Source organism: Aegilops tauschii, chromosome 6 (assembly GCF_002575655.3).
Source record: "Aegilops tauschii subsp. strangulata cultivar AL8/78 chromosome 6, Aet v6.0, whole genome shotgun sequence".
Classification (NCBI taxonomy): domain Eukaryota; kingdom Viridiplantae; phylum Streptophyta; class Magnoliopsida; order Poales; family Poaceae; genus Aegilops; species Aegilops tauschii.
In genome coordinates, this window is record NC_053040.3 from 369,448,082 (window position 1) to 369,509,637 (window position 61,556).

Consider the following 61,556-nt stretch of genomic DNA (forward strand, 5'->3'; position numbering starts at 1 on the left):
GGTTAGCAATAAAGTAAAGTAATTACATGGCGTTTTTCATTGACTCGCAGGTCATACAATAAATTAAGACAACTCCTATGGCTCCTGCGGGTTGTCATACTCATCGACATGCAAGTCATGATTCCTATTACAAGAACATGATCAATCTCATACATCACATATATAATTCATCACATCCTTTTGGCCATATCACATCACATATCATACCCTGCAAAAACAAGTTAGACGTCCTCTAATTATTGTTGCATATTTTAGGTGGCTGCTACGGGTTTCTAGCAAGAACGTTTCTTCCTTCGCAAAAGCCACAACGGTGATATGCCAATTGCTATTTACCCTTCATAAGGACCCTCTTCATCGAATCTGATCCGATTAAAGTGGGAGACACAGACACCCGCTAGCCACCTTATGCAACAAGTGCATGTCAGTCAGTGGAACCTGTCTCACGTAAGCGTATGTGTAAGGTCGGTCCGGGCCGCTTCATCCCACAATGTTGCCGAATCAAGATACGACTAGTAACGGCAAGCAAATTGACCAAATCATCGCCCACAACCACTTGTGTTCTACTCGTGCATAGAATCTACGCATAGACCTAGCTCATGATGCCACTATTGGGGAACGTTGTAATAATTCAAAATTTTCCTACGTGTCACTAAGATAAATCTAGGAGATGATAGAAACAAGAGAGAGGGAGTGCACCTCCATACCCTTGAAGATCGCTAAGCGGAAGCGTTACAAGAACGCGGTTGATGGAGTCGTACTCGCGGCGATTCAAATCGCGAAATATCCGATCCAAGCGCCGAACGGACGGCACCTCCGCGGTCAACACACGTACAGCTCAGGGACGTCTCATCCTTCTTGATCAAGCAAGGGGGAAGGAGAAGTTGAGGGAGAGCTCCGGCAGCACGACGGCGTGGTGGTGGAGCTTGTGGTTCTCCAGCAGGGCTTCGCCAAGCACTACGGAGGAGGAGGAGTTGGGGGAGGGGAAGAGCTGCGCCAGGGGAACGGTGCAGCTGCCCTCCCACCCCCTCTATTTATAGGGTGAAGGGGAGAGCGGGCCGGCACCCTTAGATGTATCTAGAGGGGGGCGGCCGCCAAGGGGGGAAATTTACCCCCAAGCAGGTGGGGGCGCCTCCACCCCCTAGGGTTTCCAACCCTAGGCGCCTTGGGCCCTTGGGGGGCACCAACCCAGTAAGGGGCTGCTCCCCACCCATATTCAGCCCACTAGGCCCTCCGGGGCAGGTGGCCCCACCCGGTGGACCCCGGAACCCTTTCGGTGGTTGATACGTCTCCAACGCATCTATAATGTTTTATTGTTCCATGCCGTTTTATTATCAATCTTGGATGTTTTATAATCATTTTATAGCCATTTTATATCATTTTTTGTACTAACCTATTGACATAGTGCCAAGTGCCAGTTGCTGTTTTTTCCATGTTTTTTACATCGCAGGAAGTCAATATCAAACGGAGTCCAAATGCCACGAAACTCCACGATGATTTTTATGGGCCAGAAGGAAGGCAATGGGCTCTGGTTGCACCTAGGGGGTGCCCCGAGGGGGGCACAACCCACCAGGGCGCACCAGGAGGCCCAGGCGTGGCCTGGTGGGTTGTGCCCACCTCGGGTGCCCCCCGGACCGCCTCTTTGCTCTATAAATACCCCAAAAATCCCAGAACCCTAGAAGCGTCGACAAAATATTCATCCAGCCGCCGTAGAGTCTAGAACCACCAGATCCAATCTAGACACCATCTCGGATGGGGTTCACTACCTCCATTGGTGCCTCTCCGATGATGCGTGAGTAGTTCTTTGTAGACCTTCGGGTCCGTAGTTAGTAGCTAGATGGCTCTTTCTCTCGCTCGCTGAATTCTCAATACAATAGTCTCTTGGAGATCCATATGATGTAACTCTTTTGCGGTGGGTTTGTTGGGATCTGATGAACATTGAGTTTATGACCAGTCATATCTTTTTATATCCATGAAAGTTATTTGTGTTTCTTTGATCTCTTATAGCCTCGTATTTCTTCTCCGATATTTGGGTTTTGTTTGGCCAACTTGATCTATTTATCTTGCAATGGGGAGAGGTGCCCGGTAGTGGGTTCGACCTTACGGTGCTTGATCCCAGTGACAGAAAGGGAACCGACACGTATGTATCGTTCCTACTTAAGGATAAAAAGATGGGATCTATATCTACCGCCATAGATAAACGGATCTTGTCTACATCATGTCATCGTTCTTATTGCATTACTCCGTTTTTCCATGAACTTAATACACTAGATGCATGCTGGATAGCGGTCGATGTGTGGAGTAATAGTAGTAGATGCAGGCAGGAGTCGGTCTACTAATCTTGGACGTGATGCCTATGTAATGATCATTGCCTGGATATCATCATAATTATTTGAGGTTCTATCAATTGCCCAACAGTAATTTGTTTACCCACCGTTTGCTATCTTTCTTGAGAGAAGCCACTAGTGAAACCTACGGCCCCGGGGTCTTCTTTCTCATATATTTGCCTTGCGACCTATTTTATTTGCACTTTTTATTCAGATTTACTAAACCAAAAATACTTTGCTGCACTTTATTTTATTTGCGATCTATTTATTCAATCTATTACAACTTTCTCCCGTCAACACGCAATTTCTGGCGCCGTACCCCGAAAGGGATTGACAACTCCTTTTACACGTCGGGTTGTGAGGTGTTGTTATTTGTGTGCAGGGGTTGTTTACGTTGTGCTTGCTTGGTTCTCCTACTGGTTCGATAACCTTGGTTTCATATCTGAGGGAAATACCTACCACTGTTGTGCTGCATTGTCCCTTCCTCTTTGGGGAAATACCGACGTAGCTTCAAGCGACATCAGTGGTCCCGGAACAATACCGATGACCCCCGAAACTCTTCCGGCGGCTGAAACTAGACTTCCCTTATATAAATCTTTACCTCCGGACCATTCCAGAACTCCTCTTGACGTCCGGGATCTCATCCGGGACTCCGAACAACCTTCGGTAACCACATACAATTTCCCATTACAACTCTAGCGTCACCGAACCTTAAGTGTGTAGACCCTACGGGTTCGGGAACCATGCAGACATGACCGAGACACCTCTCTGGCCAATAAAGAATAGCGGGATCTGGATACCCATATTGGCTCCCACATGTTCCACGAAGATCTCATCGGACGAACCACGATGTCGGGCATTCAATCAATCCCGTATACAATTCCCTTTGTCCACCGGTATGTTACCTGCCCGAGATTCGATCGTCGGTATCCCCATACCTTGTTCAATCTCGTTACTGGCAAGTCTCATTACTCGTTCCGTAACACATGATCCTGTGGCAAACTCCTTAGTCACATTGAGCTCATTATGATGATGCATTACCGAGTGGGCCCAGAGATACCTCTCCGTCATACGGAGTGACAAATCCCAGTCTCGATTTGTGCCAACCCAACAGACACTTTCGGAGATACCTGTAGTGCACCTTTATAGTCACCCAGTTACGTTGTGGCGTTTGATACACCCAAAGCATTCCTACGACATCCGGGAGTTGCACAATCCATGGTCTAAGGAAATGATACCTGACATTAGAAAAGCTCTAGCAAACGAACTACACGATCTTGTGCTATGCTTAGGATTGGGTCTTGTCCATCACATCATTCTCCTAATGATGTGATCCCTCTATCAACGACATCCAATGTCCATGGTCAGGAAACCACAACCATCTATTGATCAACGAGCTAGTCAACTAGAGGCTCACTAGGGACATGTTGCGGTCTATGTATTCACACATGTATTACGGTTTCCGGTTAATACAATTATAGCATGAACAATAGACAATTATCATGAACAAGGAAATATAATAATAACAATTTAATTATTGCCTCTAGGGCATATTTCCAACTGTCTCCCACTTGCACTAGAGTCAATAATCTAGTTACATTGTGATGAATCGAACACCCATAGAGTTCTGGTGCTGATCATGTTTTGCTCATGGAAGAGGTTTAGTCAACGGATCTGCGACTTTCAGATCCGTATGTACTTTACTAATATCTATGTCTCCATGTTGAATATATTCACGAATGGAGTTGAAGCGACGCTTGATGTGCCTGGTCTTCTTGTGAAACCTGGGCTCCTTGGCAAGGGCAATAGTTCCAGTGTTGTCACAGAAGAGAGTCATCGGGCCCGGCGCATTGGGAATCACTCCTAGGTCGGTGATAAACTCCTTCATCCAGACTGCTTCCTGTGCGCTTCCAAAGCAGATATGTACTCCGCTTCACATGTAGATCCTGCCACGACGCTTTGCTTGCAACTGCACCAGCTGACTGCCCCACCATTCAAAATATACACGTATCCGGTTTGTGACTTGGAGTCATCCGGATCTGTGTCAAAGCTAGCATCGACGTAACCCTTTACAACGAGCTCTTCGGCACCTCCATAAACAAGAAACATATCCTTAGTCCTTTTCAGGTACTTCAGGATATTCTTGATCGCTGTCCAGTGTTCCATTCCAGGATCACTTTGGTACCTCCCTACCAAACTTATGGCAAGGTTAACATCCGGTCTGGTACACAGCATGGCATACATAATAGAGCCTATGGCTGAGGCATAGGGGATGACACTCGTCTTTTCTCTATCTTCTGCCGAGGTCGGGCATTGAGCTGTGCTCAATCTCACACCTTGCAATACAAGCAAGAACTCCTTGTTGGACTAATCCATATTGAACTTCTTCAATATCTTGTCAAGGTATGTGCTTTGTGAAAGACCAATGAGACGTCTCGATCTATCTCTATAGATCTTGATGCCTAATATGTAAGCAGCTTCTCCAAGGTCCTTCATTGAAAAACACTTATTCAAGTAGGCCTTTATGCTTTCCAAAAGTTCTATATCATTCCCATCAATAGTATCTCATCCACATATAATATGAGAAATGCTACAGAGCTCCCACTCACTTTCTTGTAAATACAGGCTTCTCCATAAGTCTGTATAAACCCAAACGCTTTGATCACTTCATTAAAGCGAATGTTCCAACTCCGAGATGCTTGCACCAGCCCATAGATGGAGCGCTGGAACTTGCATACCTTGTCAGCATTCTTAGGATCGACAAAACCTTCCGGCTGCATCATACACAGTTCTTCCTTAAGGAACCCGTTAAGGAATGTCGTTTTGACGTCCATTTGCCAGATCTCATAATCATAAAATGCGGCAATTGCTAACATGATTCAGACGGACTTCAGCATCGCTACGGGTGAGAAGGTCTCATCGTAGTCAATTCCTTGAACTTGTCGATAACCCTTAGCAACAAGTCGAGCCTTATAGACGGTCACATTACCATCCGCGTCAGTCTTCTTCTTAAAGATCCACTTATTCTCTATGGCTTGCCGGTCATCGGGCAAGTCCACCAAAGTCCATACTTTGTTCTCATACATGGATCCTATCTTGGATTTCATGGCTTCAAGCCCTTTGTTGGAATCCGGGCCCGCCATCGCTTCTTCATGGTTCGAAGGTTCACCGTTGTCTAACAACATGATTTCCAGGACAGGGTTGCCGTACCACTCTGGTGCAAAACGTGTCCTCGTGGACCTACGAAGTTCAGTAGCAACTTGATCCGATGTTTCATGATGATCATCATTAATTTCCTCTCTAGTCGGTGCAGGCACCACAGAAACATCTTTCTGTGCTGCCCTACTCTCCGGTTCAAGAGGGGGTACCTCATAAAGTTCTACTTTCCTCCCACTTACTTCTTTTGAGAGAAACTCTTTCTCCAGAAAGGATCCATTCTTGGCAACAAAGATCTTGCCTTCGGATCTGAGGTAGAAGGTATACCAAATAGTTTCCTTAGAGTATCCTATGAAGACGCATTTTTCTGATTTGGGTTCGAGATTTTCATGTTGAAGTTTCTTGACATAAGCATCGCATCCCCAAACTTTCAGAAATGACAGCTTAGGTTTCTTACCAACCATAATTCATACGGTGTCATCTCAACGGATTTAGACGGTACCCTATTTAAAGTGAATGCGACAGTCTCTAAAGCATAGCCCCAAAATGATAGCGGTAGATCGGTAAGAGACATCATAGATCGCACCATATCCAATAGAGTGCGATTACGATGTTCGGACACACCATTTCGCTGAGGTGTTCCAGGAGGTATGAGTTGTGAAACGATTCCACATTTCCTTAAGTGCGTGCCAAACTCATGACTCAAATATTCTCCTCCACGATCTGATCGTAAGAACTTTATTTTCCTGTCACGTTGATTCTCTACCTCGCACTGAAATTCCTTGAACTTTTCAAAGGTCTCAGACTTGTGTTTCATTAAGTAGACATACCCATATCTACTTAAGTCATCAGTGAGGGTGAGAACATAACGATAGCCACCGCGAGCCTCAACGCTCATTGGACCGCATACGTGAGTATGTATCATTTCCAACAAGTTGTTTGCTCGTTCTATTGTTCCGGAGAACGGAGTCTTGGTCATTTTTTCCATGAGGCATGGTTCGCACGTGTCAAATGATTCATAATCAAGAGACTCCAAAAGTCTATCTGCATGGAGTCTCTTCATGCGTTTGACACCAATGTGACGAAGGCGGCAGTGCCACAAGTATGTGGGACTATCATTATCAACCTTACATCTTTTGGCATTCACACTATGAATATGTGTAACATCACATTGTAGATTCAATAAAAATAAACCATTGACCAGCGGGGCATGACCATAAAACATATCTCTCATATAAATAGAACAACCATTATTCTCGGATTTAAATGAGTAGCCATCTTGCATCAAACGAGATCCAGATACAATGTTCATGCTCAAAGCTGGTACTAAATAACAATTATTGAGGTTTAAAACTAATCCCGAAGGTAGATGTAGAGGTAGCGTGCCGACGGCGATCACATCGACCTTGGAACCATTCCCGACGTGCATCGTCACCTCGTCCTTCGCCAGTCTCCGCTTATTCCGTAGCTCCTTTTTTGAGTTACAAATATGAGCAACTGCACCGGTATCGAATACCCAGGAGCTACTACGAGCGCTGGTAAGGTACACATCAATAACATGTATATCATATATACCTTTGGCGTTGCCGGCCTTCTTATCCGCTAAGTACTTGGGGCAGTTCCGCTTCCAGTGACCATTTCCCTTGCAATACAAGCACTCAGTCTCAGGCTTGGGTCCATTCTTTGGCTTCTTCCCGGTAACTGACTTATCGGGTGCGGCAACTCCCTTGCCGTCCTTCTTGAAGTTCTTCTTACCCTTTCCTTTCTTGAAACTAGTGGTCTTATTCACCATCAACACTTATGTTCCTTTTCGATCTCCACCTCCGCTGATTTCAGCATTGAATATAACTCAGGAATGGACTTCTCCATCCCTTGCATATTGAAGTTCATCACACAGCTCTTGTAGCTAGGTGGGAGTGACAGGAGGATTCCGTCAATGACTGAGTCATCTGGGAGATTAACTACCAGCTGAGACAAGCGGTTGTGCAACCCAGACATTTTTGAGTATATGCTCGCTGACAAAACTGTTTTCCTCCATCTTACAACTGAAGAACTTGTTGGAGACTTCATATCTCTCGACCCGGGCATGAGCTTGGAAAACCATTCTCAGCTCTTGGAACATCTCATATGCTCCGTGTTGCTCAAAACGCTTTTGGAGCCCCGGTTCTAAGTTGTAAAGCATGCCGCACTGAACCAGGGAGTAATCATCACTACGCGACTGCCAGGCGTTCATAATGTCTTGAGTTGCTGGGAAAATGGGTGCGTCACCTAGCGGTGCTTCAAGGACATATGCTTTCTTGGAAGCTATGAGGATGATCATCAAGTTACCGACCCAGTCCGTATAGTTGCTTCCAGCGTCTTTCAGCTTGGTTTTCTCTAGGAACGCGTTGAAGTTGAGGGAAACATTAGTGTGGGCCATTGGATCTACAAGACAGATTGTAAAGACAATTTTAGACTAAGTTCATGATAATTAAGTTTATCCAATCAAATTATTTAATGAACTCCCACGCAGATAGACATCCCTCTGGTCATCTAAGTGATACATGATCCAAATCGACTAGGCCATGTCCGATCATCACGTGAGATGGACTAGTCATCAATGGTGAACATCTCCATGTTGATCGCATCTACTATACGACTCATGTTCGACCTTTCGGTCTCTCGTGTTCCAAGGCCATGTCTGTACATGCTAGGCTCGTCAAGTCAACCTAAGTGTTTCGCATGTGTAAAACTGGCTTACACCCGTTGTATGCGAACGTTAGAATCTATCACACCCGATCATCACGTGGTGCTTCGAACAACGAACCTTCGCAACGGTGCACACTTAGGGGGAACACATTTCTTGAAATTTTAGTGAGGGATCGTCTTATTTATGCTCCATGCAGAGCGTTGTAGACATAGAATTTTGTGAAATACATACGGATCTGAATGTGGCAGACCCGTTGACTAAACCTCTCTCACAAGCAAAACATGATCACACCTTAGTACTCTTTGGGTGTTAATCACATAGCGATGTGAACTAGATTATTGACTCTAGTAAACTCTTTGGGTATTGGTCACATGGCAATGTGAACTATGGGTATTAATCACATGACGATGTGAACTAGATTATTGACTCTAGTGCAAGTGGGAGACTGAAGGAAAAATGCCCTAGAGGCACTAATAAAGTTGTTATTTTTATATTTTCTTATTCATGATAAAAGTTTATTATTCATACTAGAATTGTATTGATCAGAAACTTAAATACATGTGTGAATACATAACCTACCGTGTCCCTAGAAGCCTCTACTAGACTAGCTCGTTGATCAAAGATGGTTAAGGTTTCCTAACCATGGACATGAGTTTTCATTTGATAATGGGATCACATCATTAGGAGAATGATGTGATGGACAAGACTCATCCGTTAGCTTAGCATAGTGATCGTTCAGTTTTATTGCTATTGCTTTCTTCATGTCAATTACATATTCGTTCGACTATGAGATTATGCAACTCCCGGATACCGGAGGAATGCCTTGTGTGATATCAAACGTCACAACGTAACTGGATGATTATAAAAATGCTCTACAGGTATCTCCAAAGGCGTTTGTTGAGTTGGCATAGATCAAGATTAGGATTTGTCACTCCGAGTATCGAAGAGGTATCTCTGGGCCCTCTCGATAATACACATCATAAGCTTGCAAGCAAACGACTAAGGAGTTAGTCATGAGGTGATGTATTACGGAACGAGTAAAGAGACTTGCCGGTAATGAGATTAAACTAGTTATGAAGATACTGACGATCGAATCTCAGGCAAGTAACATACCGATGGACAAAGGGAATTACGTATGTTGTCATAACGGTTCGACCGATAAAGATCTTCATAGAATATGTAGGAGCCAATATGAGCATCCAGGTTCCGCTATTAGTTATTGACCGGAGAGGTGTCTCGGTCATGTCTACATAGTTCTCGAACCCGTAGGGTCCGCACGCTTAACGTCCGATGACGATATAGTATTATATGAGTTATGTGATTTGGTGACCGAATGTTGTTCGGAGTCCCGGATGAGATCACGGACATGATGAGGGGTCTCTAAATGGTCGAGAGGTAAAGATTGATGTATAGGACGATGGTATTCGGACACCTGAAGTGTTTCGGAGGGTACCGGGTACATATCGGGTCACCGGAAGGGGTTCCGGGCACCCCCGGCAAAAGTATGGGCGTTATGGGCAAAGAGGGAAAACGCACCAGCCACAAGGGGCTGATGCACCCCCGGCAAAAGTATGGGCGTTATGGGCAAAGAGGGAAAACGCACCAGCCACAAGGGGCTGATGCACCCCCCATATGGGCCGGCCTAGGAGGAGAAGGAAAGAGGGGAAGGGAAAGGAAAGAGTGGAATAGGATTCCCCCTTCCTTCCCTCACCTCCTCTCCTTCCTTCCCCCTCCGACTAAATATGGCAGGGGGGCACCACTTGGGAGGCGAGGGACTCATCTACTACCTCGATGTCTTGCTGGATCAAGAAGGCGAGGGACGTCACCGAGTTGAACATGTGCAGAACTCGAAGGTGCCACACGTTTGGTACTTGATCGGTCGGAGCTAGAAGAAGTTCGACTACATCAACCGCGTTGTCAAACGCTTCCGCTTACAGTCTACGAGGGTACGTAGACACACTCTCCCCCTCATTGCTATGCATCTCCATGGATAGATCATTGCGTGTGCGTAGAATTTTTGTTTTCCATGCAACGATTCCCAACAAATTACTCACGCACCATCGGAAGGGCATCAAGGTTGATGTAGAGCCCCTTCGTGATCGATTCCCCCTCTGGCAGGGTACCGGAGAAGGCCTCCAGATGGGATCTCGTGGGAATAGAAACTAGCGGCGACGGAAAAAGTATTTCGGGTGGCTCTCTGATGTCGGGGAATTTTTTTGAGAATTTATAGACGTAGAATTAGGGTTAGAGGTGCCTCGAGGGGCCCACAAGCCTGCGGGGCACGCCTCCCGAGCTTGTCGCTCCCTCGTGGCTCGTCTGGCCTTCTCCCGAACCTTCTAGGGTCTCTTCTGGTCCAGAAAAAATTGATCCAAAATTTTTTCTTCGTTTGGACTGTGTTTGATATTGATTTCCTGAAAAGCCAAAAACAGGCAACAAACAACAGCTGGCACTGGGCAATAAGTTAATAGATTGGTCCCAAAAAAGATATATAATTGCATATAAAACAACCAAGATTGATCTATAATAGAATGGAACAATAAAAAATTATAGATACGTTGGAGACATATCAACGTACACTATGGTAGAATAGATTGGTTGCTCCTTCGCGGACCGTTCCTTTATGGATTCTCGCAACTGAGATCTTTGTGGTCTTAGACCCCTCCTGGGTAGTCTCCATCAATGTGGATGTAAGTTAGCACCAACTACCCAAAACAATGGAAAAATCTTCATTGAGATAACCCGTGTTTACGTATCTCTAACTGTAATTGTTTACTTTCACTTGGATGTCTTTACATTCTGTTGCCTATAATATTGTAGACTTGCATGTGTAGGGTGGTTGATAGATTGGTAGAAAAGTCTGAAATTGCCAAGGAAATTTAAATTTTGAAAAAGAATCCATCTTTTGTTTTAGTAGTCTATTCACACCCCCCCCCCCTCTAGACATACTTAACGATCCTACATCGCACCATAACCCAAAGGGACTACATGAGCATGCATCCTTGGCCAGATTAGAAGCCAAGACCGGGCAGTGTGAAGCACCTATTTACATTTAAAAGAAACATTTTCATGATTTCACAATTTCTCACTTTGAAAATCCTTCTGGTTCGCTACACAATTCCTACATAAGTGAGCGGGCTATAAAGTTTTTAGAAGTACCAAAATACAACATCAAGAATCAGCACAAAAACCATAGATTCTTCTTTAAAAAAATACTACCTCCGTTCCAAAATATAAGAAGTTTTGGTAGGCTAAAATAGCCTATCAAAATGTCTTATATTTTGACACTGAGGTAGTATCCATTTAACTAATTCACCCACTGGGATGTTCTCGAGAAGCATGTTCAATTAGTTTCAATATAATTTATTCTACCACCTATGCGAAAAATAATGTGTGTATCGAATACACACAACTTCTAGAAACTATTTCAAAAATTAATTTTCCACATGGAAAATCCTTTTCCTTCATATATATTTTATCATCTATGGGAACTCCTTTTGTGCGTAAAATAATATATTCATGCATATGAAATAAAATGTTTCCATGAATATGATTGACCGTAGTCATGTGCGAAATAAAACACAATGTGATATAAATATATTATATAGAACAATATTCCTTCAGATATATTTAGTTTATGAAATTTGTTATTGGGTCCCAAATAAAAAATCCATGTGATTTTTTTGCGAAGTACTCAGATCTATTATAGAAGTTCACCGGAAGTACAAAGTATTTCACGTGAGTTGATCTATGTTTTTTTGTACATGAGTAATCCCTTTTTCCGAAAATTCAACAATCCTTTATTAATTTGTGATCAAGATAGCATCATTTACAAGTAAATAGGTGATGCACAAGGGGCATCATCAAACCAAGTGCTAGAGGGTGAAAATCTAGCAATCCTAGCTAGTTCATAAGCACCTGAAATTCCTTTTGTATGGCAGTGTTCAAAACGAACATGCGAGGGATCTCGCGCCATAGGATAGCGGTCATCGAAATTGCAGCAATTCCCTTAGTATATATCTATACCCCCCCCCCCCCCCCCCCCCCCTGCAGGGAAAAATATCTGTCAAATAAAATGTTCACACAACTTCAAAGATTATTTCTGCACGAAAATATGTTCCATATCAAAAGAAAATCTTTCATAAAAATATGTACCATTGTCCGTTATATACGTTCATCTATTCAAGGAAAAATATTTTCACATGACATTGGAAATGTTTCATATTGCACGAACAAATATGATAAACTCGCTCGTGTTAACTATTTTTCTGTGAAACAAAAGCATGACAATCAAAACAAAAATGTAGACCGTAAACAAAAATTAGTTATTTCCTGGAAAATTTTAAAAATAACATTAGCGGGATAATTATTGTTGAAACACATGAAGACTAGGACAAAAGAAAAAGGGAAAACGGAAGGGGAAAAAGGAAAAATGTTATCCAAAGAAAACAGAAAGTAAACTACATGTGTCGAAGGAAAACGGAGTTTGGAGGAGCGTTCCAAATTCAGTTGCAAGAACCTCCAAATAAACGCCAACAAGAAAGAAATGAGCATTACTTGCGCGCTTTGCACTCTTATCTCTTGCCTCTCTCAATCCATACATGTAGCTGCTTAGCTGCAGATCATGGACACTATCCTTGCCCATTAGGCCAAGAGATTGAATCAACGACAAATAAACTATCAATGGCATCCAACCATCGTCGCTTCCTCCTCTCCGGCGCCGTCTTGCTCTCAGTCCTCGCCGCCGTGGCCGCCCTGGAGAGCGTTGAGGACGAGTGCCAGCCAGGGGTGGCCTTCCCGCACAACGCATTAGCCACCTGCCACACCTACGTGATCAAACGGGTCTGCGGCCGCGGTCCCAGCCGGCCCATGCTGGTGAAGGAGCGGTGTTGCCGGGAGCTGGCGGTCGTCCCGGATTACTGCCGGTGCGAGGCACTGCGCGTCCTCATGGATGGGGTGCGCGCGGAGGAGGGCCACGTGGTGGAGGGCCGCCTTGGTGACAGACGTGACTGCCCGAGGGAGGCGCAGCGGGAGTTCGCCGCCACGCTGGTCACGGCGGCGGAGTGCAACCTGCCGACCGTCTCGGGAGTCGGGAGTACACTTGGTGCGACCGGCAGATGGATGACGATCGAATTGCCCAAGTAATGAAGCGATCAAGCGAAGTACTCTACTGGCAGATGGAGTACTGCATGTAGAATAAAAGTACTCAAGTGAAAACAAATAAATAAAGCTTGTGAGCTGTATGCGTATGATCTATGGTGTGGACTGTTAAATTGTTGTCGGTTGATGAATAAAAAGGGTTGGAACAAATAAATTTGTGATCGGTTCATGTACATGCACTGCTGCGGAAATTGCAGATTTGATCGCCACAAACCACTCCGAACCTTGAGTTGGATTCTCTAATCTCATCTAAGTAAGAATTATATGGTCCTTGCACCTGGCCGCCCCTCCCAACCATAGCCGCCCCTCCTCACCACCACCCCCCCCCCCCCCCCCCCCGCCCCCTCTCTTCCCTTCCTCGCCGCCGCCTGAGGCAGCCGCCGGGCAAGCCCGGGGCGCCAAGGATGGTGGCGGCGGGGCCTCGGTTGCCCTGCTCTGCGTGGGGAACCCCGGATCTGGAGCGGCGGCTTCATTGGCAAGACACGGCCGGCTAGCAGCCATGCGGGTGGTGGATCTGGCGTCCCGGCCGCGCGAGCGGTGGGATTCGGTGGTCGTTGGCGGAGGCTTCTGCGGCGGTCGGTGCACGCGATCTGGTGTCTCCCCTCCTCCCGTGGTCGGCATGCGGGCCAGCCTTGTCGGGCCGCGCTTCCTCTTGGTCGCCGGTTCTGTACAGGAGGCGCTGCTGGTGGCGGGGATCTAGTTCGGGTGAAATCCCTGGCCGGCCATGACCGGCCGCGCCGACGGCGACGCCTGAGGGCATCGTTCCCCTCCTTGGAGGCGTCGGTATGGACTGATCTCCTCTCGTCCCCTTCCCCTAGGTCTCCCGGGCGAAAGCCCTAACTTTGTTGGGCGGCGGCGGCGCTCATGGTGATGTTCCCTTCTTGAAGGCGCCGCTTTGGGAACCTTAGGGTTGGGTGGCGCTTGTGGGTGGTGGGCGACGGCGGTGGTGCGGGCCTATCCTAGCATGGATTTACGTCCGTTGCTTGGAGATGGACTCGCGTAGGTGGAGGTCGTCGTCTGGCGTCGTGGTGGCGTCAATGGCGGAGGACCTGCCAAGGCTCGCGTAGGTGGAGGTCGTCGTTTGGCGTCGTGGTGGCGCCGATCGTGAAGGACCTGCCAAGGTTGTCACCTCAATCTGCTCTGAAGATGGACCAGTGGAAGATGGCGGCGACGACACATGTGAGTGCGTCGGACCGGTTTGAGCCCCGGACCCGGCAGATGGCTCGGTCGGGGCCTCCGGCTTTAGATGTTAGGCTTAGGTGAGAGGTCTGGGTATGTGGCCTAGCTTGCACCCCTTCATCATTTGGATAGGAGTAGCGGCAGATGTTGCCAAGATGGTGGATTAAGGCATATTGTTGTTCTACTTTGTAAAGTCCTCGAAAATAATCAATAAAATGGCCGCATGCATCTCCCAGATGTAGAGGCCGGGGGTCATCCTCCTTTTCTAAAAGAAAGTAAGAATTATATAACTCTCATCAAACATCTGCAGTGTCCGATATAAAGCATCCAGATTCAGGCCTCCTTTGATTCAAAGAAATTCAATAGGATTTTTTAAGGAATGAAATCCTTTGGAATTTTTCCTACGTTTGTCCTTTAATTCATAGGATTAAATCCCATAGAATTTTTTCCTTTGAAATCTTTTGTACTACATTCATAGGAAATCTAACATCCATTCCAACCACTTTTTACAATTCCTTTACTTTTCATGTGAAATCAAATACTCCTTGCTAATCCTATAAAATTCAAGTGAGCATGACACTCCAATCCTATACTTTTCATATTCCTACGTTTTTAAAATCCTGCGAATCAAAGAGGCCCTCAGTTTGTTTTTACCGCAGGCTAGTGCGTCGTCGTCATTTTTCGCATTGGCCCCTTTCTGTTTCTTGTTTTTAGAGAAAAGACATGAAGGCCCGACTTCAAATTAATGAAGCCATCAGCTGGCTAAGATACAATGGTGCTAAATTACATAGGCAAAGGCTTGACCAAAAACTGAGATAATACATGCGCATATAACTACCACCAGCAGAAGCAGCGAACAAAGCACCAAGAGAGGCAACGATCAAGCCGTCGGATATCCTGCGCAGCCAGAACGACAAAACCGCAGCCACCCGACGATAGCAATTGCCGTGGACATGAAGATGCAGACCGCTTCAAGGAAGACATCGACTCCGTCGTCTGCCGCCTCGGACCATTGCCGGAGGAGGGACCGATATCTCCCCTTCGTCCAGACCATGCCATACACGCGGACGAACACCACCGGCCGGTGACAAACAGCAAACAAGGAGAGTAGCCGCTAAAAGATGTGAAAGGACCCACACACACCACCACCAACGACGGCAACCAGGGGAACCGAGCACCGCTGCCGCCACCAACCACCACGCACCAGGACCACAACCCCCAACCACCCCTTGAACGGAGCCTCCAGGGAAGACCAAAATGCCAGAATGCCTTCGCCGTCCGGCCAAAAGGCCAAGACTTTCGTCCGGAGAAGGATGGGTGAGGAGAGGGCGCACCAAGAAGCTGGACCCGCTCAAGAGGGAGAACGGCACCGGAGCACCGTCGCCGTCGAGGTCAGCGCGAAATCGACCAGGGGTTTCCCCCGTTACAAGGCTCCACCACCCCATCCTTGCCGGCCAGATCTAACGGGGCAACCACCAGATCGACAAGAGGAGACCACCGCGAGAGGAAGGGGCCGGGATGATGAAGAGCCACCCACCGCTGCAGCAAGACCTCGCTGCCCTCACACCGCCCACGCGGCCGTAAGGGACGGCCATCACCTACGCGCGCCATCCACCGGAGAGATCGACACCGCCATCTCCACCCAAAGTCTCCGCCCTGGCCTCCAAAGCCCCTCACACCGGTGCGAGGCAGCAAATCCTCGCCGACACCATCACCCGGAGACGCGTATCAGCCGACAGCCTCCTTGAGTGGCGGCGAGGAGGGGGAGGGGTGAGAGGTGGCGGCGGCTAGGGTTTGGGGCCGCTTCGATGTCGCCCCTCGAGAGCCAGGGGAGGTTGTCCTACATAGAGAGACTCACCCCTTTCTGTTTCTATGTTGAGTCGTTTGGGCTTTCTTTGTTTTCATTCTTTTTTGGCAGCTGTTTCATTTGGATTTCATGTCTATTGGGCTGAGGGTTTTTTTACTTACGGAGGAGTAGTAGCTGGGAACATATTATCCATAAATATAGGACTCCAATTACGCCCAAACATTCGGAATTTGGCTATGGAAAATTGAATGTTTTTATGTAAATTTTAGCGATGCAATGATGGAAACTTTAGTTAGCAAGCATGTCAAAATCGTGTGTACTGTATTTTTTGTCAGGGAATTGTCATGTGTGTCAACTAAGCTTGTCATCCTCGCATCCCTAAAATTGCCATAAAAAAGTTCGATTCGCCATGGTCAAATCCCGTACGTTCGGGATTTATCATTTTCGTAAATATATGAGGAGAGAGAGAGAGAGAGTAAGCTAGAGTGATAAGGAGCAACAAAAATAAGTATACTCATTCCAACTAAAAAATACTTTACTCATGAGGAAATATACAAGGTAATACCTATTTGACCGTCGTTGCGTCAAACTATCGCCAAAACACATAGGCCGAAGCGAGCGAACGAGTTAGATAGATGGCCCGGCCCAGTTGTAAGGAATCCAGTTTTACGAACCTTCTAGAAGGTTCCGATTTGGTCTTTTTTGCTTTTTGTTTTTCCTGTTATATTTACAAGTTTGTAACGGATTTCCTTCGGGTTTTTTGAGTTTTATTTTTCCTTTTCCTATTTTTTTCAGTTTCATTTTCTTTTTCAAAGATGTTCACAAAAATCAAAATTGTTCACATTTTCACTAAATGTCAAAGGTTTCAAAAAATGTTTAGAATTTCAAAAAATGTTGCCATTTTATAAAAACATCTTCAAAAATTCAATAATAATAGTGTTTTTGAAAAATGTACTGAAACTTCCAAAAAATGATTGCATTTTTCAGAAATGTTCTCAAAATTTTAGAAATGCCCGCATTTTTCAGAAATGTTCTCAAAATTTTAGAAATGCCCGCATTTTTCAGAAATGATTTTTTCACTATTTCAAAAATGCCCGCATTTCCAAAATAATGTTCTCAAAATTTTTAAAATGTTCGCAATTTTCAAAATTATTTATGAATTCCAAAACATTTACATTCCTACAAAATTTTCAAAATCACATTTACTTTTTCATGTTTTCCAAAAATGATCTCAAAATTTCAAAAAATGACCGTCTTCCAAAAGAGTGTTCATTTTTCAAATAAATTGTTTCCTGAGTTTTTCTTAAAGAAAAAGGACAGGAAAAAAAAATGGAAAACATAAAACCCACTAGAAAAAATCAATATGGTGTCCAAGCCGCAACAACACCCAGTCTACCTAATCGCTGGACTCGACCTTGTCGCTACATCAGGAGCGCTAAATGGGTCGGCCTGCTTGCTCGCTACCTATGCGAAAGGTCGACCATTTGACGTAGTTAGTGTCAAATAGGACCTCCTGAGATGCATTTCCGGCCGGTGAAGTTGATGTAACTTTTTTTGGAAAACATACTCCACTTTATTGATCAATAATGAAGCTTACAGGAATAACGAGATAACATGCGGTTTTATAAACCATACATGGCTCCCGTCTCCTAATGCAGAGCATGTTTCGCTAAATTGCATGCCTCCATATTGGAGAGACGACCCTCATGAACGAAAGAGCAAGATTCAAACACCTTCAAGTTGATGCATCCCTGTTTGCGTCTACTCTGTTGTTGGTTGTGACATATCGAGAGCCGACAAAAATATGAATATAAAAATATGAGTGGCCAGAGGAATTTGGTTCATGTATCACTTACGACATGAATACCATATCGCCCAGAGTGCAATGGCTAGCTTGGTGAACTCCACATGTGGTGAAGAATCAATCATGGAGAAGATCCAACTTCTCGCATCAGGCTCCGTCATTGCAAGGATATGATCCAGCAATTTCTGAACTGGACAACGCCCATACACATCAAGCCACATGGAATTAGAGAATGCATCCACTAGTCCTCGGCTCCGCAAATCACCCGACATGAGTGGATGCCATATTTGTATTATTAAATATATCGATCGTGAGCAGCGAACACTGGAAAAGCCTCCACAGGAAGACCTTCAATTTAGAGGGGACCTTAACCCGCCAAAATTTATCCAGGCCTTTTGTTCTCTAGCATTATTTGATGCACTAGAACGACCATCAAGCCATGCTTCTCGGTCATCTTGGTCATGATCAATATCCTATAGGCTGGCCAAACTGTGAATTCCCCCTTCTTCTTATGGCCCCATGCCCAAAAATCTGAAATTTATCCGGTACTTAGTGGAATGTTTAAAATTGGGTCGGCATCAATTAGCAAGAAAACATCTCAAACTACCTCTTGTTTCCATCTGAGAGATATCATTAGTTAACTCACTAACAAGCTGAGGCCGGCCGGGTCACAAGAAAACTATAGGGCGCGTAGCATAGTCACATGGGATCCTGTTGTGTTGCCATATTTCTGTTGTTTTCCCATCCCCTATGCGTCGATCAAACCATTCTTCACCATCTCCATAGTCAATTTACCATCTGGAGCTGAATTGCTAAGTGACACAAAAGGTGTGTTCCAACTATCACGCAAGGAACTCAGCAACAACAATGTTTGCACCTTACTCAAAGTTGTTCTTCGTGACTGAGAGTTGATTTATATGGTACTGAAAGACATTCAAGTGATCAATCACACTAATGCCATCTCGGTACTCAAGCTTTGCAAGTCCTTTGATTATCGAGGCCTTGTTCACGGATGTCTTCCTCTGATACATATACTTCAATTTCTACCATATCTCATATGCACTTTATTCATTTGCAACATGGTGGAATATATTATGACTGATGTAAAGACGAATTATACCTATTGCCTTTCTGCACACACTCCCCATTCTTCTTCCATGTCACCTATGGGTATATTATCTTTCACAATTGACTCATAGAAATCATTGCAATAAAGGATGTCTTACATCATGGGCTTCCGTAATGAATAATTGGGAGGATCAAGTTTTATCATGCCACGTATCATAACGCTTTCTTCCAAAGCCATTGTGAGCAAAACTTCCAGCAACAATCAACAAACCGGGATTGAAAAACCTCTTGAGCAACCAAAGCTCTGATAACACTCTGTTGGAAATTAGCACATGCTTGATGATGATCTCATAAACTACAGCAAAACAAAGTAACTTCAGCACCACCTCTATGCACTAATTCACGAATCATTTCTCAAACACGGAAAGAAACATGCACATCAACATATAGGGTAAGTTTGGTCACCCAAAACTTAGAACCAAACTAAACACTTCTTTTGAATTTTCCAGTCCAATGCTACACATCAGACATCCATACTCAGATATGTTTGGTGCTAGGCAAACCACATAGAACAACAACAGAAATCAACACACCAATTCTTACGTAAACAAAACTCTGAATTGGGGTACAACCACTAGCCGAAGCCAACACAACAATTTCTTCTCTATATAGCACCGGAGTCTCTCATATACATCAAGATTTCGCTATCTTGGATGATAACAACAAGATTTGTGGCTCAGGAGCTAGGAATTGAAACAATCTCATCAAAGACGGTAGAATCACAGATTGAAGGAGACATGGTAGTGTATCTGGACTTCACAGCCTTGGAAACGAGATCACATTGTTTGGTGGCAAGCTCTTACTTCAATCTCCCTCCCTTTCCCTTTCTCTCTTGGTTTTCTCTTCTTCTTCTCCAATTGAGGCTATCCTGATTTTTGCCACCCTTGGTGGTAGTTACTGGATAGGAGGCTTAACCTCTCCCTTTTCCCTTGTGAAACACTAAAATGACCCTATGTCACAACCCTAATGCGCAGTGAGTTTTTACATAGCTGTTAGGCCACCTAAAGGCTTCAATTTGCCATCTCCTCACATCCCACACTAGGAGGATATCCCAACACACTAGATAGTGCAAAATGGGATCGATGGCATATGATACACCATTGAATACAATTTTTATGCGTCACTGACATGTGGAGTGGAGGAGGGTGATAGGTGCATAACGTAAGCCCGAGTTACTGAAAGTATCTAAAACTTCCTCCTTACTTTTTGCTCCGGATCAATCACGTGTTATAGATACTTATGAGCTTTCTCCGCCCTACTATGGACACTTCTCTTTCGTAGGAGCTTCTTCAGAAATATCTGAAACTTAGCTGCCTCACAGAAATAGTTGTGGAAAGAAGCCTACGGGATTACAGTTATGTTCTTTTTGGCTTATCTCCCCTTAGCTTTTTCCGATTTTTTGATGAAAACTTTATAATGCTCCTAGATTGTAACTGTGCGATGTTTAACTTATACACATGATTGATATGGCAGTAGGCACCTTATGCCAACTCTAGACGATCCCCTATCCGGCTATAGAGGAGTACAATTTCGGTTTTACTACTCTATGTCGCACCTAGCCGAACTCCTAAAATCTACAAGGGAGTATAATTTTTACTCCCCCGCCGAAAATACCCTCCAAGCCGCCTAAATATACTTGGCGCTTGCACGGTCGAGTAAAAGTTGTGTGCCTCTTTCTCCCGCCCTCGTGGCTCCGTCGTTCCCGTCGCTGCCGCCTCACGCGCCTTTGTCACCACCGATGACCGGCCCCGTCACCGGAATGGACAGCTAAGACCCTTCCGTGTTGGGGAACGTAGCAGAAATTCAAAATTTTCTACGCATCACCAAGATCAATCTATGGAGTAACCTAGCAACGAGGGGAAGGGGAGTGCATCTACATACCCTTGTAGATCGCGATGCGGAAGCGTTGCAAGAACGCGGATGAGGGAGTCGTACTCGTAGCGATTCAGATCGCGGTTGATTCCGATCTAAGCACCGAAGAACGGTGCCTCCGCGTTCAACACACGTGCAGCCCGGTGACGTCTCCCACGCCTTGATCCAGCAAGGAGAGAGGGAGAGGTTGGGGAAGAATCCATCCAGCAGCAGCACGACGGCGTGGTGGTGATGGAGGAGCGTGGCAATCCCGCAGGGCTTCGCCAAGCACCGCGGAAGAGGAGGAGGAGGGAGAGGGGTAGGGCTGCGCCGAAAGAGAGACGTTCTCATGTTTCTTGGGCAGCCCAAACCTCAACTATATATAGGGGGTGAGGGGGCTGCGCCCCCCTCTAGGGTTCCCACCCCAAGAGGAGGCGGCCAGCCCTAGATCCCATCCAAGGGGGGCGGCCAAGGGGAGGAGAGGGGGGGCGCCACTAGGGTGGGCCTTAAGGCCCATCTGGACTAGGGTTTGCCCCCTCCCACTCTCCCATGCGCCTTGGGCCTTGGTGGGGGGGCGCACCAGCCCACCTGGGGCTGGTCCCCTCCCACACTTGGCCCACGCAGCCTTCTGGGGCTGGTGGCCCCACTTGGTGGACCCCCGGGACCCTCCCGGTGGTCCCGGTACATTACCGATATCACCCGAAACTTTTCCGGTGACCAAAACAGGACTTCCCATATATAAATCTTTACCTCAGGACCATTCCGGAACTCCTCGTGACGTCCGGGTTCTCATCCGGGACTCCGAACAACATTCGGTAACCACGTACATGCTTTCCCTATAACCCTAGCGTCATCGAACCTTAAGCGTGTAGACCCTACGGGTTCGGGAACCATGCAGACATGACCGAGACGTTCTCCGGTCAATAACCAACAGCGGGATCTGGATACCCATGTTGGCTCCCACATGTTCCACGATGATCTCATCGGATGAACCACGATGTCGGGGATTCAATCAATCCCGTATTCAATTCCCTTTGTCTATCGGTATGTTACTTGCCCGAGATTCGATCGTCGGTATCCCGATACCTTGTTTAATCTCGTTACCGGCAAGTCTCTTTACTCGTTCCGTAACTCACATCATCCCGTGATCAACTCCTTGGTCACATTGTGCACATTATGATGATGTCCTACCGAGTGGGCCCAGAGATACCTCTCCGTTTACACGGAGTGACAAATCCCAGTCTCGATTCGTGCCAACCCAACAGACACTTTCGGAGATACCTGTAGTGCACCTTTATCGTCACCCAGTTACGTTGTGACGTTTGGTACACCCAAAGCATTCCTACGGTATCCGAGAGTTGCACAATCTCATGGTCTAAGGAAATGATACTTGACATTAGAAAAGCTCTGAGCAAACGAACTACACGATCTTGTGCTAGGCTTAGGATTGGGTCTTGTCCATCACATCATTCTCCTAATGATGTGATCCCGTTATCAACGACATCCAATGTCCATGGTCAGGAAACCGTAACCATCTATTGATCAACGAGCTAGTCTCCTAGAGGCTTACTAGGGACATGGTGTTGTCTATGTATCCACACATGCATCTGAGTTTCCTATCAATACAATTCTAGCATGGATAATAAACGATTATCATGAACAAGGAAATATAATAATTACCTATTTATTATTGCCTCTAGGGCATATTTCCAACAGTCTCCCACTTGCACTAGAGTCAATAATCTAGTTCACATCACCATGTGATTAACACTGACAGGTCACATCACCATGTGACCAACATCCAAAGAGTTTACTAGAGTCAACAATCTAGTTCACATCATTATGTGATTAACACTCAATGAGTTCTGGTTTGATCATGTTATGCTTGTGAGAGAGGTTATTAGTCGACGGGTCTGAACCTTTCAGATCCGTGTGTGCTTTACGAATATCTATGTCATCTTGTGGATGCTACCACGCGCTATTTGGAGCCATTTCAAATAATTGCTCTACTATACGAATCCGGTTTACTACTGAGAGTCATCCGGATTAGTGTCAAAGTTCGCATCGACGTAACCCTTTACGACGAACTCCTTTTCACCTCCATAATCGAGAAAATTCCTTAGTCTACTAGATACTAAGGATAAGTTCGACCGCTGTCATGTGATCCATTCCCGGATCACTATTGTACCCCTTGACCAACTCATGGCAAGGCACACTTCATGTGCGGTACACAGCATAGCATACTGTAGAGTCTACGTCTGAAGCATAGGGGACGACCTTCGTCCTTTCTCTCTCTTCTGTTGTGGTCAGGTCTTGAGTCTTACTCAATACTCACACCTTGTAACACAGCCAAGAACTCCTTCTTTGTTGATCTATTTTGAACTCTTTCAAAATCATGTCAAGGTGTGCGTTCTTTGAAAGTATCATCAGGCGTCTTGATCTATCTCTATAGATCTTGATGCCCAATATGTAAGCAGCTTGATCCAGGTCTTCCTTTGAAAAACTCCTTTCAAACAACCCTTTATGCTTTCCAGAAATTTTACATCATTTCGGATCAACAATATGTCATTCACATATACTTATCAGAAATGTTGTAGCGCTCCCACTCACTTTATTGTAAATACAAGTTTCTAACAAACTTTGTATAAACCCAAAAACTTTGATAACTCCATCAAAGCGTATATTCTGACTCCGAGATGCTTGCTCTAATCCATGGAAGGATCGCTGGAGCTAGCATACCTTTTAGCATCCTTAGGATCGACAAAACCTTTCTGATTGTATCACATACAACCTTTCCTTACGAAAACTGGCAAGGAAACTTGTTTTGACATCCATCTGCCAGATTTCATAAATGCAGCTAATGCTAACATGATTCCGACGGACTTTAAGCATCGCTACGGATGAGACAATCTCATCGTAGTCAACTCCTTGAACTTGTGGAAATACTCTTAGCCACAAGTCGAGCTTCATAGACGGTAACATTACCGTCCATGTCCGTCTTCTTCTTAAAGATCCATTTATCTCGGATTTCATGGCTTCTAACCATTTGTCGGAATATGGGCCCACCATCGCTTCTCCATAGCTCGTAGGATCATTGTTGTCTAACAACATAGCTTTCAAGACAGGATCACGTACCACTCCGAAGTAGCACGCATCCTCGTCGTCCTACGAGGTTTGGTAGTGACTTGATCCGAAGTTTCATGATCACTATCATAAGCTTCCACTTCAATTGGTGTAGGTGCTACATGAACAACTTCCTGTGCCCTGCTACACACTAGTTGAAGTGACGGTTCAATAACCTTATCAAGTCTCCACCATCCTCCCACTCAATTCTTTCGAGAGAAACCTTTCCTCGAGAAAGGACCTGTTTCTAGAAGCAATTACTTTTGCTTCCAGATCTGAAATAGGAGGTATACTCAACTGTTTTGGGTATTCTAGAAGATGCATTTACCCGCTTTGGGTTCGAGCTTATCAGCCTGAAACTTTTTCACATAAGCATCGCAGCCCCAAACTTTTAAGAAACGACAACTTAGGTTTCTCTAAACGGTGTCGTCTCAACGGAATTGTGTGGTGCCCCTTTTTAAAGTGAATGCGGTTGTCTCTAATGCCTAACCCATAAACGATAATGATAATTCGATAAGAGACATCATGGTATGCACCATATCCAATAGGGTGCAGTTATGATGTTCGGACACACCATCACACTATGGTGTTCCAGACGGTATTAATTGTGAAACACTTTCCACAATGTCTTAATTGTGTGCCAAACTCGTAACTCAGATATCTCTATGATCATATCACAGACATTTTATCCTCTTGTCACGACGATCTTCAACTTCACTCTGAAATTACTTGAACCTTTCAATAATTCAGACTTGTGTTTCATCAAGTAAATACACTCAGCATCTACTCAAATCATCTGTGAAGTAAGAACATAACGATATCCACTGCATGCCTCGGCACTCATTGGACTGCATACATCAAAATGTATTACTTCCAATAAATTGCTCTCTTGTTCCATCTTACTGAAAATGAGGCCTTTCAGTCATCTTGCCCATGTGGTATGATTTGCATGTCTCAAGTGATTCAAAATCAAGTGAGTCCAAACGATCCATCTGCATGGAGTTTCTTCATGCATATATACCAATAGACATGGTTCGCATGTCTCAATCTTTTCAAAATGAGTGAGTCCAAAGATCCATCTACATAGAGCTTCTTCATGCGTTCTATACCAATATGACTCAAATGGCAGTGCCACAAGTATGTGGTACTATCATTACTTTTGGCATGAACATGTGTATCACTACGATCGAGATTCATTTTGGGTGCAAGACCATTGAAGGTATTATTCAAATAAACAGAGTAACCATTATTCTCCTTAAATGAATAACCGTATTGTGATAAACATAATCCAATCATGCTCAACGCAAACACCAAATCTCGATGGTAGAGGGAGCATGCGATGCTTGATCACATCAACCTTGGAAACACTTCCATATCGTCATCTCACCTTTAGCTAGTCTCCGTTTATTCCGCAGCTTTTATTTCGAGTTACTAACACTTAGCAACCGAACCGGTATCTAATACCCTGGTGCTGCTAGGAGTACTAGTAAAGTACACATTCATATAACGTATATCTAATATACTTCTGTCGACCTTGCCTGCCTTCTCATCTACCAAGTATCTAGGGTAGTACTGCTTCAGTGACCGTTCCCCTCATTACAGAAGCACTTAGTCTCGGGTTTGGGTTCAACCTTGGGATTCTTCACTAGAGCAGCAACTGATTTGCCGTTTCATGAAGTATCCCTTCTTGCCCTTGCCCTTCTAGAAACTAGTGGTTTTACTAACCCTCAACAATTGATGCTCCTTCTTGATTTCTACTTTCGCGGTGTCAAACATCGCGAGTTGCTCAAGGATCATCATGTCTATCCCTGATATGTTATAGTTCATCACGAAGCTCTAATAGCTTGGTGGCAGTGACTATGGAGAACCATCACTATCTCATCTGGAAGATCAACTCCCACTCGATTCAAGTGATTGTAGTACTCAGATAATCTGAGCACATGCTCAACGATTGAGCTTTTCTCCCTTAGTTTGCAGGCTTAAGAAACTTGTCAGAGGTCTCATACCTCTTGACGTGGGCACTAGTCTGAAATCCCAATTTCAGTCTTCGGAACATCTCATATGTTCTGCGACGTTTCAAAAACGTCTCTCGTGCCACAATTCTAAACCATTAGCATTACTCACTGAACTATCACGTAGTCATCAAAACGTGTATGTCAGATGTTTCGCAACATCTACAGACGACGCTGAGGTTCAGCACACCGAGCGGTGCATTAAGGACATAAGCTTTCTGTGCAGCAATCAAGGACAATCCTCAGTTTACGGACCCAGTCCGCATAATTGCTACTATCAACTTTCAACTAAATTTTCTCTAGGAACATATCTTAAACAGTAGAACTAAAGCGTATGACATAATTTGCAAAGACTTTTTGACTATGTTCATGATAATTGAGTTCATCTGATTAATGAACTCCCACTCAGATAGACATCCCTCTAGTCATCTAAGTGATACATGATCCGAGTCAAACTAGGCCGTGTCCGATCATCACGTGAGACGGACTAGTCATCATCGGTGAACATCTCCATGTTGATCGTATCTGCTATACGACTCATGTTCGACTTTTCGGTCTCTTGTGTTCCGAGGCCATGTCTGTACATGCTAGGCTCGTCAAGTCAACCTAAGTGTTTCGCATGTGTTCCGAGGCCATGTCTGTACATGCTAGGCTCGTCAAGTCAACCTAAGTGTTTCGCATGTGTTCCGAGGCCATGTCTGTACATGCTAGGCTCATCAACACCCGTTGTATTCGAACGTTAGAATCTATCACACCCGATCATCACGTGGTGCTTCGAAACAACGAACCTTCGCAACGGTGCACAGTTAGGGGGAACACGTCTCTTGAAATTTTAGTGAGGGATCATCTTACTTACTACCGTCGTTCTAAGCAAATAAGATGCATAACATGATAAACATCACATGCAATCAAATAGTGACATGATATGGCCAATATCATCTTGCTCCTTTGATCTCCATCTTCGGGGCACCATGATCATCTTTGTCACCGGCATGACACCATGATCTCCATCATCATGATCTCCATCATTGTGTCTTCATGAAGTTGTCACGCCAACGATTACCTCTACTTCTATGGCTAACGTGCTTAGCAATAAAGTAAAGTAATTTACATGGCGTTATTCAATGACACGCAGGTCATACAAAAAATAAAGACAACTCCTATGGCTCCTGCCGGTTGTCATACTCATCGACATGCAAGTCGTGATTCCTATTACAAGAATATGATCAATCTCATACATCACATATATCATTCATCACATCTTCTGGCCATATCACATCACATAGCACATGCTGCAAAAACAAGTTAGACGTCCTCTAATTGTTGTTGCAAGTTTTTACGTGGCTTGTATAGGTTTCTAGCAAGAACGTTTCTTACCTACGTAAGACCACAACGTGATATGCCAATTTCTATTTACCCTTCATAAGGACCCTTTTCATCGAATCCGTTCCGACTAAAGTGGGAGAGACAGACACCCGCTAGCCACCTTATGCATCTAGTGCATGTCAGTCGGTGGAACCTGTCTCACGTAAGCGTACGTGTAAGGTCGGTCCGGGCCGCTTCATCCCACAATGCCGCCGAAACAAGATAAGACTAGTAGCGGCAAGAAGAATTGGCAACATCTACGCCCACAACTACTTTGTGTTCTACTCGTGCATAGAAACTACGCATAGACCTAGCTCATGATGCCACTGTTGGGGAACGTAGCAGAAATTCAAAATTTTCTACGCATCACCAAGATCAACCTATGGAGTAACCTAGCAACGAGGGGAAGGGGAGTGCATCTACATACCCTTGTAGATCGCGATGCGGAAGCGTTGCAAGAACGCGGATGAGGGAGTCGTACTCGTAGCGATTCAGATCGCGGTTGATTCCGATCTAAGCACCGAAGAACGGTGCCTCCGCGTTCAACACACGTGCAGCCCGGTGACGTCTCCCACGCCTTGATCCAGCAAGGAGAGAGGGAGAGGTTGGGGAAGAATCCATCCAGCAGCAGCACGACGGCGTGGTGGTGATGGAGGAGCGTGGCCATCCTGCAGGGCTTCGCCAAGCACCGCCGGAGAGGAGGAGGAGGGAGAGGGGTAGGGCTGCGCCGAAAGAGAGACGTTCTCATGTTTCTTGGGCAGCCCAAACCTCAACTATATATAGGGGGTGAGGGGGCTGCGCCCCCCTCTAGGGTTCCCACCCCAAGAGGAGGCGGCCAGCCCTAGATCCCATCCAAGGGGGGCGGCCAAGGGGAGGAGAGGGGGGGCGCCACTAGGGTGGGCCTTAAGGCCCATCTGGACTAGGGTTTGCCCCCTCCCACTCTCCCATGCGCCTTGGGCCTTGGTGGGGGGGCGCACCAGCCCACCTGGGGCTGGTCCCCTCCCACACTTGGCCCACGCAGCCTTCTGGGGCTGGTGGCCCCACTTGGTGGACCCCCGGGACCCTCCCGATGGTCCCGGTACATTACCGATATCACCCGAAACTTTTCCGGTGACCAAAACAGGACTTCCCATATATAAATCTTTACCTCAGGACCATTCCGGAACTCCTCGTGACGTCCGGGATCTCATCCGGGACTCCGAACAACATTCGGTAACCACGTACATGCTTTCCCTATAACCCTAGCGTCATCGAACCTTAAGCGTGTAGACCCTACGGGTTCGGGAACCATGCAGACATGACCGAGACGTTCTCCGGTCAATAACCAACAGCGGGATCTGGATACCCATGTTGGCTCCCACATGTTCCACGATGATCTCATCGGATGAACCACGATGTCGGGGATTCAATCAATCCCGTATTCAATTCCCTTTGTCTATCGGTATGTTACTTGCCCGAGATTTGATCGTCGGTATCCCGATACCTTGTTCAATCTCGTTACCGGCAAGTCTCTTTACTCGTTCCGTAACTCACATCATCCCGTGATCAACTCCTTGGTCACACTGTGCACATTATGATGATGTCCTACCGAGTGGGCCCAGAGATACCTCTCCGTTTACACGGAGTGACAAATCCCAGTCTCGATTCGTGCCAACCCAACAGACACTTTTGGAGATACCTGTAGTGCACCTTTATAGTCACCCAGTTACGTTGTGACGTTTGGTACACCCAAAGCATTCCTACGGTATCCGGGAGTTGCACAATCTCATGGTCTAAGGAAATGATACTTGGCATTAGAAAAGCTCTGAGCAAACGAACTACACGATCTTGTGCTAGGCTTAGGATTGGGTCTTGTCCATCACATCATTCTCCTAATGATGTGATCCCGTTATCAACGACATCCAATGTCCATGGTCAGGAAACCGTAACCATCTATTGATCAACGAGCTAGTCTCCTAGAGGCTTACTAGGGACATGGTGTTGTCTATGTATCCACACATGCATCTGAGTTTCCTATCAATACAATTCTAGCATGGATAATAAACGATTATCATGAACAAGGAAATATAATAATAACCTATTTATTATCGCCTCTAGGGCATATTTCCAACATTCCGCTACCCCACTGGCCACCGGTGTTCGCTTGTCGCCGCCGAAAACCACCCCCGCATTGCCGCCCACGTCGAAAAAGAGGTTGGGGATGAAAAGCTCCACCGGCCACAAGCACCGGCTCTAGCCGCACGAAAGGCCGCCGGGGTAGTGACTGCCTCTCTGGCGACGGTCGGCCGCCACTCCCTCCGGTGGCAAGAGAACAAGAAAACTGACGGCCACGGTGTCGACCCTCGTCAAGGAGGCCGCGAAGAAGAAGAAGAAGGCCACTCCGGCACCCCATCCACATCTGGCGCCTCGTGCGGCGTCTCCGGCCACCCCTACGGCCACTGCTCCGAAGAGGCCAATAATAGATCGGAAGGGAACAAAATTGCAAAAGAGAGAAAGAAGAGAAATGCCTACGGTGTCACATACAAAGAAGAACTTGTGGCCATGATTGAGGCCAAGATGGTGATGGCGGACGAACGCAAAGAAGAAAAGATGGGGAGGTGGAATGAGCTCAAGATGTTGGCGGATGACAAATGGAAGGCCAGGTTGGCGGCCGGAGAGATAAAATTGAAGGCGGGGGATCATAGACTTGCACTTGAGGAGGAGAGGTTGTGTGATGCTAAGAAAGCCTGAGATCATGCTATCATGTTCATGAATCCAATCACAATGGATGAAACTGCAAGATAGTATTGGGAGCTCACTCGTGGGAAGATCTTGACCCAAACGGAAGGCTCTCTTTGAAATGGTGGTGGGGTGGGGGTGGTGGCGGTGGTGGTGGTGGCGGCCGGGAGGATGGTGGTGGGGTGGTGGTGGTAGCGGCGGCCGAGAGGATGGTGGTGGTGGTGGCGGTGGTGATGGTGGCCAGAGGATGATGGTGGGTGGTGGTGGTGGCGGCGGCTCAGAGGACGGTGGTGGTGGCTGTGATGATGGTGGCCGAGAGGATGGTGGTGGTCGTGGTGGCCGTGGTGATGGTGGCCGAGAGGATGGTGGTGGTGGTGAAGGTGATGATGGTGGCAGAGAGGATGGTGATGGTGATGGCGGTGATGATTCTTCGGCGAGGACTTTGTTTGAGTTCGTGCATGCCATTGGTTGGCTCGATCCATAACATACACATGTTATGTTTGGTGATTTTGGATTAAACTTTGTGTTTAAAGTGATGAGTTTTGGATGAACTATGCATATTTCAATTTGAAGATCGCGATGATAAAACTATATGTTTGTTTAACGGTTATGCTATGCATGTTTTAATTTGAATGTTTAATGATATATATTATGAAGTGTCTGAAGTTCATGCGGTTAGTACACAAAACCTATGGGAAAAACTCATTCTACTAAGTTTAGGGGGGTCGATTACGTGCGGGCATCCATAGAGGAGTAAAAGTTTACTCCACTAACATTACTCGGCCGGATCCTTCTCTATTTTTTGAGGGATCTGCTAGAGTTGGCCTTAGAAATGGCGATAGATTGATCAGTGACATGCAACACAATGCAAGTATATGGATCCCTTTTGAGAGAATTTTATTACTTGACATGATATGTCTGTTACAAATGACCAGGCAGGCATAACCCGAGAAGAAATCCCAGCCGGCAACATGTATATAATGGATACCGTTTTCGTTGCATATCGGTTCAGCTTTTCACACGCAGATTAAGAGATACCAATACACACGCACTCACGCGCACGCATGCACCAGATGGAGCATGCACTCATCAACCACTCGGTCCATCTACACAATAATGATGACCTGCAGCATAGGCTTCCGTTTCTGTATTTAGCGCAGAAGGAGCAAGAAAGGCACGGCGAAGAAGAGGAGCGGCGCTGCGCGTGCGGCCACACCAACTCCGCCCACTCCCAACCACCTCATCCTCGCCGCCGCGTTCTTCTGTGCGCCCGTGCTCGGCGCACTCGACGCGCCACCTGGAGATCACATCACATCACATCAACCACGTTATTTAGCTCCAAATTCCAAAGAGCAAACCGTCAATCAAATGACAATCATCGCTACTGGTTGAAAATCTTTAGAAGACTATACTAGTGTGTTATGCCGATCTTTAATTAGTTGATGCTACAGGTTTATGCCGTGCAGTGATATGTCTTCCATGCTTTTGGAGGCATGCTAGATTGCTATTACGTACTACTAGCTAACGTCACATGACACTCCTACTTCAGCACTGTTGGGCTGGTTCTAGCACATAAATTTCGCACGTCGCGTCAGGCTCCAACGCCGAGCGGCACTGCTGTCCAGTAGCGGTCCTACAGTTTCTTTTGGCTTTCGTCAAATTAATTGTAATTAGATTGTTGGCGATGTTAATCTGCATCAATCACTTCACAATTATTAAGTCTCAGCTGATCAACTCGACTGAACGGGTGCATGCACATCATCATTATGCGTCTGCACTATACAACTCCCTTCTTCAACGGGAACAATTGTCCGTTTCCTATTCCTTTTTTATTTAAATCCTTGTAAAATAATCAATTGATAGGAGGAGAATAACTCACTTGGGCTGCTCTGGGCTGCCTGCTGCTTGGCAAACTGCTCGAAGACCTCCGCGTCCTTGGAATTGGGCGGCAGGTTCAGTAGCCCTGTAAACGAAACGTTGAATCCACAACAAGAGCACACTTTGTTAATTATACCAGCAAACAAAATGAGCTTACAACTTTCCCGCAGCGCTATAAATCCTACCCCTAGTCCTAGTACTAAAAGGTTATCATGTGATAATGTAATTCTTTCATGTCATGCATGAACAATGATCACATGTCAACGACTGCAACGCTCGTACCTACGGCGTTTAACCGGTGATCATCGCCAAGGTACTAAACAACTTTTCTTCTTCTTGCGGGGTTACAAATAGCGACACATGCATCTCAACTACACTCACAATGTTGGTATCTCATAAAGACAGGATATTCTTTCTATGGGAAACGACGTTCCCGTCGATAGTGAGGCGTCTGTGATGCGTCAATCTCAAGACCCGTCAGCTCACTCTCTCGGAGATGCTCATAGGGATAAGGGTATATGCATGTAAGTTCATCAGGATGAGTATATGTATATGTTTATTAGCGTACGCATTGTTTTTTTAAGCTACACAATACCCGTCGTTAGTGAGGGGTGTGGCAACAGCATTCATGGACCGCATAGGGAAATGTTGATAGGCCGCTAATTTGGACGCTCCCGGTGGTGGGCGAGATATTTTCCTCCTCTTCCCGTGTAGACACTGGTCACTGGTGGAGCGTCGGCGTGACCATCCCGGGCTCTGCCCCCGCCCCTCCCCTTCCATGAGAAACTCGGCATCGTCCTGCTGCTAATATCGCTTCTAATCCCCCGGCTTTGCTAATCTTCATGGCTATATCTTGTTTGTGATCCCGTTTAGCCCCCGCTTGATTTTGCTTCACGCTCCGCCACTGGTGTAACCCCCATGTTCTATTCGAAAAAGAAAAAAAAAACATGTTCTAACACGTTGCTACCAGCATATCGCGGTCGAGCACGTACAAATTACGGGTCTAGAAAGCGTGTTTCTACAAGCATATCTTTTAATGTGGGTGCTGCTTTAAGCGGTGGTGGCGTTTGAAACTGAAGCACATCATCATGATCCCACTAACATCAACCAAGTGCATCTACTCCGTATGAGCATGAACGCGGTTGCTACTTCTCTTGCCATATGATACGATGATACATATCGTTCCAGATTCTTTCATAGTAGCAGTCCGTAGTGCTTGAGCTTTAAGGGTCGAGGACGTACTTGGGCAGTCGGAGATGTTGGCGGGCGCGCTGCAGGCGGCGGGGAGGCCGAGCGCCCTCGTGACGTTGAGCTTCAAGTCCAGGCCGGGATCGTCGCGGTCCTTGACGAGCACGCACAGGCACTTGGGGCTGGTCTGCAGCACCGTCTTCAGCCCCCCGCAGCAGTCCGGCGTCGGCGCCTGCCCCTGCCCCTGCACGAACGTCAGGCACGTCGCCAGCGCCACCAGCTTGTCGGAGCACTCCGCCCGGTCCGCCGCGACGTCCGCCCCCGCCGCCGCCACGGCCATGGCCAGCACGGCCGCGACAAGAAAGACTCTCGAACCCATATGGAAGCTTAGCTACGAGGTAGTACTGAAACCAGGGTTGACGGTGCTCGCAGGTCGCAGGGCTTGGAGGGGAGACGGTGGTTAAATAGGGGCCGGGCGCGTACGAACGAGCTGAGTGCGCGATGGTGCGTTGCGCCTGTGGCGTGGTGTAGTGGTGTGGCGGGGTCGGCAAGCGTGCGGGACAGCAGGAGGTGGCCTAGGGCTTCCGCTTAATCTCCGGCCTAATCCTCTACTAATCTTCCTTTGAATTTCTCGGGAAAAGAAAAACGGTGCACACCGGTAAACTGGCTCATGTGCGTACCGGAGGTCTGTCCTCCCGATGGATCGCACGGAAGAGATGGAAATGAGCATGCTAGCACAAACAAGCCAGTAGAGGCACGACCGAAGCGCATGAGAGCATCTACAGCCCGAAGCGCCCAAACCCGCCAAAATTCCCGGATGGACGATCTGATCAATGACCGATAAAAAAAATTAATACATACATGCGCCGTAAACGGGTCTCAAACGTCCGAACTCACCGGCACCTCACATATCCAGCCTAGGGATGCCCGAGCAGGTCCGAACCCGACAGGCCTACCCTCTACCTGTAGGATCCATTTGCTCTCCTGTCTTCTTCCTCCTCCGTGCCGGACGTCTCGCAGCTCCGACGCTACCCTTGCTCCTCAATTGTTCCAAGCCTCTACGCCGCCAGAACTGGCATGGCAATCCTCTTTCCCGTGCTCGCCATCGTGGACATCGTCATCAGCCCGGACGCCACTGCGGTACGTCCGGCAACTCTCGAGCTACCCCTTGCGCTCTATGTGTTCGACAGAATGTCCGACCCGGTTTTTTGTGATTTATTGGTAGGGAAAGCCATGAATTCTGATGCTTTGTCGGACGACGAGTATGGACCGACGGAACTTGATAAAATGATTGAAGCTGAGTTCTTTGATTGGATTCGGACAAAGAAGTGGACATGATCATGCTCATGAGCATGCAAGAGGAAATGGACCCGCAGGTGGAGCATATTCTGAACTTCAAGGGCTCAATCAAAGGAAGAAGAGGGATCAATCGGGGCAGGGTCTCCAGAGCACGGCTACTGCACAAGGACTACTTTGCTCCAAACCCAACTTTTCTGGATGATCCATGGTTTCATCGCCGTTTTGGCATGCAGAAACCATTGTTTTTGCGCATTGTGGAGGGAGTGGAGGCACACGACGACTACTTCCAACTCAGAAGGGATTGTTGCGGCCAACTTTATTTTTCTGATAAGCAGAAATGCACGACTGCTCTGAGGATACTTGCACCTGGTACTTCCACAGATGTCGTTGATAAGATGATCCAAATGGGGGATAGCACATGCCTGAAAACTAATGTCAAGTTTGCCCGCGCCATGGTGCAGGTGTTTGGAGCAGAGTATTTGAGAGAACTCAATGTACAGGATACATAAAAGTTGTTGGTTATTGGAGAGGCCAGAGAGTTCCAGGAATACTCGGCTCAATTGATCGTATGCATTGGCAATGGAAGAACTGCCCAAAAGTTTGCGGGGAATATATCAAGGTCACACCAAAGAGGCTACCATCATACTGAAAGCAGTGGCATCACATGACTTATGAATTTGACATGCTTTCTTTGGAGTGTCGGGTTCTCACAACGACATCGATGTGCTTCAATGATCTCCCGTGTTTAGGAGGTGCTTCAGTGATCTCCCGTGTTTAGGAGGCTTTGTAATTAGGAATCACCGCCGTGCAACTACACTGTCAAGGGCCGTGACTACAACATGGGATACTCTTGCCGATGGCATCTATTCTTAGAGGTCGGCATTTGTGATGACCATATTCGAACCACACGACAGCAAACAAAGCCATTTTGCGACAATGCAGGAAGCAGCTAGAAAGGATGTAGAGAGGGCATTCGAAGTGCTTCAACCTCGTTGGGGAATTGTTCGTGGAGCTACAATGATGTGGGAATCAAAAACTTTGTGATAGCTGATGACATGTTGTGTTATTTAGTACAATATGATTGTAGAGTATGAGGATGATGGTATTGTCCAAAACAATAATTTTGAAGCGCATGGAGAAAAAATTCAAATCCCCGAAGAACAAGATGCAAATCAGTTTATGAACTTTCTGCAAATGCATCACAATCTTCGAGATCATCGGGTGCATGCACAGCTACACAATAATCTTATGGAGCATATGTGGACCCACAATGGAAACCAGTGGACTAATGCTTGAGTTGTGCACTTAAAATAAATTTATGTAAAAACTATGCATTTTTGTACCAACATCTGTTATTTACGTGCGACATTGACATGTATGATGAACGCGCATGGATTTGAGAGTCTGCATTTGAGGTATGTTGCTGACGGGCACAAGATATGAGGGGTGGTCTAAATGCATCCACAGATGTGCTTGGACACGTCCGCGAACATATAGGGGGCGGATTTGACAAGTCCGCCTGTAGATGCTCTAACAAACGCAAATACCAGTAACATGTAATTCGCCATATACTAGACAGATTTATTTTTTCATGCTGGTCTATAAAAAACAGAAAAAAAAATCGCAAAAAACTAACAGCATCATGTCACCGCAAAACATGATGAACCAATCACGACGCACGTACTGATCGTTCGTAAATGAAGTCACCGTAGCTGTTACAGAAGTCGTGTTGTTAACGACAACGTTGGTGAAACCGGTCAAAGGAGACAGCGGCGGAGATGACTATGAGACGTTGCCTGACTTGGCAGAAAGATGCATGACTCGCGGTGATGACCATGAAAAGTCATGTGTGGCGCTTTAAAAGAAACTAATTTCTGATCATATCTTAGCATTGTGCAGTCGCACCACTTTTCCTGATCTGATGTGCTGGACGACCATTTTGCCAACGCCTAATGTCTTCTGATGGCTCTGCCATATCTCAACTTCAGTCTAGGTTTGGCTTTTGAGGCGTTCATTTGGAAGCAATTCAGAGTTCCCATCAATCACTTTGAAGGTGACAATTTCAAAGGTTTTCCGCTGGTACACGATCCAAACTCCAACCGAAAGAAAACTTGGTAAATCTCGTTGTGCAATCTTGTATTGGTGGGCATTCTTCTCGTTTCAAATCGAAGTCTCAAGAATTGGTATTTTAAGTTCTCGGTCCACTCTCATGAGGTGGACTTTTCTATCAACAAAGTGGGCAATATTTCTAACGATTTATTCAATTTGATTTTTCTCCTTTGGGGTTTGGATGATCCAGATGCTAAGTTTGATTTCTAGTGTTTTCAAAGTGAATTTGATAAAGGATGGGCAGTGGTTTCTAGGTCTAAGGCTTGTACTCCCTCCAGTCTCTTATACAAGGCCACTATGAAAAATACATTTTGCATCTATACAAGGCCACTAACAGTAACCGAGGCAAAATTAATGATGTTTTCTCGTACTAGCAACTTATTGAATACTTGCATGCATGTAGTCATAATGACACTATGCTACTTTCTTCTCATTCCTTCCTTGCATGCATGCGGTCGTATTAATGATCCCGGTTAACGAGAAAAAAGTTGACATGGAAAGCATTCATTAAATTTTACCTTGGTACCTGTAATTTAAGTTTGTGGCCTTGTATAAGGGAATGGAGGGAGTAGTTCCTATGAAGATGTGGTAAGTTCCTAGATTTTTCCATGATCAGATCTTGGCTTCTAGATCAAACTAATATTTAGCGAATTTGATTTATGAACGTCTCGGTGGCCATCATATTTCAGTTTCATCGGTCTTAACTGCCCCCAACAACAACGCCTTAGGCAGGGCGGGATCTAAGAGTTTTCAAAACTCTAATTCGAATGCTCCAAGGCCCCGACCTGCTTCTCTTGGTCTGGACGATGCCCATAATAGAGACTTATGTGTGTGGTGTTTGGACTTTGGTCATTTGAGCCCTAGCTACCGAAATCGAATCAAATGCAGGGGTTGCAAATGGCGGGGCCATGCTTTTGTCAGTTGCCAATTCAAGAATGGTTATTCTGTGATTATCATTTTGGCTTCCTCCTTGGCTGCTCCTAATCAAGCTATTGTTCCCAGATTATGACTAATGGGAGTAATCAACAGTAGTTGCCCCTGCCAGCGATGAATAGAGTCGTTCTAGACCGATTGCAAAGTGAGTTGAGGTTGGTTACTATAAGATACCTACTAGCACCACACTCTGTCCCCATTCATCGGCTCCCCCGCTCCCCTCCTCCAGAGCAATCTCTCCGGTGAGCTCGCCGATGGTGACCTTACCCTTTGTCTATGCGCCATTCCTCCCGGCGGGCTTCCATGCGACTAAGGTGGAAATGTTGGGAACGTAGTAATTTTTAAAAAAAAATCTATGCACACATAGGATCATGGTGATGCATAGCAACGAGAGGGGAGAGTATTGTCCACGTACCCTCGTAGACCGAAAGCGGAAGCGTTAGCACAACACGGTTGATGTAGTCGTACGTCTTCACGATCCGACCGATCCAAGTACCGAACGTACGGCACCTCCGAGTTCAGCACACGTTCAGCTCGATAACGTCCCGCGAACTCTGATCCAGCAGAGCTTCACGGGAGAGTTCTGTCAGCACGACGGCATGGTGACGGTGATGATGTTGCTACCGACGCAGGGCTTCGCCTAAGCACCGTTACGATATGACCGAGGTGGAATATGGTGGAGGGGGCACCGCACACGGCTGGAATAGATCAACAGATCAACTTGTGTGTCTAGAGGTGCCCCCTGCCCCCGTATATAAAGGATCAGGGGGAGGAGGCCGGCGGCCAGGAGGAGGGCGCGCCAGGCAGGAGTCCTACTCCCACTGGGAGCAGGACTCCCTCTTTTCCTAGTTGGAGTAGGAGGGGGAAAGGAAGGGAAGGAGAGAGGGGGAAGGAAAGGGGGCGCCCCCCCCCCCTCCTTGTCCAATTCGGACTAGTGGGGGAGGGGGCGTGCGGCCAGCCCAAGCCGCCCCTCCTCTTCTCCACTAAGGCCCATCTTGGCCCATTAAGCTCCCCAGGGGGTTCCGGTAACCCCCCGGTACTCCGGTATATGTCCGAAACTCCCCGAAACCATTCCGGTGTCCGAACATAGTCATCCAATATATCGATCTTTATGTCTCGACCATTTCGAGACTCCTCGTCATGTCCGCGATCACATCCGGGACTCCGAACTACCTTCGGTACATCAAAACACAAAAACACATAATACAATCGTCATCGAACTTTAAGCGTGCTGACCCTACGGGTTCGAGAACTATGTAGACATGACCGAGACACGTCTCCGGTCAATAACCAATAGCGGAACCTGGATGCTCATATTGGCTCCCACATATTCTACGAAGATCTTTATGAAGGAAATATGCTCTAGAGGCAATAATAAAGTTATTATTTATTTCCTTATATCATGATAAATGTTTATTATTCATGCTAGAATTGTATTAACCGGAAACATAATACTTGTGTGAATACATAGAAAAACAGAGTGTCACTAGTATGCCTCTACTTGACTAGCTCGTTGATCAAAGATGGTTATGTTTACTAGCCATTGACATGAGTTGTCATTTGATTAACGGGATCACATCATTAGGAGAATGATGTGATTGACTTGACCCATTCCGGTAGCTTAGCACACGATCGTTCAGTATTCTGCTATTGCTTTCTTCATGACTTATACATGTTCCTATGACTATGAGATTATGCAACTCCCGTTTACCAGAGGAACACTTTGTGTGCTACCAAACGTCACAACGTAACTGGGTGATTATAAAGGTGCTCTACAGGTGTCTCCGATGGTACTTGTTGGGTTGGCGTATTTCGAGATTAGGATTTGTCACTCTGATTGTCGGAGAGGTATCTTTGGGCCCACTCGGTAATGCACATCACTATAAGCCTTGCAAGCATAGTAACTAATGAGTTAGTTGCGGGATGATGTATTACGGAACGAGTAAAGAGACTTGCCGGTAACGAGATTGAACTAGGTATTGAGATACCAACGATCGAATGTCGGGCAAGTAACATACCGATGACAAAGGGAACAACGTATGTTGTTATGCGGTTTGACCGATAAAGATCTTCGTAGAATATGTGGGAGCCAATATGAGCATCCAGGTTCCGCTATTGGTTATTGACCGGAGACATGTCTCGGTCATGTCTACATAGTTCTTGAACCCGTAGGGTCCGCACGCTTAAAGTTTGATGACGGTTATATTATGAGTTTATGTGTTTTGATGTACCGAAGATAGTTTGGAGTCCCGGATGTGATCACGGACATGACGAGGAGTCTCGAAATGGTCGAGACATAAATATTGATATATTGAAAGCCTATATTTGGATATCGGAAGTGTTTCGGGTGAAATCGGGATTTTACCGGAGTACCGGGGGTTGCCGGAACCCCCCCCCCCCCCCCCCCGGGGTTTAATGGGCCTACATGGGCCTTAGTGGAGAAGAGGAGGGGCAGCCAGGGCAAGCCGCGCGCCCCCTCCCCCTCTAGTCCGAATTGGACAAGGGGGGGGGGCGGCGCCCCCCTTTCCTTCCTCTCTCCCTCCTCCTTCCCCCTTCTCCTACTCCAACTAGGAAAGGAGGGAGTCCTACTCCCGGTGGGAGTAGGACTCCTCCTGGCGCGCCTCCTCCTGGCCGGCCGCCTCTCCCTCCCTTGATCCTTTATATACGGTGGCAGGGGGGCACCCCATAGACACAACATTTGATCTCTTAGCCGTGTGCGGTGCCCCCCTCCACCATAATCCACCTCGATAATATCGTAGTGGTGCATAGGCGAAGGCCTGCATTGGTAGAGCATCATCATCGTCACCACGCCGTCGTGCTGACGGAACTCTCCCTCAAAGCTCGGCTGGATCGGAGTTCGAGGGACGTCATCGAGCTGAACGTGTGCTGAACTCGGAGGTGCCGTGCGTTCGGTACTTGATCGGTCGGATCGTGAAGACGTACGACTACATCAACCGCGTTGTGCTAACGCTTCCGCTTTCGGTCCACGAGGGTACGTGGTTAACACTCTCCTCTCTCGTTGCTTTGCATCACCATGATCTTGCGTGTGCGTTGAATTTTTTTGAAATTACTACGTTCCCCAACAGTGGCATCCGAGCCAGGTTTTATGCGTAGATGTTATATGCACGAGTAGAACACAAGTGAGTTGTGGGCGATACAAGTCATACTGCTTACCAGCATGTCATACTTTGGTTTGGCGGTATTGTTGGATGAAGCGGCCCGGACCGACATTACGCGTACGCTTACGCGAGACTGGTTCTACCGACGTGCTTTGCACACAGGTGGCTGGCGGGTGTCAGTTTCTCCAACTTTAGTTGAATTGAGTGTGGCTACGCCCGGTCCTTGAGAAGGTTAAAACAGCACTAACTTGACGAACTATCGTTGTGGTTTTGATGCGTAGGTAAGAATGATTCTTGCTCAGCCCGTAGCAGCCACGCAAAACTTGCAACAACAAAGTAGAGGACGTCTAACTTGTTTTTGCATGGCATGTTGTGATGTGATATGGTCAAGGCATGATGCTATATTTTATTGTATCAGATGATCATGTTTTGTAACCGAGTTATCGGCAACTGGCAGGAGCCATATAGTTGTCGCTTTATTGTATGCAATGCAATCGCCCTGTAATGCTTTACTTTATCACTAAGCGGTAGCGATAGTCGTAGAATCATAAGTTGGCGAGACGACAACGATGCTATGATGGAGATCAAGGTGTTGCGCCGGTGACGATGGTGATCATGACGGTGCTTCGAAGATGGAGATCACAAGCACAAGATGATGATGGCCATATCATATCACTTATATTGATTGCATGTGATGTTTATCTTTTATGCATCTTATCTTGCTTTGATTGACGGTAGCATTATAAGATGATCTCTCACTAAATTATCAAGGTATAAGTGTTCTCCCTGAGTATGCACCGTTGCGAAAGTTCTTCGTGCTGAGACACCACGTGATGATCGGGTGTGATAGGCTCTACGTTCAAATACAACGAGTGCAAAACAGTTGCACACGCGGAATACTCAGGTTAAACTTGACGAGCCTAGCATATGCAGATATGGCCTCGGAACACTAAGACCGAAAGGTCGAGCGTGAATCATATAGTAGATATGATCAACATAGTGATGTTCACCATTGAACTACTCCATCTCACGTGATGATCGGACATGGTTTAGTTGATTTGGATCACGTGATCACTTAGATGATTAGAGGGATGTCTATCTAAGTGGGAGTTCTTAAGTAATATGATTAATTGAACTTTAATTTATCATGAACTTAGTACCTGATAGTATTTTGCTTGTCTATGTTGATTGTAGATAGATGGCCCGTGCTGTTGTTCCGTTGAATTATAATGCGTTCCTTGAGAAAGCAAAGTTGAAAGATGATGGTAGCAATTACACGGACTGGGTCCGTAACTTGAGGATTATCCTCATTGCTGCACAGAAGAATTACGTCCTGGAAGCACCGCTAGGTGCCAGACCTGCTGCAGGAGCAACACCAGATGTTATGAACATCTGGCAGAGCAAAGCTGATGACTACTCGATAGTTCAGTGTGCCATGCTTTACGGCTTAGAACCGGGACTTCAACGACGTTTTGAACGTCATGGAGCATATGAGATGTTCCAGGAGTTGAAGTTAATATTTCAAGCAAATGCCCGGATTGAGAGATATGAAGTCTCCAATAAGTTCTACAGCTGCAAGATGGAGGAGAATAGTTCTGTCAGTGAGCATATACTCAAAATGTCTGGGTATAACAATCACTTGAGGAGTTAATCTTCCGGATGATAGCGTCATTGACAGAATTCTTCAATCACTGCCACCAAGCTACAAGAGCTTCGTGATGAACTATAACATGCAAGGATGGATAAGACAATTCCCGAGCTCTTCGCAATGCTAAAGGCTGCAGAGGTAGAAATCAAGAAGGAGCATCAAGTGTCGATGGTTAACAAGACCACCAGTTTCACGAAAAAGGGCAAAGGGAAGAAGAAGGGGAACTTCAAGAAAAACAGCAAACAAGTTGCTGCTCAGGAGAAGAAACCCAAGTCTGGACCTAAGCCTGAGACTGAGTGCTTCAACTGCAAACAGACTGGTCACTGGAAGCGGAACTGCCCCAAGTATTTGGCGGATAAGAAGGATGGCAAGGTGAACAAAGGTATATGTGATATACATGTTATTGATGTGTACCTTACTAATGCTCGCAGTAGCACATGGGTATTTGATACTGGTTCCGTTGCTAATATTTGCAACTCGAAACAGGACTACGGATTAAGCGAAGATTGGCTAAGGACGAGGTGACGATGCGCGTGGGAAATGGTTCCAAAGTCGATGTGATCGCAGTCGGCACGCTACCTCTATATCTACCTTCGGGATTAGTTTTAGACCTGAATAATTGTTATTTGGTGCCAGCGTTGAGCATGAACATTATATCTGGATCTTGTTTGATGCGAGACGGTTATTCATTTAAATCAGAGAATAAGATGCAACCGGAAGGTTTTGTCGATCCAAAGGGAGCTAACAAAGTGTGCAAGCTCCAGCGATCCATTTATGGACTGGTGCAAGCCTCTCGGAGTTGGAATAAATGCTTTGATAGTGTGATCAAAGCATTTGGTTTCATACAAACTTTTGGAGAAGCCTGTATTTACAAGAAAGTGAGTGGGAGCTGTGTAGCATTTCTGATATTATGTGTGGATGAAATATTGTTGATTGGAAATGATATAGAATTTCTGGATAGCATAATGGGATACTTGAATAAGAGTTTTTCAATGAAGGACCTCGGTGAAGCTGCTTATATATTGGGCATCAAGATCTATAGAGATAGATGAAGACGCTTAATTGGACTTTCATAAAGCACATACCTTGACAAAGTTTTGAAGAAGTTCAAAATGGATCAAGCAAAGAAAGGGTTCTTGCCTGTGTTACAAGGTGTGAATTGAGTAAGACTCAATGCCCGACCACTGCAGAAGATAGAGAGAAGATGAAAGATGTTCCCTATGCTTCAGCCATAGGCTCTATCATGTATGCAATGCTGTGTACCAGACCTGATGTGTGCCTTGCTATAAGTTTAGCAGGGAGGTACCAAAGTAATCCAGGAGTGGATCACTGGACAGCGGTCCAGAACATCCTAAAATACCTGAAAAGGACTAAGGATATGTTTCTCGTTTATGGAGGTGACAAAGAGCTAGTCGTAAATGGTTACGTCGATGCAAGCTTTGACACTGATCCGGACGATTCTAAATCGCAAACCGGATACGTGTTTACATTGAACGGTGGAGCTATCAGTTGGTGCAGTTCTAAACAAAGCGTTGTGGCGGGATCTACGTGTGAAGCGGAGTACATAGCTGCTTCGGAAGCAGCAAATGAAGGAGTCTCGATGAAGGAGTTCATATCCGATCTAGGTGTCATACCTAGTGCATCGGGTCCAATGAAAATCTTTTGTGACAATACTGGTGCAATTGCCTTGGCAAAGGAATCCAGATTTCACAAGAGAACAAAGCACATCAAGAGGTGCTTCAATTCCATCCGGGATCTAGTCCAGGTGGGAGACATAGAAATTTGCAAGATACATACGGATCTGAATGTTGCAGACCCGTTGACTAAGCCTCTTCCACGAGCAAAACATGATCAGCACCAAGGCTCCATGGGTGTTAGAATCATTACTTTGTAATCTAGATTATTGACTCTAGTGCAAGTGGGAGACTGAAGGAAATATGCCCTAGAGGCAATAATGAAGTTATTATTTATTTCCTTATATCATGATAAATGTTTATTATTCATGCTAGAATTGTATTAACCGGAAACATAATACTTGTGTGAATACATAGACAAACAGAGTGTCACTAGTATGTCTCTACTTGACTAGCTCGTTGATCAAAGATGGTTATGTTTCCTAGCCATTGACATGAGTTGTCATTTGATTAACGGGATCACATCATTAGGAGAATGATGTGATTGACTTGACCCATTCCGTTAGCTTAGCACACGATCGTTTAGTATTCTGCTATTGCTTTCTTCATGACTAATACATGTTCCTATGACTATGAGATTATGCAACTCCCGTTTACCGAAGGAACACTTTGTGTGCTACCAAATGTCACAACGTAACTGGGTGATTATAAAGGTGATCTACAGGTGTCTCCGAAGGTACTTGTTGGGTTGGCGTATTTCGAGATTAGGATTTGTCACTCCGATTGTCGGAGAGATATCTCTGGGCCCACTCGGTAATGCACATCACTATAAGCCTTGCAAGCATAGTAACTAATGAGTTAGTTGCGAGATGATGCGTTACAGAACGAGTAAAGAGACTTGCCGTTAACGAGATTGAACTAGGTATTGAGATACCAACGATCGAATCTCGGGCAAGTAACATACCGATGACAAAGGGAACAACGTATGTTGTTATGCGGTTTGACCGATAAAGATCTTCGTAGAATATGTGGGAGCCAATATGAGCATCCAGGTTCCGCTATTGGTTATTGACCGGAGACGTGTCTCGGACATGTCTACATAGTTCTCGAACCCGTAGGGTCCGCACGCTTAAAGTTTGATGACAGTTATATTATGATTTTATGTGTTTTGATGTACTGAAGATAGTTCGGAGTCCCGGATGTGATCACGGGCATGACGAGGAGTCTCGAAATGGTCGAGACATAAAGATTGATATATTGGAAGCCTATATTTGGATATCGGAAGTGTTCCGGGTGAAATCGGGATTTTACCGGAGTGCCGGGGGGTTACCGGAACCCCCCCCCGGGTTTAATGGGCCTACATGGGCCTTAGTGGAGAAGAGGAGGGGCGTACAGGGCTGGCCGCGCGCCCCCTCCCCCACTAGTTCGAATTGGACAAGGAGGGGGGCGGCGCCCCCCTTTCCTTCCTCTCTCCCTCCTCCTTCCCCCTTCTCCTACTCCAACTAGATAAGGAGGGAGTCCTACTCCGGGTGGGAGTAGGACTCCTCCTAGCGCGCCTCCTCCTGGCCGGCCGCCTCTCCCTCCCTTGCTCATTTATATATGGGGGCAGGGGGCACCCCATAGACACAACAATTGATCTCTTAATCTCTTAGCCGTGTGCGATGCCCCCCTCCACCATAATCCACCTCGATAATATCGCAGCGGTGCTTAGGCCAAGCTTTTGCGTCGGTAGAGCATCATCATCGTCACCACGCCGTCGTGCTGACGAAACTCTCCCTCAAAGCTCGGCTAGATCGGAGTTCGAGGGACGTCATCGAGCTGAACATGTGTTGAACTCGGAGGTGCCGTGCGTTCGGTACTTGATCGGTCGGATCGTGAAGACGTACGACTACATCAACCGCGTTGTGCTAACGCTTCCGCTTTTGGTCTACGAGGGTACGTGGACAACACTCTCCTCTCTCATTGCTATGCATCACCATGATCTTGCGTGTGCGTAGGAAAATTTTTGAAATTACTACGTTCCCCAACACTTTATCGGTCAACCCGCATAACAACATACGTTGTTCCCTTTCTCATCAGTATGTTACTTGCCCGAGATTCGATCGTCGGTATCTCAATACCTAGTTCAATCTCGTTACCCGCAAGTCTCTTTACTCGTTTCATAACGCATCATCTCGCAACTAACTCATTAGTTACAATGCTTGCAAGGCTTATAGTGATGTGCATTACCGAGTGGGCCCAGAGATACCTCTCCGACAATCGGAGTGACAAATCCTAATCTCCAAATACGCCAACCCAACAAGTACCACAGTTCATAAGGCGTCGTCTCAACGGATTTTGATGGTGCCCTATTTAACGTGCATGCAGCCGTCTCTAAAGCATAACCCCAAAACGATAGCGGTAAATCAGTAAGAGACATCATAGACCGCACCATATCTAGTAAAGTACGATTACGACGTTCGGACACACCATTATGTTGTGGTGTTCCGGGTGGCGTGAGTTGCGAAACTATTCCGCATTGTTTAATATGTAGGCCAAACTCGTAACTCAAATATTCTCCTCCACTATCAGATCGTAGAAATTTTATTTTCTTGTTACGATGATTTTCCACTTCACTCTGAAATTCTTTGAACTTTTCAAATGTTTCGGACTTATGTTTCATTAAGTAGATATACCCATATCTACTTAAATCATCTGTGAAGGTGAGAACATAACAATACCCGCCGCGAGCCTCAACATTCATTGGACCACATACATCAGTATGTATGATCTCCAACAAATCAGTTGCTCGCTCCATAGTTCCGGAGAACGACGTTTTAGTCATCTTCCCCATGAATATGTGTGTCACTACTATCGAGATTCAGCAAAAATAGACCACTCTTCAAGGGTGCATGACCATAAAAGATATTACTCATATAAATTGAACAACCATTATTCTCTGATTTAAATGAATAGCCGTCTCGCATCAAACAAGATCCAGATATAATGTTCATGCTCAACGCTGGCACCAAATAACAATTATTTAGGTCCAAAACTAATCCCGAAGGTAGATGTAGAGGTAGCGTGCCGACCGCGATCACATTGACTTCGGAGCCATTTCCCACGCGCATCGTCACCTCGTCCTTAGCCAATCTTCGCTTAATCCGTAGCCCCTGTTTCGAGTTGCAAATATTAGCAACGGAACCAGTATCAAATACCCACGTACTACTGTGAGCATTAGTAAGGTACACATCAATAACATGAATATCACATATACCTTTGTTCACCTTGCCATCCTTCTTATCCGCCAAATACTTGGGGCAGTTCCGCTTCCAGTGACCAGTCTGTTTGCAGTAGAAGCACTCAGTCTCAAGCTTAGGTCCAGACTTGGGTTTCTTCTCCTGAGCAGCAACTTGTTTGCTGTTCTTCTTGAAGTTCCCCTTCTTCTTCCCTTTGCCCTTTTTCATGAAACTGGTGGTCTTGTTAACCATCGACACTTGATGCTCCTTCTTGATTTCTACCTCTGCAGCCTTTAGCATTGCGAAGAGCTCGGGAATTGTCTTATCCATCCCTTGCATGTTATAGTTCATCACGAAGCTCTTGTAGCTTGGTGGCAGTGATTGAAGAATTCTGTCAATGACGCTATCATCCGGAAGATTAACTCCTCAAGTGATTGTTATACCCAGACATTTTGAGTATATGCTCACTGACAGAACTATTCTCCTCCATCTTGCAGCTGTAGAACTTATTGGAGACTTCATATCTCTCAATCCGGGCATTTTCTTGAAATATTAACTTCAACTCCTGGAACATCTCATATGCTCCATGACGTTCAAAACGTCGTTGAAGTCCCGGTTCTAAGCCGTAAAGCATGGCACACTGAACTATCGAGTAGTCATCAGCTTTGCTCTGCCAGATGTTCATAACATCTGGTGTTGCTCCTGCAGCAGGTCTGGCACCTAGCGGTGCTTCCAGGACGTAATTCTTCTGTGCAGCAATGAGGATAATCCTCAAGTTACGGACCCAGTCCGTGTAATTGCTACCATCATCTTTCAACTTTGCTTTCTCAAGGAACGCATTAAAATTCAACGGAACAACAGCACGGGCCATCTATCTACAATCAACATAGACAAGCAAAATACTATCAGGTACTAAGTTCATGATAAATTAAAGTTCAATTAATCATATTACTTAAGAACTCCCACTTAGATAGACATCCCTCTAATCATCTAAGTGATCACGTGATCCAAATCAACTAAACCATGTCCGATCATCACATGAGATGGAGTAGTTTTCAATGGTGAACATCACTATGTTGATCATATCTACTATATGATTCACGCTCGACCTTTCGGTCTCAGTGTTCCGAGGCCATATCTGCATATGCTAGGCTCGTCAAGTTTAACCTGAGTATTCTGCGTGTGCAACTGTTTTGCACCCGTTGTATTTGAACGTAGAGCTTATCACACCCGATCATCACGTGGTGTCTCAGCACGAAGAACTTTCGCAACGGTGCATACTCAGGGAGAACACTTTTATCTTGAAATTTTAGTGAGAGATCATCTAATAATGCTACCGTCAATCAAAGCAAGGTAAGATGCATAAAAGATAAACATTACATGCAATCAATATAAGTGATATGATATGGCCATCATCATCTTGTGCTTGTGATCTCCATCTCCGAAGCACCGTCATGATCACCATCGTCACCGGCGCGACACCTTGATCTCCATCGTAGCATCGTTGTCGTCTCGCCAACTTATGCTTCTACGACTATCGCTACCGCTTAGTGATAAAGTAAAGCATTACAGGGCGATTGCATTGCATACAATAAAGCGACAACCATATGGCTCCTGCCAGTTGCTGATAACTCGGTTACAAAACATGATCATCTCATACAATAAAATATAGCATCATGCCTTGACCATATCACATCACAACATGTCCTGCAAAAAACAAGTTAGAGGTCCTCTACTTTGTTGTTGCAAGTTTTACGTGGCTGCTATGGGATGAGCAAGAACCGTTCTTACCTACGCATCAAAACCACAACGATAGTTCGTCAAGTTAGTGTTGTTTTAACCTTCTCAAGGACCGGGCGTAGCCACACTCAATTCAACTAAAGTTGGAGAAACTGACACCCGCCAGCCACCTGTGTGCAAAGCACGTCGGTAGAACCAGTCTCGCGTAAGCGTACGCGTAATGTCGGTCCGGGCCGCTTCATCCAACAATACCGCCGAACCAAAGTGTGACATGCTGGTAAGCAGTATGACTTGTATCGCCCACAACTCACTTGTGTTCTACTCGTGCATATAACATCTACGCATAAAACCAGGCTCGGATGCCACTGTTGGGGAACGTAGTAATTTCAAATAAATTCGTACGCACACACAGGATCATGGTGATGCATAGCAACGAGAGGGGAGATTGTTGTCCACGTACCTCGTAGACCGAAAGCGGAAGCGTTAGCACAACGCGGTTGATGTAGTCGTACGTCTTCACGATCCGACCGATCCAAGTACCGAACGTACGGCACCTCCGAGTTCAGCACACGTTCAGCTCGATGACGTCCCGCGAACTCCGATCCAGCAGAGCTTCACGAGAGAGTTCTGTTAGCACGACGGCGTGGTGACGCTGGTGATGTTGCTACCGACGCAGGGCTTTGCCTAAGCACCGCTACGATATGACCGAGGTGGAATATGGTGGAGGGGGCACCGCACACGGCTGGAATAGATCAACAGATCAACTTGTGTGTCTAGAGGTGCCCCCTGCCCCTGTATATAAAGGATCAGGGGGAGGAGGCCGGCGGCCAGGAGGAGGGCATGCCAGGGAGGAGTTCTACTCCCACCGGGAGTAGGACTCCCTCTTTTCCTAGTTGGAGTAGGAGGGGGAAAGGAAGGGAAGGAGAGAGGGTGGAGGAAAGGGGGCGCCCCCCCTCCTTGTCCAATTCGGACTAGAGGGGGAGGGGGCGCGCGGCCAGCCCTAGCCGCCCCTCCTCTTCTCCACTAAGGCCCATCTTGGCCCATTAAGCTCCCCGGGGGGTTCCGGTAACCCCCCGGTACTCCGGTATATGTCCGAAACTCCCCGAAACCATTCCGGTGTCCGAACATAGTCATCCAATATATTGATCTTTATGTCTCGACCATTTCGAGACTCCTCGTCATGTCCGTGATCACATCCGGGACTCCGAACTACCTTCGGTACATCAAAACACAAAAACTCATAATACAATCGTCATCGAACTTTAAGCGTGCGGACCCTACGGGTTCGAGAACTATGTAGACATGACCGAGACACGTCTCCGGTCAATAACCAATAGCGGAACCTGGATGCTCATATTGGCTCCCACATATTCTACGAAGATCTTTATCGGTCAAACCGCATAACAACATACGTTGTTCCCTATGTCATCAGTATGTTACTTGCCCGAGATTCGATCGTCGGTATCTCAATACCTAGTTCAATCTCGTTACCGGCAAGTCTCTTTACTCGTTCCGTAACGCATCATCTCGCAACTAACTCATTAGTCACAATGCTTGCAAGGCTTATAGTGATGTGCATTACCGAGTGGGCCCAGAGATACCTCTCCGACAATCGGAGTGACAAATCCTAATCTCGAAATACGCCAACCCAACAAGTACCTTTGGAGACACCTGTAGAGCACCTTTATAATCACCCAGTTACGTTGTGACGTTTGGTAGCACACAAAGTGTTCCTCCGGTAAACGGGAGTTGCATAATCTCATAGTCATAGGAACATGTATAAGTCATGAAGAAAGCAATAGCAGAGTACTAAACGATCAAGTGCTAAGCTAACGGAATGGGTCAAGTCAATCACATCATTCTCCTAATGATGTGATCTCGTTAATCAAATGACAACTCATGTCTATGGCTAGGAAACATAACCATCTTTGATCAACGAGCTAGTCAAGTAGAGGCATACTAGGGACACTCTGTTCGTCTATGTATTCACACAAGTATTATGTTTCCGGTTAATACAATTCTAGCATGAATAATAAACATTTATCATGATATAAGGAAATAAATAATAACTTTATTATTGCCTCTAGGGCATATTTCCTTCAGGAAAGTCATCCTGCTCATGCCAGCTTCATTTGTGGCACCATCAAGCCTGCCAACGAAGAACTGGTGATTGCAACAACCATATCCATGCCCCAAGGTTAAGTGTTCTTAGCCATTGTTAGTGAGATTCTGGCTTAGACAACGACTTCAAATCTGGTCTAGGATCAAAGGTACCAATGAGGTCGTTTTCTCTAGAATATAGTTGAAAAATTCATAGGCCTATCTCTCCCTAAGTGGAATGGCGGAATGAATGTCAAGGAATATCTAACTTTTCTTCTCTCCTTGCAGCATGCTTATTGGAAACAAAAAAGAGCCATTTTCAAATGGTCCAAATTTGGTGAGATCAACTCCAAATTTCTACAGGCCAAAGCTACCATCAAATTTAGACATAACCAGATTTCTATGTTGTAAGATGATCAGGAGGTAGAGCAATCAAGTCATGAGGCCAAAGTTTTTATTCTCTAGAGAGCATTCAGGCAAAGACTTGGTACTTCTACCTACTTTCAACCTATTTAATTGGGATAACCTAATTGATAAGCAGGATGATCTCTCTTCTTTTGAAGAGCCTTTCACTAAGGAAGAAATAGATGAAATGGTTAAGAGTCTGCCTGCTAACAAAGCATCTCTAGACATGATGGATTCGATACTAATTTTATTAAAGCTTGTTGGCATATTGTTGTTGAAGATTTCTATGAGCTTACAAATGATTTTTACCAGGGTAAAGTTAATCTTCAAAGTATTAACTAATAATGCATCACCTTGGTTCCAAAGGCAAACCCCTCTCAAGCTAGTGAATTTAAGCCTTCTTCTCTCTTGAACTGCTCTATCAAAATCATTACCAAGCTCCTGACTAGTAGGCTTCAAAGATACATATTATTGTGCATGCCAACCAATATGGTTTCATTAAAAGAAGATCCATACAAGACTGTGTGGCTTGGGCCTATGAATATATTCATTACTGTCACCATTTTGGTACAAATATTGTTTTGCTAAATTGGATTTTGAGAAAGTCTTTGACATGATTGGGCATTAAACAAATAAGCAGCTGATGATAGCAAGGGGATTTGGTGATAGATGGTTGATGTGGATTGACATGATCTAACCCTCTGGATATTCTTCTATCCTTATAAATGGTATTCCTGGGAAGTGTTTTCTTTGCAAGAAGGGGTCAGGCAAGGAGGGGCCCTCTCCCTCCTCATTTTTTCATTAATATTGATCTATTACAATCAATTTTCAATGAAGCCGGGACCAATAATCTAGTCAGATTGTCCATTGACTCTACAGCTTCCATAGACTACCCAATTATCCAGTACGCAAATGAGACAGTCTTGGTCCTACCTCCTTGTCTAGCCCAAATGCAACATGTTCAGAACTTACTCATGCACTTTGCAGCTTATACTAGCCTAGGAGTAAACTATAATAAATCCTTAATGGTGCCAACCAATGTATCAGATCATATGTTTCAGCAGCCACAACTATCTTTGGTTGTGTTCAAGGATCACTACCCTTCACTTATCTTGGCATTCATCTTTGTTTATCTAAACCTAGAGTTGAATACTTTGCCCTCTGCATGCACATGACTGAAAACGGGCTCTAGGGGTGCTCTACCTTTCTTTCTTGTGGAGAAAGGCTACATCTTATTAAATCTGTGTTCACTAGTTTGCCCACCTTCTTCATGTGTTCATTAGAACTGGCCAAGACTATTCTTGAGCAGATTAACAAATACTTGAGGCATTGTTTCTGGAGAAAGTATGGCATGGAAGATAGGGGATCTTTTATAATTGCTTGGGACAAGGTTTGCTTGTCTAAAAATCATGGTGGGCTTGGAGTGTTGCATGTTGCCACACATAATAAATCTCGTTAATCAAGCACTTGCACAAATTCTTTAACAAGCTAGACTTGCCTTGGGTTCATTTTTCAGCACTCTTACTACTCTAATGGGCCCCCTAGTGGTGGTATGGTTTGGTCCTTCTGGTGGAAATGCATTCTCAATTTAATTCTTGAATTTAAAGTTGTGGCTTCTTGCTCTATTGAAAAAGGCACGTCCACCTTATTTTGGACGGATAATTGGAATGATGCTACTCTCAATAAAGGATTTCCTAAGCTCCACTATTTTACTATCAATGAAAAGATTTATAAATCAAGCATGCAATACCAATAGTCTTGATAAGCTCTTCCACATGCCCCTATCTACCGAAGCTCATCGGCAATTTGTGTTGCTCTAGGAGTTGATGCTAAATAAGCCTCTTTTGGTGGATAATGAAATCTGGATATATGTCGAGCTCTCAAAAATATACCCCTGCCAAAATGTATAAGACCCTTAGAGTTGGAAATCCTGCCCATTTCATTTTCAAAATGTTGTGGAAGAGTGCTCCTATCCTCAACAAATTTTCTTCTAGCTACTTCTTCATGACAGGCAAAATACCAAAAATCTGCTTCAAAGGGAATCCTTATGGCTCGCTTCCTACTCTTGTGTGGTGTTTACTGATGTTAAGGAATAGACTGCCTTACATCTTTTTGGGACTATGGTTTTGCTCTAAGTTGTTAGGATTCAGTCATACTTAACAGAACAAGAAGCACTTCAGTTACCCATGACACAGTGATGGCTTTCTCCACACTCCCCTTTGAAACTGCAAATGGATATCCTGGTAATGGGCAGCTAGAACATTTGGATGCAAAGGAACAATTTGATCTTTCCTAACATTATACAAGTGTGCTTTCCTGGAAAAAATTGTTTAAAAAAGACGTGCAGATCATGAGCGAGAGAAACGAGAACAAGTACATCCCAATTCTGCATAGCTGGATCGAAAGTCACCTTCAAGTTTAGTTGTCTTATATCTTTATGATTATGTTGCCTAAGACAAGAATCGACTGGAAGTTGAGCTCTGGCTCCTTTTATTTTGTTTATTTTATTTTATTTTTAACTTGTATATATCGGCTACGCTTTCTCTGATATATGAAAATTTACCGTGGAACAAAAAAACGAATTCGCTCTCCCACAGTATAGGATCACGAGGGTGATAGGTTATGAAGACCTACTCTCTTGCTCGCCAGTGCACGTTGGTGTTTTGGAGTAGACTACTATGACGACACGGCAAAAGGAAGCAATGAAGGAAATATGCCCTAGAGGCAATAATAAAGTTATTATTTATTTCCTTATATCATGATAAATGTTTATTATTCATGCTAGAATTGTATTAACCGGAAACATAATACATGTGTGAATACATAGACAAACAGAGTGTCACTAGTATGCCTCTACTTGACTAGCTCGTTGATCAAAGATGGTTATGTTTCCTAGCCATAGACATGAGTTGTCATTTGATTAAGGGGATCGCATCATTAGGAGAATGATGTGATTGACTTGACCCATTCCGTTAGCTTAGCACTCGATCGTTTAGTATGTTGCTATTGCTTTCTTCATGACTTATACATGTTCCTATGACTATGAGATTATGCAACTCCCGTTTACCGGAGGAACACTTTGTGTGCTACCAAACGTCACAACGTAACTGGGTGATTATAAAGGTGCTCTACAGGTGTCTCCAAAGGTACTTGTTGGGTTGGCGTATTTCGAGATTAGGATTTGTCACTCCGATTGTCGGAGATGTATCTCTGGACCGACTCAGTAATACACATCACTATAAGCCTTGCAAGCATTGTGACTAATGAGTTAGTTGCGGGATGATGTATTACGGAACGAGTAAAGAGACTTGCCGGTAATGAGATTGAATTAGGTATCGAGTGTTGGGGATCGTAGCAGAATTTTAAAATTTCCTACGCATCACCAAGATCCATCTATGGAGTATACTAGCAACGAGGGGAAAGGAGTGCATCTACATACCCTTGTAGATCGCGAGCGGAAGCGTTCCAATGAACGGGGTTGATGGAGTCGTACTCGCCGTGATCCAAATCACCGATGACCGAGTGTCGAACGGACGGCACCTCCGCGTTCAACACACGTACGGAGCAGCGACGTCTCCTCCTTCTTGATCCAGCAAGGGGGAAGGAGAGGTTGATGGAGATCCAGCAGCACGACGGCGTGGTGGTGGATGTAGCGGGATCCCGGCAGGGCTTCGCCAAGCACTAGCGGGAGGGAGAGGTGTTGCAGGGGGAGAGGGAGGCGCCAGGGGCTGTGGTCCTACTGCCCTTCCTCCCCCCCCCCCCCCCACTATTTATAGGACCCCTGGGGGCGCCGGCCCTGGGAGATGGGATCTCCAAGGGGGGCGGCGGCCAAGGGGGAAGGGGGGTGGCTTCCCCCCCAAGTCAAGTGGGGCGCCCCCCACCCCCAGGGTTTCCAACCCTAGGCCCAGGGGGAGGCCCAAGGGGGGCGCCCCAGCCCACTAAGGGCTGGTTCCCTTCCCCTTTCAGCCCATGGGGCCCTCCGCGATAGGTGGCCCCACCTGGTGGACCCCCGGGACCCTTCCGGTGGTCCCGGTACAATACCAATAACACCCGAAACTTTCCCGGTGGCCGAAACTGGACTTCATATATATAATTCTTCACCTCCGGACCATTCTGGAACTCCTCGTGACGTCCGGGATCTCATCCGGGACTCCGAACAACTTTCGGGTTTCCGCATACTCATATCTCTACAACCCTAGCGTCACCGAACCTTAAGTGTGTAGACCCTACGGGTTCGGGAGACATGCAGACATGACCGAGACGCCTCTCCGCTCAATAACCAACAGCGGGATCTGGATACCCATGTTGGCTCCCACATGTTCCATGATGATCTCATCAGATGAACCACGATGTCGAGGATTCAATCAATCCCGTATACAATTCCCTTTGTCAATCGGCATGTTACTTGCCCGAGATTCGATCGTCGGTATCCCAATACCTTGTTCAATCTCGTTACCGGCAAATCTCTTTACTCGTACCGTAATGCATGATCCCGTGACTAACTCCTTAGTCACATTGAGCTCATTATGATGATGCATCACCGAGTGGGCCCAGAGATACCTCTCCGTCACACGGAGACAAATCCCAGTCTCGATACGTGCCAACCCAACAGACACTTTTGGAGATACCCGTAGTGTACCTTTATAGTCACCCAGTTACGTTGTGACGTTTGGCACACCCAAAGCACTCCTACGGTATCCGGGAGTTGCACGATCTCATGGTCTAAGGAAAAGATACTTGACATTGGAAAAGCTCTAGCAAACGAACTACACGATCTTTGAGCTATGCTTAGGATTGGGTCTTGTCCATCACATCATTCTCCTAATGATGTGATCCCGTTATCAATGACATCCAATGTCCATAGTCAGGAAACCATGACTATCTGTTGATCAACGAGCTAGTCAACTAGAGGCTTACTAGGGACACGTTGTGGTCTATGCATTCACACATGTATTACGATTTCCGGATAACACAATTATAGCATGAACAATAGACAATTATCGTGAACAAATAAATATAATAATAACCATTTATTATTGCCTCTAGGGCATATTTCCAACAGTCTCCCACTTGCACTAGAGTCAATAATCTAGTTACATTGTGATGAATCGAACACCCATAGCGTCCTGGTGTTGATCATGTTTTGCTCTAGGGAGAGGTTTAGTCAACGGATCTGCTACATTCAGGTCCGTATGTACTTTACAAATATCTATGTCTCCATTTTGAACACTTTCACGAATGGAGTTGAAGCGACGCTTGATATGCCTGGTCTTCCTGTGAAACCTGGGCTCCTTGGCAAGGGCAATAGCTCCAGTGTTGTCACAGAAGAGAGTCATCGGGCTCGACGCATTGGGAATCACCCCTAGGTCGGTAATGAACTCCTTTATCCAGACTGCTTCCTGTGCTGCCTCTGAGGCCGCCATGTACTCCGCTTCACATGTAGATCCTGCCACGACGCTTTGCTTGCAACTGCACCAGCTTACTGCTCCTCCATTCAAAATATACACGTATCCGGTTTGTGACTTCGAGTCATCCAGATCTGTGTCGAAGCTAGCGTCGACGTAACCCTTTACGACGAGCTCTTCGTCACCTCCATAAACGAGAAACATATCCTTAGTCCTCCTCATGTACTTCAGGATATTCTTGACCGCTGTCCAGTGTTCCATGCCGGGATTACTTTGGTACCTTCCTACCAAACTTACGGCAAGGTTTACATCAGGTCTGGTACACAGCATGGCATACATAATAGACCCTATGGCCGAGGCATAGGAGATGACACTCATCTTTTCTATATCTTCTGCCGTGGTCGGGCATTGAGCTGTGCTCAATTGCACACCTTGCAATACAGGCAAGAACCCCTTCTTGGACTGATCCATATTGAACTTCTTCAATATCTTGTCAAGGTACGTACTCTGTGAAAGACCAATGAGGCGTCTTGATCTATCTCTATAGATCTTGATGCCTAATATATAAGCAGCTTCTCCAAGGTCCTTCATTGAAAAACACTTATTCAAATAGGCCTTTATACTTTCCAAGAATTCTATATCATTTCCCATTAATAATATGTCATCCACATATAATAAGAGAAATGCTACAGAGCTCCCACTCACTTTCTTGTAAACACAGGCTTCTCCATAAGTCTGTGTAAACCCAAACGCTTTGATCATCTCATCAAAGCGAATGTTCCAACTCCGAGATGCTTGCACCAGCCCATAGATTGAGCGCTGGAGCTTGCATACTTTGTTAGCATTCTTAGGATCGACAAAACCTTCTGGCTGCATCATATACAATTCTTCCTTAAGAAAGCCGTTAAGGAATGCCGTTTTGACGTCCATCTGCCATATCTCATAATCATAGTATGCGGCGATTGCTAACATGATTCGGACAGACTTCAGCTTCGCTACGGGTGAGAAAGTCTCATCGTAGTCAACCCCTTGAACTTGTCGATAACCCTTAGCAACAAGTCGAGCCTTATAGATGGTCACATTACCATCCGCGTCTGTCTTCTTCTTAAAGATCCATTTGTTTTCTATGGCTTGCCGATCATCAGGCAAGTCAGTCAAAGTCCATACTTCGTTTTCATACATGGATCCTATCTCGGATTTCATGGCTTCCAGGCATTTGTCGGAATCCGGGCCCGCCATCGCCTCTTCATAGTTCGAAGGTTCACCGTTGTCTAACAACATGATTTCCAGGACAGGGTTGCGGTACCACTCTGGTGCGGAACGTGTCCTTGTGGACCTACGAAGTTCAGCAGTAACTTGATCCGAAGCTTCATGATCATCATCATTGACTTCCTCCCTAGTCGGTGTAGGCACCACAGGAACATCTTCCCGCGCTGCGCTACTTTCCGGTTCGGAAGGGGTGACTATCACCTCATCAAGTTCCACTTTCCTCCCACTCAATTCTTTCGAGAGAAACTCTTTCTCCAGAAAGGACCCGTTCTTGGCAACGAAGGTCTTGCCTTCGGATCTGAGGTAGAAGGTATACCCAATAGTTTCCTTAGGGTATCCTATGAAGACGCATTTCTCCGACTTGGGTTCGAGCTTTTCAGGTTGAAGTTTCTTGACATAAGCATCGCATCCCCAAACTTTTAGAAACGACGGCTTAGGTTTCTTCCCAAACCATAATTCATACAGTGTCGTCTCAACGGATTTCGACGGAGCCCTATTTAAAGTGAATGCGGCAGTCTCTAAAGCATAGCCCCAAAATGAGAGCGGTAGATCGGTAAGAGACATCATAGATCGCACCATATCCAATAGAGTGTGATTACGACGTTCGGACACACCATTTCGCTGAGGTGTTCCAGGCGGCATGAGTTGTGAAACTATTCCACATTTCCTTAAGTGTGTGCCAAACTCGTGACTTAAATATTCCCCTCCACGATCTGATCGTAGGAACTTTATTTTCCTGTCACGTTGATTCTCAACCTCACTCTGAAATTCCTTGAACTTTTCAAAGGTCTCAGACTTGTGTTTCATTAGGTAGACATACCCATATCTACTTAAGTCATCAGTGAGAGTGAGAACATAACGATAGCCACCGCGAGCCTCAACACTCATTGGACCGCACACATCGGTATGTATGATTTCCAATAAGTTGGTTGCTCGCTCCATTGTTCCGGAGAACGGAGTCTTGGTCATCTTACCCATGAGGCATGGTTCGCACGTGTCAAATGATTCGTAATCAAGAGACTCCAAAAGTCCATCTGCATGGAGCTTCTTCATGCGCTTGACACCAATGTGACCAAGGCGGCAATGCCACAAGTATGTGGGACTATCGTTATCAACTTTACATCTTTTGGTATTCACACTATGAATATGTGTAACATCACGTTCGAGATTCATTAAGAACAAACCATTGACCAGTGGGGCATGACCATAAAACATATCTCTCATGTAAATAGAACAACCATTATTCTCGGATTTAAATGAGTAGCCATCTCGAATTAAACGAGATCCAGATACAATGTTCATGCTCAAAGCTGGAACTAAATAACAATTATTGAGGTTTAAAACTAATCCCGTAGGTAAATGTAGAGGCAGCGTGCCGACGGCGATCACATCGACCTTGGAACCATTCCCGACGCTCATCGTCACCTCGTCCTTCGCCAGTCTCCGTTTATTCTGCAATTCCTGTTTTGAGTTACAAATATGAGCAACCGCACCGGTATCAAATACCCAGGAGCTACTACGAGTACTGGTAAGGTACACATCAAGTACATGTATATCACATATACCTTTGGTGTTGCCGGCCTTCTTGTCTGCTAAGTATTTGGGGCAGTTCCGCTTCCAGTGACCACTTCCCTTGCAATAAAAGCACTCAGTCTCAGGCTTGGGTCCATTCCTTGACTTCTTCCCAGTAACTGGCTTACCGGGCGCGGCGACTCCCTTGCCGTCCTTCTTGAAGTTCTTCTTGCCCTTGCCTTTCTTGAACTTAGTGGTTTTATTCACCATCAACACTTGATGTTCCTTTCTGATCTCCACCTCCGCTGATTTCAGCATTGAATATACCTCAGGAATGGTCTTTTCCATCCCCTGCATATTGAAGTTCATCACAAAGCTCTTGTAGCTCGGTGGAAGCGACTGAAGGATTCTGTCAATGACCGCGTCATCCGGGAGATTAACTCCCAGCTGAGACAAGCGGTTGTGCAACCCAGACATTCTGAGTATGTGCTCACTGACAGAACTATTTTCCTCCATTTTATAGCTGAAGAACTTGTCGGAGACTTCATATCTCTCGACCCGGGCATGAGCTTGGAAAACCATTTTCAGCTCTTCGAACATCTCATATGCTCCATGTTTCTCAAAACGCTTTTGGAGCCCCGGTTCTAAGCTGTAAAGCATGCCGCACTGAACGAGGGAGTAATCATCAGCACGTGATTGCCAAGCGTTCATAACGTCTTGGTTCTCTGGGATTGGTGCTTCACCTAGCGGTGCTTCTAGGACATAATCTTTCTTGGCAGCTATGAGGATGATCCTCAGGTTCCGGACCCAGTCCGTATAGTTGCTGCCATCATCTTTCAGCTTGGTTTTCTCTAGGAACGCGTTGAAGTTGAGGACAACGTGGGCCATTTGATCTACAAGACATATTGTAAAGATTTTAGACTAAGTTCATGATAATTAAGTTCATCTAATCAAATTACTCAATGAACTCCCACTCAGATAGACATCCCTCTAGTCATCTAAGGGCAACATGATCCGAGTTAACTAGGCCGTGTCCAATCATCACGTGAGACGGACTAGTCAAGATCGGTGAACATCTCCATGTTGATCCTATCTTCTATACGACTCATGCTCGACCTTTCGGTCTTCCGTGTTCCGAGGCCATGTCTGTACATGCTAGGCTCGTCAAGTCAACCTAAGTGTATTGCGTGTGTTCCGAGGCCATGTCTGTACATGCTAGGCTCGTCAACACCCGTTGTATGCGAACGTTAGAATCTATCACACCCGATCATCACGTGGTGCTTCGAAACAACGAACCTTCACAACGGTGCATAGTTAGGGGGAACACTTTCTTGAAATTATTATAAGGGATCATCTTACTTACTACCGTCGTTCTAAGCAAATAAGATGCAAAACATGATAAACATCACATGCAATCAAATAGTGACATGATATGGCCAATATCATTTTGCTCCTTTGATCTCCATCTTCGGGGCGCCATGATCATCTTCGTCACCGGCATGACACCATGATCTCCATCATCATGATCTCCATCATCGTGTCTTCATGAAGTTGTCACGCCAACGATTACTTCTACTTCTATGGCTAACGCGTTTAGCAATAAAGTAAAGTAATTTACATGGCGTTATTCAATGACACGCAGGTCATGCAAAATAATAAAGACAACTCCTATGGCTCCTGCCGGTTGTCATACTCATCGACATGCAAGTCGTGATTCCTATTACAAGAATATGATCAATCTCATACATCACATATATCATTCATCACATCTTCTGGCCATATCACA

At 45.7% G+C, this 61,556-nt stretch overlaps 3 protein-coding genes across 3 annotated transcripts; 2 read left to right on the forward strand and 1 right to left on the reverse strand.

The window, feature by feature from the left end:
- Positions 1-12,750: 12,750 nt before the first annotated feature.
- LOC109762165 (alpha-amylase/trypsin inhibitor-like) lies at positions 12,751-13,480 on the forward strand. The gene has a single exon (XM_020320986.4). It carries the CDS (start codon positions 12,850-12,852, stop codon positions 13,309-13,311), a length of 462 nt encoding a protein of 153 aa, XP_020176575.1. The 5' UTR covers positions 12,751-12,849; the 3' UTR covers positions 13,312-13,480.
- Positions 13,481-31,185: 17,705 nt separating this feature from the next.
- Positions 31,186-33,853, reverse strand: LOC109762162 (non-specific lipid transfer protein GPI-anchored 14). Its single transcript, XM_020320983.3, has 3 exons — positions 33,434-33,853; positions 32,193-32,276; positions 31,186-31,610 (listed from the first exon to the last, which is right to left on the reverse strand). The coding sequence occupies exons 1-3, from the start codon at positions 33,756-33,758 to the stop codon at positions 31,465-31,467; spliced, it is 555 nt and encodes a 184-aa protein (XP_020176572.1). The 5' UTR covers positions 33,759-33,853; the 3' UTR covers positions 31,186-31,464.
- Positions 33,854-34,713: 860 nt separating this feature from the next.
- LOC109762172 (uncharacterized) lies at positions 34,714-35,187 on the forward strand. The gene has a single exon (XM_020320993.1). It carries the CDS (start codon positions 34,714-34,716, stop codon positions 35,185-35,187), a length of 474 nt encoding a protein of 157 aa, XP_020176582.1.
- Positions 35,188-61,556: the final 26,369 nt, after the last annotated feature.

What these genes read in the sequence shown, in the direction of transcription:
- LOC109762162 (XM_020320983.3), bottom strand. Translation starts at nt 33,758, where the DNA reads ATGGGTTCGAGAGTCTTTCTTGTCGCGGCCGTGCTGGCCATGGCCGTG. An exon ending in CAACATCTCCGACTGCCCAA is followed by an intron (nt 32,277 to 33,433) that starts GTACGTCCTCGA and finishes TTTCGTTTACAG; the next exon opens with GGCTACTGAACCTGCCGCCC. An exon ending in GGCAGCCCAGAGCAGCCCAA is followed by an intron (nt 31,611 to 32,192) that starts GTGAGTTATTCT and finishes TGTGATCTCCAG; the next exon opens with GTGGCGCGTCGAGTGCGCCG.
- LOC109762172 (XM_020320993.1), top strand. Translation starts at nt 34,714, where the DNA reads ATGATCATGCTCATGAGCATGCAAGAGGAAATGGACCCGCAGGTGGAG.
- LOC109762165 (XM_020320986.4), top strand. Translation starts at nt 12,850, where the DNA reads ATGGCATCCAACCATCGTCGCTTCCTCCTCTCCGGCGCCGTCTTGCTC.